The sequence below is a fragment of the Prionailurus bengalensis genome, chromosome A2, assembly GCF_016509475.1.
Source record: "Prionailurus bengalensis isolate Pbe53 chromosome A2, Fcat_Pben_1.1_paternal_pri, whole genome shotgun sequence".
Classification (NCBI taxonomy): domain Eukaryota; kingdom Metazoa; phylum Chordata; class Mammalia; order Carnivora; family Felidae; genus Prionailurus; species Prionailurus bengalensis.
Window position 1 is genome coordinate 34,486,424 of NC_057348.1, and position 72,089 is coordinate 34,558,512.

The 72,089-nt window shown below is 39.8% G+C and overlaps 1 protein-coding gene across 1 annotated transcript; it reads left to right on the forward strand.

Annotated features, from left to right (window-relative positions):
* The first annotated feature begins 39,307 nt into the window (after positions 1-39,307).
* On the forward strand, positions 39,308-51,752 carry KBTBD8 (kelch repeat and BTB domain containing 8). The gene is made up of 4 exons (XM_043587895.1): positions 39,308-39,417; positions 39,999-40,209; positions 44,061-45,175; positions 48,440-51,752. The coding sequence occupies exons 1-4, from the start codon at positions 39,402-39,404 to the stop codon at positions 48,901-48,903; spliced, it is 1,806 nt and encodes a 601-aa protein (XP_043443830.1). The 5' UTR covers positions 39,308-39,401; the 3' UTR covers positions 48,904-51,752.
* The last annotated feature ends 20,337 nt before the right edge of the window (positions 51,753-72,089 follow it).

Genomic DNA, 72,089 nt, shown 5'->3' on the forward strand with positions numbered 1-72,089 from the left:
AAAGACCCCTGGAAGAGTACAGGGTACAGCACCTGAGGATTTGGGATGGCCTTCACTTGACTCTGGATAATGGAAGATATTTTTCTTCACTCCCTAATCAAGGCAAACCTCTAGGTGACATTGTGGGCAAAGACTGGTTACACTTTTAAAGGAGAGATTGTGTCCTATTTATTTTTATTCTCAAGCTACTCAATAATGTAGTTAAGTTCAATACAAGGAAAATATTCTGCTTGTTCTCACATGTGGCAGAAAGGGCTCTGTCATCATTCATCTGGACTCTACTTAATCTGGCTGGGGACTGAGGTACAAGGTAGAGAGAATTAGGCAGAGACAAGGAAAAACTAAGCAGGAGCATTGGCAGATGCAGTCAGGAAAGAAGCGGTTTTGAAATTTTATCCAAATTCAAACCTCCTATCTGGAGATGTATTTGAGCCCAAGGTGGTTTAGTTATACAAGAACTTGCTCTATAAAAGAACGCAGTACTGTGCGTAAAGGTAAACCATCTATGAAGAGCATTTTTCCAAAATGATTCAATACATTACAGTCTTATATGGACCATTTCGTATATCAAGTCAAAATTTAGCATGTATTTTCCCATACGTCAATCATTACTATAATTAAAATAACAAGACACTTAATGAGTAGAAACATTTCGTTTTGCCTATGTTTTCACTCAAGACTTACACAAAGTCCAGTTTAATGAAACCCTGCAGACCTTACAAAAATAAAAAAAAAACCACATTCTTTCCAACTTTGAGACGCAGCTGACATGTAACATTGCGTAAGTTTAAAGCGCACCATGTGTTGATCTGATCAATTTCTATGTTGCAAAATGATTACCAACATAGCCTCAGCCTATAGCTCCATCATGTCACGTAACAACCATTTTCTTTTTTGCGGTGAGAACATTTACGATGTACTCTCTTACCAACTTTCAAGTATGCTCTATAGTATTATTAAATTATAATCATCGTGCTATACTTTAGATCCCCAGAATGAGTTCATCTTATCAAAGTTTGTACTGTTTGACCCATATCTCCCCCTTTTCCCCACCCTCAACCCCCAGTAACCACCATTTTCATCTCTGTTTCTATGAATTTGGCATTTTTAGATCCCACGTATCAGAGTTACCATACGGTATTTGTCTAACAAATACATTTTTGTTTTTTATTTTTATCTTGAAACTATCTCAAATGTACAAGAGTTACAAGTACTGTAGGAGTTTTTGTCTGTTTGTTTGTTTGTTTTCTTGAGCCATTTGGGAATAAATTGCTGGCCTGATACCCTTGGCCCCAGAGTTTATTTCCCACAAGTGAGGACATTCCCCTATATAATAATACCCACACAGAATTGGGGAATTGATAATGATTTATACTACCATCTAATCTTCAAACCCTATTCAAGTTCCTCCAATTATGCCAATATTGTCCATCATAGTAAAAACGATCCAGAAAAGAATAAAACACTGCATCTAGTCATAGTGTCTTTTTGATCTCTTTTAGTCTGGAAATAGTTCCTCCGTACTTTTTACAACTTTCTTGACTTTGACACTTTCAAAGATGACACAACAGTTCTTCTGTCGACCTCCCCTCAGTTTGCGTTCGTCTCATGTTCCCTCAAGTTTAGATTGAGGTTCTGCATCTTGGCAGGATCGAGGCTATGTTGTTCCACTGCATCCCATCAGACATCACATGACTTCCATTTATCCCATCACAGACGATATTCACTTTGACCTCTTGGATAAGGTGGTCTCTACCGGGTTTATCCACAGTAAAGTTTCTCTTTTTCTCTTCGTAATTTTTAAATATTTGGCAGAGGTACTTCAAATCATATAAATATCTGATTCTTCATCATACTGTCAATTTATTCTTTCATTTTTTTCAATATGATACTAGGTTTCCTGTTTTACTCAACGGGTTATAATCTGTTTTTGACACTTACTTTGTCCCCAGTTTGGCCAACAAGAGTACTTTTGAGCTGACATGCCCCCATCACTCTTTGTGCACTTTCTTGCTTTCTGGCCAACAAGATACCCCAAGTTCATCTTCTACTTTGCCTGCCCTAGCCTTGGAATCAGACATCTCTGTAAGAAGCCCTGATTCTTGTTAGTAGAGAATGGTATTTATAAGTCAAGATTTGGGGGCCAGCTGTGTTCACTGCTATCGTAGTATTTCATTTTCAAGAATTCCCAGTGGAGGGAGTTGGGGAACACACACACACACACACACACACACACACCCCATACACAAATTCATATGTGTGTCAATATACATGTGCATATACATACAAATATACACATACTTACAACCATCATTCTATTTTAACTTTTATTTATTTTTGGGACAGAGAGAGACAGAGCACGAACGGGGGAGGGGCAGAGAGAGGGAGACAGAGAATCGGAAACAGGCTCCAGGCTCTGAGCCATCAGCCCAGAGCCCGACGCGGGGCTCGAACTCACAGACCGCGAGATCGTGACCTGGCTGAAGTCGGACGCTTAACCGACTGCGCCACCCAGGCGCCCCTAGTTTAACACGTGTAGAGTTACTTCTATGTATATAAGTCTATATATCAATTTTTAGATCTATACATTGAGATCTATGAATTCAACTAATATATTTAATTTCATGATAACATCATACGATTCATTGGCTCTGTCAACAGGCTGCTTCTTTGCAAGGATCCCTTCTCATCCCACTGGGGCTTCACCTCTTGTGCCATTCATGTCACACCCACGAATGCCACCCACATTTCAGTCATCATCAAGGAAATAGCAAGAAAGCCTTCATTACACACGTGTCAACAGCGAAGTAACACATCCACCTAATGAAAATGTGGGCAACTCCAAGGGCCTCAATGTCCCGCCACCAATCCCACTTGTGTGCATATACAAACACGTACACACAAACCTCCTCTCGTTTACACACAGATGAGATTATACTGTGTTAACTGCTCTGCCTTTTTTTCTTTCCCATTGAATACATCTTGCAGGTGTTTATATGGCAACACAACACATTTACTTTTATTAGCCACTTAACAATTTTGTTTGAATTCAGAATGGGTATCAGTCATTTACTGATGGGCATTTAGGCTGTTTCTGTGCTTCTAGTGAACAATGCTGCTGTGTAGTCCGTGTAGGGTACCTTTGGGTATGTATCTATTCACATTTTTTTTTAACACTTATTCATTTTTTTTGAGAGAGACAGAGAGAGACCATACGAGTGGGGGGAAGGACAGACAGGAAGACACAGAATCCGAAGCAGGCTCCAGGCTCTGAGCTGTCAGCACAGAGCCTGACACGGGGCTCCAACTCAAGAACAGCGAGATCATGACCTGAGCTGAAGTCAGACACTTAACTCACTGAGCCACCCAGGAGCCCCTATTCGTATTTTCAATATTTAAAACTTTAGTCCTAAAATCAAGTAGTTCAAACAAACAAGAATGTGAAATGCAGGCTATTTAAAAGTCCTTGTATCATATCTTAACCATAAATTAGATTTGTTCCAGAGAACAGGAGGTTAAAAGGTTAAAAAAAAAAGAAAAAAGGTTAAAACCATTTTGTCCAAACACTAGATTCTACCTAAATCCCTCTTTAGAAAAGATGAAGGAAGCTTGATGGGGAAAGTCAAAGCAGTTCAATGACAAAGTGAGTGCTAGCCCCAGTAAGTCCAAACTGGGCTCCACCCGAGAGTAAACACCATGGCAAAATCTCAAACTCCGAGAGGTGACCCTGTCACTACCTGGTTTAGTGTCCCCTGCAGTTCTACCTGGTACTGCACTGCTTACATTCACGAGCCTTTTTCAATTCCCTGATGGACAGTTTACTCATGGACATAAGTGGGACCCTGAGACTGAAATCAAGTTAAACTTTTTGCTCCTGTTCTATTTGTCTTCCAGCATTAAATCAATGACTTTGTTTTCAGCACTTAATTATCTTTATCATCCCCAAATACATCACATGTAATGAAAGACGAGATCAATAAGGAAGAGGAAGATCAATAAAGATAAAACTGAGAACAGGACCTTAAAGATGAAGCCACCCAGGGAAGTGGATAAAAAAATAGAGCAGAACAAAACAAGGTAGAAGTGGTTCAAAAGGGCAAATTACCTTGTAAGAATTTAGAGAAAGGATGCAAAGGTACAGAAAATTCAACAGATAAATTGGGGGCTTAGAGAAGTATATAAATTTCTCAGCTAAGCTTGAGAATAAGAAAAACTTGGCAACATCAGGGAAAAAGCAAAAAGCAAAAGTTGTGGCTTGTTCTCCTCAACTTTAAATATTTTATTTATGTGTCAAGTTATTTCCCATTAAATCTTCTTCAATCTCAAACTGAGCAGTTATATTTGAATTGCATTAATTAACCATTATTTTAAATCATACTATTAACATATGCACTGCTATTAAAACATTATTTGAAATCGTCATTTTGCATTATTTGCTCGTCACATGCTTTTTTCAACTCAATACAGAGGAAAGAAATAACACAGGCATAAAACACAAAGTATATCCCCACAAGAAAAAAGGCCCATTGCGGTAAAACAACTACTTAACACATTAAACTAAATTACCGTGGTCTTTCAACTTATCAAAAAGAGATAGGTCAATTTTCTAAAAGCTTTTAATGCAAATCTGAAGTTCATCCTTTATGTCTCCTATCAGACAAAGAGCAACCTGTAGGAATCCTTAATTAATTTTTTTTTTGTACAACTCTAAAATATACCAACTCAAGAGTCTGATGATTCTGGAGACGGAAAAAGCCTCAGAGGACTGCACTATTCCTGATGGTTTCCTTCTCCCCTGCCCACACATTCATAACGAGTTCCTTTAGTAGACATTCCTTCAAGTACCCCAATTCTAATGTGCCATCTGTTTCTTCCTGAAACCCTTGCTGATACAGAATGTGAATGTGGAATATTCTTTCAGGAAGCTTGGCTATACAGGGAAAGGCAGTAGTAGGTGTAAGTAGTGAAAATAACAGGGTGAAGTCATTTCTTCATTCTTTCAATCTATTAGAGCATGTGTGCATCTTATTATGTTTGAGTACAAAAACCTAAAACCTTATTTTTAAAAATTCCTACAATGACATGCAGCTCTAGCAGTACTTATCACGATTAGGACTAGGTCTCCAGGTTGAAAGGTCCAAGAGAATGGGGTAAACCCTGAATTTCTGTCCCTGGGAATTACTAAAGCAGATGTTTGTTCCCTGAGCATTATATAGTTCCTGTGGAGGTGAGCATCCTCCTGCCTCAGCTGAGCCAAAGAGAACTTTTGATGAGTTTCCCAAGGCCTCAGAGACTGCACACCCCACAGCTACTCCTCCAGAGCCCTGCACTAGGAATTCATCGTGCCTCAGGCACCAGAATATTCAGACCTGGCAGCCTTCCTCCTTTTCCGGATAGCTAACATCTACTTCTTACCATGTCTGGCCAACACAACCAAAATGGATGCTCAGTGGACTCCTGATGGATGGGAAGAACATGCTTCATCTTCCTCCAGTCCATCTTCCAGAGATTCCCAAGAAATACAATTCTAATTAGACCCTGATCACATCACCCTCTGGTACTGAATCAACTTTCATTGACTTTAAGATAAAACCGAAGTATGAAATAAATCACAATCCTGCCTCCAGCTCTCTTTCCATTCTACCTTCAGTCACTCACTGTCCTCGCTCACCAACTGTCTGTCTATATCCCAACTTCACAGAGCTACTGATCATCCCTGAATACCCAGGTAACAGAATAAAGTAAAATTAATGCGTGTCTAAGATGTGTCACTCACTGTGTCAGCAGTTTGGTATAGATCTCATTTAATCCCACAACCAACCACAAGACTGAGGCTCAAGCACATTACGTAGCTTACCCAAGGGTTGAGAGTCCGTAAGTGCTCGAGAGGTTGCTCACTGGGGTCCAGTCCTTCTGACACTGTGTGACCTCCAAGGTTCAGAGCTACCACAGGCAAAGCTTTCCCAATCAGAATGGTCTTTTCTACCTTCTCCACCTGGTAGAACCCTCTGCTTCCTCAAAGTCAAGCCTCAATTTTCATCTCCTCCGATTTCCTCCATGGGTATACTAAACAGGTTGGTCGGTTCTCTCCCTTGGACCCCACAGCAATTTCATCACCTCCTATCACTGTTTTTATCTCACACCTTCCATGCTACCTTCATTTGTCACAGATTCTAGTTGCTAATTGCAAGGGGATTTGGCGAACAAGGGCTGTTGGTATGTTAATCATCTTTGATTCTCTGATCTTGCAAGGCCTGATGCTTATCGATATCTGATTAAGAAAGAAAGGAAAGAAGAAGGTAGAGTCCAATCATCATCTCTGGATATACACGGAATGGAAAAAAAATATGCTCTGCTTGGTAGCAAAGTTTCTAACCATATACTATTTAGTCATGCCAAATAATGGGATAAGTCATTGTGCATGATATTGGAAATAAGAGTTTGGCTAAAACGTCAATGAAAAATAACATGTAATGATACTACTACTAAAAATAGTGGCAAAAAGTACACCATGCCATATGGTTTTGGGGTACTGACTCAGTTTTCCAAAATTGACCCAGAACACAGAACTCCCTGAATTAAGGTCAAGAGGCATGGCAGAAAGATGAATTATTTTTATATAAGGGAAATGGTAAAAGATGACCAACTTGTTAAACAGAAGACTAGAGGATTAACCATTTCTAATCAAAAGCGACTTCTCCAAGTCTCTAAAGTTCAAATAGGAATTTTAAAAGGTGGATTTTCGTGTTCTATATTATCTTTATTGTGGCTGAGATTAATAAAAGTTAGCAGAATATAACAATTAGGATCTAAAATTCTTATTTTCAGTGCTCTAATCTAAAATAAGAGGAAAAATGTAATCAAATATTTTAACACCTGTGTATTAGAAATACAAGGTGCACAGTATTAATAAATTCTCACTTAAGAGTTGTGAAAACGAAGGATTTCTTTCTAGGTGAAGGTAGAGCAAAATACATTTACTATCCTCAACACGCATGAGCCATGGTTTTAACAAAATTCCTTCAGTTTTGCCTGTGTGCATTTGTATGAAATACTACAGTGCTGAGAAGCTAATTAATGTCAAGTCAAAACATTAAAATGGTAATCATTACAAGGATGTAATATTCAAAATTCAGTACCCTGTCTTTCCACTGATTGCATTAAGCATGAAATAGAAACAATTCTCAGAAATAGCACAACTGTCGATTTTAGAAATTTATCAACAGTGGCCCAGTAGTTAGAAAAAGGGAATGGCCTTGATCACAACACAAGGTCCATGTGAGGTAATAATTTTTAAAGTCATTTTGTGCTGAATTAAAGAGTAAGAGAATCCAGGAGGATTATTTTAGTCTTTCATATACTTAATTAATCTCAAGAATCTTCTTCTTAAAAGTAACCACTGCAAAACCAGCATATTTTTACTGAGACACTAAGTCCCTGAGCTGCTTACCATAAAATGAATGAGTTTGGAATATATCAAAGAAGATGGGAAAGTGTTTTATCCAAGGAGAGTTCAGAACCTGTGTATAAGGAACACGGCTTCTGACTCTAAGGCACTGGCATATATGCAATGATTATAAAATAAGTATATTCAGGATGGCGGGTGACCTTAAGTTACTAATTTTGTTCACTAAGACTAAACAAAACACTTGGTTTTAGAGGTAATGCCAAAAAACTGTTACTACATAGTGAATGCTCGATTTTGGGAAGACAGCTGTTGCACGTTATTATATTAGAAATGAACTTGAGGAGATTCAACCACAACAGACTGTGGGTCAACAGTTCTTATTTCTAAACCTAAAAGGAAGGTCATTATTTTACATGCTACTCACACATTCCTTTCCATAGATTACCCAAAATCAGTATTGAACTTCACAACAAAATTCTACAGCCATCTTCTTTAAGAAAGAACAATCAGTAGCCTCAAAATTAGTGTTTCGAAATATACGAAGTGAAACAAGTTTGCCTGATTGTTTATGTTTCTAGTTCATGGTTTACTGTTCGTTTAATTCCTATTTCTCGGAGTGCTCTTCCCTTCCCATCGCTCTTCTGAGCATTTCCTCAGGATTTAGGAAGTGAGCTGGGACAGAGAAGAGAACAAGACAAATTCTATCTCTGGTCTCTCGTAACTTACAGTCTAATGGGAAACACAGATAGGAAGTCGTGTTTGCACAAAAATACACTTCTTCCCTACAGGATGGTGAAATGGAAAACTCTCAAGGTTTGGAACCAGGCCGCCTAAAATCAGATCCTGCCTATTGGTGAGCCTGTGACCACATTTTAGCCTGTGAAAGCGACCATAGAGAATTCTTCCTAAGACTAACGGGATAATATCTGGACAAGGCCTGACCATTTCAATAGGCATTCAAATCATTCCTCTTTCCTCCGTTATTTGCATTTGCCCTAATTTTCCATTCACCTAATACTGGTAACAAGATTCGACAGTGAAAAACCCTTTTCCTCTACCAAATTGAAGAATTTATTTAATAAAAATGTTCACTTCAAAACAAAAGCTAAAATCAGTTTCCTAGTTAATGAAGACGTTATCTATATATTGAGATTAAGTGTATCCTGAATTTTGTTATCCAGTTCCTAGCCTATTTTCAGCGTTCATCCAATTTCCTTACAATTGAAAGCGTTAAAAAAAAAAAAATAACCTTTTCATTGCCTTAGGGAAAACTTGATTTTATATTCAGAACAACAAAGCTCACAGAAAGCAAAGAATAAAGTACGTACATTCTGTGCTGCTTCCTCTTAGGTATAAGAAAACCAAGCTTATGGAATTAAAATTATTTAGGTCTTTGCAATCAATAGAAATTCGAACAAAGCTAATGCCGTTAAGGCAATTATCAGTAGTTTATGTGAGTAACAAAAATTATTTTTGCTTACAGTCAAATGAAATTAAATGTGTGTGAGTAAAATAAAATATTAATCTTCATTGGAAGTTTTCGTGCATATTAAGATTTCTCTAGGGTTGTCTTTTAACTCTGTTTTTAAGACATGAAGCAGAAGACTTAATCTTGCATGTGACGTTATGAAGAATGACAACCATACTCTTTCTTACATCTCTTCAGGTACTGTGGTGCCTTTTTAAATGCTGTAGACTGAGCTCTGAGCTTCTGAATTCATTATGGTTCATTTTAATATGACCTTCCTTGGAAGAAGGTTTAGAATTTTGCTTATCATCTAAAATTCTGATGAACAGAATCCTGCTGCCTCCTTTTCTTGAGATAGCATGAAAGAAAACAGCTGTCTTAACTGCAGAATCATAGCACCCTGTTGTAGGAAGAGAACTTTAAAGAGGTAACTTATACCAATTATCTTATTACATTGATATGAGACAACTCTGGAGGTCTAAGGTCCTATTGCTTTGCTCTTTTAATTTCTTTTTAATGTTTATTGATTTTTGAGACAGAGGGAGACAGAGTGTGAGCGGGGGTGGGGCAGAGAGAGAGGGAGACACAGAATCTGAAACAGGCTCCAGGCTCTGAGCTGTCAGCACACAGGTTAACGCAGGGCTCAAACCCAAGAACCATGAGATCATGACCCATCATGAAGTCGGACGCTTAACCGACGGAGCCACCCAGGTGCCTCCCTATTGGTTTTTTTTTTTTTTTTTTAAGTTTATTTATTTTGAGACGGAGAGAGGGAGTGAGGGAGAGAGTGAGAATCCCAAGCAGGCTCCACACTGCCAGGGCAGAGACTGAGGTGGGGTCGAACCCACAAACTGTGAGATCATGACCCAAGTAGAAATCAAGAGTTACATGCTTAACCGACTGAGCCACCCAGGCACCCCTAAGGTCCAATATCAAGTAGTATCTGAGCCAAGACTGGAGCTTCCTCTGTGGTCCATATGTGCAGATGGCTCTGAAGGTGTGGCTCATACAGGTGCCGTGTGAGGGTCCACATCTGTTTATTTCTTCTGCGTACTGAGTGCCAACTGGGCACTTCACAATGTCTGCTATACTGAAGGGTGGGAGGGACGATCTTCCCACTGATCTCAAATTGTTCTGAATCCAAGTTTTAGGGTTCACACATGTGCTGCTAGCATTCTGTGAACATGTCCTAAAACGATTTTAAGACCACAATTAAAGGGACAAATCACACCAACAACTCAATGTTTTATATACCAAATTTGAATACATTAGAAGCCTCCGGTACCTAACTGTTCGCTGCTAAACTGACTCGCTTTTCCGCAGTCTTAGAATAAAGCCGGGTCACAAAGCAAATGACATCAAGGACCGAGGAACTAATGGGACGTCTATGAGGAACTGGAGGGCGCAGCCCCACCTAAACCAGGCAGCTGAGTGGTAGCTGAGGCAATACAGAGCCAAGGTTGACACCTCTTAATTCTTTCCAGTCATGAAAGAAGACCTTATCTTTATGAAATAAGAAAATAGGAAAAATTCAGTTAAGGATCCAACCCGTCACTGCCTTCATTATCACGTGCTCTAATTAACTCAAGTTACTAACCACAAGGTAAAAAAGGCCCATCAGATGACAGAGGACTAGCACAACATTAGGAGCCAGAAAGTCCTGGGTCTGAATGCCTCTTTCTTCACCTAGGAGTCGCTTCACCACTTGCAAGTACGTAACTCAAAGGAGAAATCAATCTGCACATGTCAAGTAGAGAATAACAAAACCATCTCGTGAACTGAATGCAAATTCAGTAAGATAAGGCACACAGATATTGTGAATAGTGCCATGCATTCGATAAACCGCTATTATTACCATCATCATCATTATGTTGAGACTGCTTCTTCACAGGCATACTGAATCGAGTCAATGCTCTAAAACCCCACACGGCAAACCGATGAACCCATTCTACGTGGAAAAACAAACACCCCAAATGAATTCATGTCTATCTTTGTTGTTTGATACAAACATACTGAACGGTTTTATAAAAGAATTTAATCCTTTCACGTACTTAAAAGTGAAAAATTGTTTTTGTAAATACAATATGCACAGAAGATAAAAAGACAATAGAGGTGCAGGAAATTATAGGAGATCCACCCTGACTTAGATGATTGAGTATCGTTCCCAGCTGTAATTGCTTACGTAGTAATAAGCATCACTTGGCCGAATTCTTGAACCCGCAAGCGATACTGGCCCTATTGAAATAAAATCTCCAAAGGCTATCATTTTTAGATGATATTTTCTGGAGACATTTGCATGTGATCTTTAAATTTCCTTCACTATCAAACTGCGATAATTTGGGGAAGTTTTCTTCCCGCACCAAACTACAGATGACCATCTGTTTCAACGATGTTGTTCAATCAAGTTGTTCCCATCTGTAAGAAGTGACATTTGTTAACAGGAGAATCTCCATAGTACCATTTGAATATTCAGTTACTTCTAGACAGGCCCAATCATTGTCATGGAGAGTAATTAAAAAAGGCACTTCTGCATCTCACGGCATTCACACAAAGTCAACAAAGGAAAATGAGGTGAATGATTCAAAAATAACTTTTTAAAAAAGCTATTACAAATGTAAGCTGGTGCATAAAATAATTATAAGTTAACTGTGCCGCTTTAAAATGATTGAAAAAATGCATTCAAAAGGTAAGGACTTTACATAGTGCTTCTTAAGGCGCGCTTCCTAAATAAATGCCAGTATGTATCAACAATCATCACAGCAATTATACAGACATAAACCCTTTCCTTTGCAAGGGTCAGAGGCAAGGAAACCACCCTTCAGAGACTTGAATGACACACACCCACATACGCGCTCCCGCAGAAGAATATCAAGACTCCAGTAGGGTGAAAATGGGAAGTCAGGGGCTCCTCTGTACCTATAAACAGGAACAACGGCTATATTCTCATTATTTCCCCCACGGAAGTTCCGAAGTACAGAACATCATCTTTTCCCTCAAAATGCCCCCTCAAACTGGTTAGTTCAAAAACTGCCCTGGAACTTCCTGACTTCGTTTTTGTCCAACTTCATACTTATTGTCCTACCTCATAAAAGAACAGATTTCTGAAAAGCCGGACAACAGAAACCATAGACAAGATTCTACAAAAGGATCCTACACTATACCGTCAAATGCAAGACTCTGAAACTGAAATAGATTCCAAGAAATTGATTGATATTCACACATGTGGATCTGAAATCCACCTTGGTTTAGTTTCATTTCTCCAAGCAATGGAGTATTAAACCCCCTTTTCCAAAAGATCAAGGCGTGGCCACATTTCACAAGAGGTGGAAAACGCCTGGGGATGAGGAATCTTTACCGTAACACAAAGAATACATCTCGTAAAAGACAACTAGATTCTTAGTGCCCAGAAAAGACACTTGTCAGAACACTGAAAAGAGCGTCACCTTTAAGCCGAGCAGCGCTAGGTGGCAGAGGAGAGTCGACCGGGCGTCCAGGCTCTCCAGACCGCTCCGGCTGGAGCTGCTTTCCAGCTTTCAAAGAGAAGCCTTTAGGCTGGCTTGAGTTCCAACAGCGGCCTCTTCTCTAGGGGAAAACCGCTCTGAGCTAAATAGAACTCTTTGGAACGTTCACCACAATTTATTGGAGTGGCTGGATTACGCCCGCGTTGAAGGGACCTACCTGGACAGTCGTGTTCTCCTGTCCAGCAGATCACCTTCACGATGCAACCCCACATCAATAAGAGAAAGACGCAGAGGGGGTGGCCGGGGACTCCTCTCGCCCACAAAGCAGGAGCTGAGTTACGACCAAAGCTGAATCTTGGGAGGAAGTGCTGAGACGGGGCCTGCTTCCTGGCATGCTACCGGCTGAAACTGGTTTAGGTTGAAACCTCCCTAAAAGGCTTGATTGGAAGGTCCACAGGGGGGAGGCACGCAAGAACAGGTGTGTGCTTGCATGCGTGGCTCTCATCATCGTTTGATGGTGTTTACAAAACTGGAAGAAGACGTTCTTCTAGGAATCGAGCCTTGGGAGCCACCCAACCGTCTAAGCCTCATTTACTTTGTTTCAAAAGGAAGATAATAACAGTGCCTATTTAAAGGTCGTTGTGAGGCGTAAATGAGATGGGTGGTCCATGAAAAGTGCTTTGTAAATAAAGTCCTCAGTAAACGGTAGCTATCCATATTGCCACCCTCAAACAAGACAAGCAATGGGAAGGGTTTATAAAACAAAGAACAGCCATCATTATCATCCTTGTTGTTATTACCACTCTCCTTATGCTCTCTCTGTTTCTCTCTGTTCCTGCCAAACCGAGTGACTTGGTAGTACCCTATAATTCCTCTCCTCTCTCGTGTCTAGAGCAGAATTCACAGCTCTTGGTATGGAGTTACATAAAAGTGATGATACTGAAATCTGTCTCTGCTGATAACCAGCCATGGAACTTTGGGCGACTGGTCTCATCTCTCTGAGCCTCAGTTTCCCCACCAGAAAAACAAGGATAGTAATAGGCCTTTCCTCCATAGGTTACCTATGAGAATGAGACACCATACTGTCTGATGCAGGGTGACAGTTCACCAGATGCTAGCTCCTTCTAGCAGTATTATTACTATTCATTTGCCTTGGCATACTCCCCACACCTAAAACTTAATTCCTTTAAGGCTCAGTTTTAACATCTCCTCCATTCATCCACATACTCTCTCAGGTGACCTATATTCTGTGTCTCTTTGATACTCTGGGGACCTAAGTACCAAAAGGCTTAGCTCCTGGTATCAAGAGAGCCTACCATGGGAGCAAAAACAAGTCAGATGTACAAGGTTCTTAGTGAAATGAAGAATGCGAAGCGGCCAAAGAAGCGTTTATTTTAAAGACGGTGTTAATTTCACCTAGGAAGACTGTAGGAAAAGAGACTACGTGCACCATCATGATTAGAAGCATGGAGTTTTGTGTTACAGTGCTCTGAGTCCAGTCTCAGCTTCGCCATTTGTTCCCTGGATAACTTTGGAGAAGTTATAGTATTGTCACTGAGGCTCAGTGTATTCTTCTGTAAAACAGGGATAATCGTAGGACCTATATAATCGTGGGTAAAGTGAAGGTCATACGTGCAAATCTGGTTAAAGTGCTATAAAAGTTTCAATATAGGTTCGTTCATATTAGCAGTAATCATATCAACATAAGTAATACCATCGTCAAGTCTTAGTGATGGAAACACTGAATGTGCTTCTCGAATTAAAGAGCGGTATTTGAATACCAGGCTGGGAAAAGGCAATGAGGCAAGAAGAAAAACTTGGAAGGGAGAAAGAAGGGGAAGTTTGCAGGAACCAGAAAGTAGTTCACGTTGGCCTCATTAAGCACGAAGTGTGTACTTAGAGGAACTCTCTGTCCTGGGTTGCCTGGGGCTGATGAGTTCACCAGAGAAGCAGTTACTTTCAATACTAAAACTGGGTAACTTCTGGGAAAATTGGGGTGAGTTGATCACTCTACACTTGGAGGATTGTAGCCCAGCAAACAAGGGTCTTGAAGGACATGTGAAGGGGTTTAGGCTCTATTTATACGAAACAGGGAACACGTGAAAGTTCTTCAGTAAGGGAGTAACTGATCAGAAGTGCAGAAGCCTGTGCCAGGCAGCCCGCACAAGGAAGACTCGGTCCCTCTTTTCTTCCAGATCAGTTTGCTCCTCCCTGCTCTTCTCATAGGATTTTATTTGTCCTCTAGCAATTAATCACATGTTGTCTGTGTTATATATTTGTGTGTGTCCTCATACTCTTACAATATACTTTACTTGCTACCAGGATTGAGTATTTATTATTTTCTCCTCATGCTACCCTATACATAATATAAGCACAATATGCATTGAATTAAGTTGATTAAAATCAATGATTCTCTGCAATACAATATTAATTGACATTTGCTATTCGTCTCAGTTCAAAATCGAACATCAGTTTTCTGTGCCCCTAGTAATGATTCTTCATGGGACATAAAGTCAGTCTATTAAAATACTGACTGGCAAACATACACACAAAATAATTTTCTGTGAAATGTAAGGGAGTTTTCTCCCCGTCCCATTAAAATTAAAAAAAAATTTTTTACATTTTATTTATTTTTGAGAGAGAGAGAGAGGGGGGGGGCACAAGTTGGGGAGGGGCAAAGAGAGAGGGAGACACAGAATCTGAAACAGGCTCCAGGCTCTGAGCTGTCAGCACAGAGCCTGATGCGGGGCTCGAACTCACAAACCACGAGATCGTGACCTGAGCCGAAGTCGGACGCTTAACCGACTGAGCCACCCGGGCGCCCCTCCCATTAAAATTTTAAATTGAAGACATTTTTCTTATTCATTCATTCATTCATTCATTCACTCAACCAGCAAATGTAGCTTGGTAGTACTGTGTGTTTGTTCCTGTCCTGGAACCCAAGATACAGGTAAAAAATTGAGGTTCCCCACCATATGTGGTGGCCAGTCAAATTCCTGTAAGGCAGAGCACCAGGGTAGAGTTGCCATGCAAATTTCGAGTTAGCTTAAGGTCATCCTCAAATGCTTAAATATCCCCCTTAGAAAAGTATGTTTTAAGTACTATCAAATCAACAAATGAAGTTAAAAGCATTTGTTCCTATGCATTAGTGACTTTGGAGAAAACCAAGATATATTAGCTAGTGGGAAAATATAGCATGGTGGCTTTAAGGCAGGTGTTCTAGGGTCAGAAAGACATGGGTTCCGATCTCAGCTGAATATCTCATTTCCTTACCTTGACTACCTTTACTGGCGAAACAGGGGCTTCTTTGTAGTCATTTCGTTCACTCAGGTATTCATGTATTCAATCACAGAGTTTATAATCATTGCGCTGACCAAGCTTTGAAATTATGTGATTCTTGATCAATTTGGGGTTTCTGGGTAGGTTGGGTTGGGTTCCTGGCAGGCAGACTCTGAGTGGAGGTAAGCATTTGGGAACTTTATGAAGGAATGACATCAGGATCAAGACCTAAAGCGGAAGGGAAGGGTTCAGTCCCAACAAAGGTACCAGTTGACCCCACAGGATGCTCTTTTAGGACATCCAATATTCGGGCTTTAAGATCCCTGTTTTAACCAGTTCTTGGAGGGAAGTTGCCTGGTCTTGAGTAGGGGCAGCTCTTTTCAGATGAGGCACTCTCCCAAGAGACACTGAGAGGCCTCTCAGCCCATTTCACTGCCAGGAGGTGGGTGAATAAGGTCCTAAACGGGGGGGGGGGACTCAGCAGCATAGCACCCCATCCGCTACATAATTGTCAAGATTGCAGATGTTGTACATAGAGTGAAAGTTTATATTTTAAGTGACAACTTCAAAATTATATACATGGTTACCTTACCGTGTACGTTTCCTATTGCTCCCATTTTGCCACCTTTAGCTAATTCTTCATTTCTCATCTTCTTAATGGTGTCTGTCTTGTAGCATTCTGGTGAAGATTAAAAATCATATAATGTGTGTAAGGTGCTTTGCAAACTTCCTGGCACTCAGCAAATGTCTGGTATGTGTTAGCTGTTTTTATTAAGAGAAGGTCTAGGAATACAGAAGGACTCAGTAATAAGTGAAAAAAAGGAAACTATGTCAGAATTCTAAAACTTACAGACTGACTTAAAGCACTGAGCCTGTCACTGGCAAAGTTTACATTATGGTATTTGACTAGTGGGTGTCTCAGTCTGGTTTTATGTCAACATTAAATAAAGGTTTGGGTTTCGGCACCTCGTGGGAAGTCTCAGACTGTTAACATTCTTCGGTCCCTCTTATGAGTAGGGAATTTGAGAATGTTAGAACTACACTCTGTGCATTTGGGAAATGAACAAGTAAACAGTGATGACAAGGGAAGGATACAAACAAGATATAATGAAGGATCTAAGTTCAAGATACAGGGTATTTATCTCCCAACTAGGTTGTCACATGAACCAAATTTTTAATATTGATAATCTCGCTTGAATCCTTAGCACATGAGTTCTCTTAGGCAGACACTGAATTTCTGTAATTGCTTTTTAATTTACTGAACATAGTATCGGCATTAATGGACAGATGAGAATGTTCCTCTTGCCTGTCTTACTAAGGAGAATGGTTATTTGTTCAATATGTTTCATGTACCTATTTGTAAAAGTAGATCCAAAACAGGCTTCCTACTGTTGCCCTGATCCCTTCCCCACCCCTAAAATAGGGTTCAAACGCTTTTGGGGGGATGAGGAATCCTATTCTGATTTTGTCTCATTTTTTTCTGTTTTGTTTTCACCTCCACCAATACCTAGTGGAATTCAGTGTGCACTCAATAAAATTTTGTGGAATGAGAGGTGCCTGGCTGGGTCGGTTGTTAGCGCGTGTGACTCTTAATCTCAGGGTTAGGTGTACAGTCTAATTTAAAAAATTAGTCTTGGGGGGGCTCAGTCGGTTAAGTGTCAGACTTCAGCTCCAGTCATGATCTCAGTGTTGGTGAGTTCGAGCCCCGTATCCAGCTCCTTGCTGTCAGCACAAAGCCAGCTTCAGATCCTCTGTCCCCTCTGTCTCTCTACCCCTTCCCTGCTCTCTCTCTCTCTCAAAAATAAATAAACATTAAAAAAATTTTCAAAATGTATTGAATGAAAGAACGAATGAATTTCAGAGCTGGAAAAGACATTAGAGATAATAGAGTCCTCATTTTAAAAATGGACAGAGGCATATTCAGGAGTGTACGTGGCTGTCTGAGTCAGAGCAAGGACCCAGCTCTCCCAACGCCCCACACCCCCCCCCCCCCCCGCTCCCAAGCAAGACTCTTACTACCATAGCACACTGCACCTTCTGTGCTCTAAAAACCCATGTAAGTCTGCTCAGAGCATTGCTTGTCAGTCATTCTTACTCAGGGCATTCATTTCTTGAGATATTTGCTTCTCTAAAACTAGACATAAAACAAAGTATGCCTTCCTCATTATAGCCCATCACATAATGTTAACACATCACAGGTACCTTCACACTTTTTTTTTCTTTCACATATTTGTGAAATTTCCTTTTATTTGTAGGATCTGCCAGATGCCTTCTTTAATCAATCCTCATCATTCTGAGGTTTCTCTTACCTAATTTATTCCACAAATATGGAGTAGGTCTAGATCATACAACAGACACAGAAATAAGGATGGAAGCAGGATTGAAAGGTGTAAATCTGTAACAAATGTATTATAAAAACTATATAGTCATCATCAAAAGAGAAAAATGTTTTTTGAAAATCACCCATGATCTCATCCCCCCTAACATAACAAAGATAATAGCATTCTGGTGAATTTCTTCATATTTTTTTCTTTGTTTTGAAGATTTTTAAAAAATGTTTATTTATTTTTGAGAGAGAGAGAAAGTGAGGAGTGGGGAAGAGAGAGGGAGACACAGAATCTGAAGCAGGCTCCATGTTCTGAGCTGTCAGCCCAGAGCCCAATGCGGGACTTGAACTCACAAACCATGAGATCATGACCTGAGCTGAAGCTGGATGCTTAACCAACTGAGCCACCCAGGTGCCCCTAGTTTTGTTTTGTTTTGTTTTGTTTTGTTTTGTTTTGTTTTGTTAGCCATAATTTCCCATAGGTATAAATCAGAGTGCACTGATATCTATAACTTCTACCTGTTCACTCAACGTTATATCCTTAGTATATCCATGTTTTAACGTAGCCTTTATGACTACAATTTTCATTGATCGAGTAATGTTCCCTTTAATACGTACATCACAACTGTTGGGGAGGAAGAATTTCCTCTGTCTTTCAATGTCCTTCCAGCTGAACTTAGAATCACATTGACATGAGAAAGATTAATAGGAGAAAATCAAATTTAATAGTGGATGTATGGGGATCCACGTAGACAAGGAAATTCCAAAGACAGTGAGGCAACATAATGCTTATATGCACTAAGAGAGGGTTACAGGTCAGAGGATACACAAGACACAAAGGCCATTAGCCGGAAGGTGTGAGGAGGTGTTTGGAAAACAGGTTGCTCTCTTACACAGATAAGTTTATTAAGTAAAGAGGAATCTCTCTAAATAGCTCTCTGTCAATATGTCTCTCTCCCTGAGTGGGAGGTAAAGAGCTTTTCCTAAGTCTTCTGGGTTTGATTGTTTTATTCAAATTATTCAAAATAATGTTCCTGCCAAAGTGGCTCATCTTGGGGCACCCTGCTCTTGGCCTTTACATAACTGATCTGTTTCCCCAAAGGTGGACCTGAATGCTTTTTCCAGTCATTTGATATTATAAATCAAGTAGGGATGAGTATTTTGGGTCACATAGCTTTTTCTATGTTTTGCTTTGTTCCCTTAGGACAAATTCCCAAAGTAGAATTACTGACTCCAAAAGAATGGACATTTTTATAACTCTTCAAGCATATATTGCCAAGTCCCCAGGTGGAAGGAGAGGATGTTGAATTTAATTAAATTAGGTAAGGGGCAGCAGCTGAGATTTCCTGTGATCAGTATTTCCAGGCAGCCAATTAGGACTCCAATAGTGTGAACAGAGACGGTTGTTTTGAGCTTTTCAGCCCAGCCTATAGAGACTCATGAGAACTGTGCTGGGTCACAATTATTTCTTAGAAATATGCATTTGGAATTCTAGATGAACCTCAGTGTTGACTTTCCTTAGTCCTGTTTTTAATCTGTGACAATTGTCTAATAAGGAAACAGGAAAAGAAGGCTTTTTAGATTAACACGTTTTCATGTCATTCCTTCTAATCAGGTTAAAAAGGTTCCAAAGCTGAGACTTAAAGAGAGAGTATTAGCTCAGACATTCCTGTAACATTCAATCATGTGGTCAGAAGCCACTATGGCTTAGGAAGAGGCCCCTGGTCAAATAGGATCCTCAGGGGCCCTGATTTACCTCTCAAGGCACATAGCAGTGAGATTGAGGGTTTGTTCTGTGCCCTTAAGTGGTTATGCTGAGGTGAAACCCTTAGAAACACATTTCATTAGTCAGGAAAACACATCTGGTTGTTTGAATCAGTAGAAAGGGACCCCCAGCTATTCTTTAACTACACACCTAATGATTGAGTAAATAGACACTCTCTTACTGGCATGCTTATTCCTCAAAGCAAAGAAGACTTTATCAAGTCCCAGAGAGTGACTACACGTAGATGAAGAATTAGTAAGACTTCTAGCATTTGTGCATGCTTCATAGTTTCACGGATATTTTCACACAAGTAACCTTCACAAGAGCCTTGAGAGTTTAATGCTTTTATCCTTCCCATTTTCCAGATGAAACAGTGAAGGCTCAGAAGCATCCACGATTTTCCTTCAATCATGAGGCCTGCAAGACACTAAATCATGACTAAAATTCCTGTCTCTGAGCCTAAATCCTGTAGGTGTGTTGCCTCCATCACCACAAACACCAATCACAGAAATATATTAGGTGAATGTCAAAAATCCTGGTGCCATTTCAAAGAAAACTTCTGAGCATGAGAATTACAACCGATGGAAATAACAAAAATTTGGGTCAGAACATTCTCAGAGCCAAAGGCAGCAGAGAAAACTGGGGCAGCAAAATAATGTACTTCTCAATCACAGGTGTAGCTATCACTGAGGCCAAAGACGACATGGGGCTCAGACGACTTCATGCCCTAAAATACCTATACATTTTCCATTCAAACAGCTTCTCCCCATGCCTAATTTCTAATTATCTGGAAGACTGAGATGATACACTTGACCTCACAAGCCAAGATTTCATAATTGCATACATTTTGTGCTCTCTAAACCACCTGTGTGTCCTTTGTAATGCTCTTATAATTTTATGAGATCCCTATCGATTATTTGAGCCAGTCTTCATTCTAATCTGCCAACAAATCTGGATTATTACCCACATGAGGAAACTGAAGTCTGGACGGTTGTGACTTGCTCAAGGTCCTGTATTCAGTCAAGGTAGAAGACAGAGGAAAAGAGTGGGCTTCCTACAGGTAAGGTGCTTTCTCCACCATAATTGAGGGAGAACCAACTTTGTCCTCTTTCTATCGTCCTTTCCAGACAATAAAACAGAAATTCCAGCTAATTAGAAAGGTTGAAACTACCAGCTATTCAATACTTCTCATGAGAAAGAAATCAATGAGATGACAAAAACTGCCATCCACGATCTGTATTTTTCTGCTAAGAGACACTGATGAGTTCAACATGGCTCTGTTTCTGTGGCTTCACTCTCTCCGACTCCCTGAGCTTTTAAGACACGCTCTCTCTTCTCCACATTTGAGGGGAAGCATTCAGAATTCCCTTTTGGCCATCTGTCCATTTTATGTTCTCTGATCAGGAGTGGCCAGGTAGAAAGTTGGTACCCTGTTCCTGTCTGCTTTCTATGCCAAGTCTCAGTGTGTTTAGGATCCAGAGGGAGGGGAAGGTATGAATTAACTGCCTTCCTTAGGAACTTTAACAATGTCCAAATATTTACTTCCTATATATTTTGACCAACTTAATTCTTAGTTACATCTAATAGAGGCTCTCTTAACAAACCTCCACTTAGCAACTTGCCAGATCAACTAATGCTCTCTAATCCAGGGTTTCTCAACCTCAGCACTATTGACATTTGGAGCCAGATAATTCTTTGTTGTGAAAGGCTGTTCTGAGCATGGTAGGACATTGAACAGCATTCCTGGCCTCCACCTACTAGATGCCAGTACCACTCCCTAAGTAGGGACAGCCAAACGTGTTTCCAGACATTGCTAAATGTCTCATGAAGGGCAAAATCACCTCTGGTCAAGAAGCACTGCTCTAAACCATCAGTGACACAGAATGCCTGATAAGCAGGGCCTGCTGAGCCCTCCAGGTTAGAAGGTTCCCCTCTAAGATGCCCATGTCCTCCCCATCCCAGTAGTTGGTCTGTAGACTTAGCAAGTTTCAGTTTTGTATTTCAAATATATTTATGTCAGTTGCACTGTTGTGATTTTATTTCACACAAATAGCAGAGAATCCAATGAAATATGAGATCAAAATAAGAGACCTTTTATTTCTATTCTAAGTTGAATGATCAGAAAAGCCTCCATATGACAGAAACAAATTATATTGCTTCACTGTATCCCTTTTCTCCGGGATATACAACTAAACAATTCCCAGCTTCCCCTGCAATTACGGGGAATCCATGTGATTGAGTTTGTGCCAGTAGAAGGTGGGCAAAAACCATGCACACCATTTCTAAGTCTGGCACTTAAAACTCCACTTGCTCTCTCATACTGCACCTGCGAAGAATCAAGAAGAGGTCTCTGATGTCCTAACGTACAGGCTGGCAAACTTCTTTTGCACAGGGCCAGATTGTAAACATTTTCAGGTTCACATATTCTATGCTATGCTATGCTATGCTATGCTATGCTAGGCTAGGCTATGCTAGGCTATGCTATGCTATGCTATTCTATGCTATTCTATTCTATCCTAGCCTAGCCTAGCCTAGCCTAGCCTAGCCTATCTTATTTATTTAGAACAAGTGAGGGGATGCAGAGAGAGAGGACAACAGAGGATCCCAAGCAGGCTCTGTACTGACAGCAAAAGAGCCTGATGCGGGGCTCGAACTCGCAAACTGCAAGATCATGACCTGAGCTGAAGTTGGATGCTTAATTGACTAGCCACCTAGGTGCCCCATATATTCTTTTTTTTTTTTTTTAACAACCCTTTAAAACTGTAGGAACTGTGCTTAGCTTATAGACTGTACAAAACACACAATAGTCTGGATTTGGCTTATGGGTAGTCAAAAAAAAAAAAAAAAATCCAGTCCAATTAGGTATAGCCAAAACAACTGTAAAATATTACAGGGGACCATAAAAGCCTAGAATAATTCTGCATATAGTTGTTTCAAATCTCTTTAAGTTCTTATTCTACTTTAAAGAAATTGAAAAAGGAAACCATAGGCTTTGCCTTACAGATACTGTGTAAGGAAGAAAAATAGTGCAGATTCCAACTAGGAGACTCAATCCAAGGTGAGGCTCTGGTCTTACACCAGAAGACTGGTGAAAAGGAGGTTTATGCTTTGAATTCAAATTAAAGTTTAAACTCTGTATCACATTTGTATGACTCTCTATTTTAATAGACTTTTATTCAAGTATGAAGGCTTCTTTTTTAACTCTCTTTTGTGTGAAAACAGACTGAGAGGAGATGAGAGGAAAGCCTCAAAAGAAAAGAGGACAGTACCACAATAGTGACGCCTCTGTTCTGGGTCTTGGCTTGCACATCAGCTCTCCCAGGAATTTATGATAATACAATTGTGGCAATGTTCTACATGCAGAAATGTTAGACTCTCTAAATGTTTGCTATACAAAGGTGTACAAAAAGAGCAGTTAGTATATTTAATATAAATGGACATGGGCCAGGAGTGAGAATAAGCTTAAGAACATTAAAAAAAAAAAAAAAAGCCAGTCATCATTCACGGGAATGTGTCTACCTATTCTAATATACCTTAAGTTAAAAAACAGCCATTCATCGCATGGAAACCCTACACAGACTGGCTTTCAGATTTACAAAGTACTAACTATATAGCTAATAGCATTCTCTCTTTTCTGCAATTCCTATCAGCTCTCACAACAAAGTGTTTCCAGTTGTCAGCGTGGGCTGCCATAATAAGAGACCATGCCTGGCTTAAAAAACAGAAACTTATTTTCCCTCAGTTCTGGAGCCTGGTAAGTCCAAGATCAAGGGGACAATATGGATGGGTTTTGGTGAGAGCTTTCTTCCTGTCTTAGATGTGAGAAAACAATCCAGAATGGGAAAACAGAGTTGTATGAAGGGGAAAAAAAAAGCATCAAAATATGATAAGTATGTAGGAATGTAAACAAACTTTGACCATATAAAGCAGTAATGGTAATGTGGGGTTTAAATTATGCCAAATAAAATTCCTGCACAGTGCCATCTATATCAATAAGGAGATAAATGGAATTAAAATGTTTCTAAGGACCTTACCTTCTCTGGAATAAGGAAACAAGATTAACAATAGACCATTATAAATCAATGATGTATCTTATCTGTGTTATAATAACTAAGATTATTACTGAAGAAAAGGAATAGTGCTTATAACTTCCAAACAAAGGGAGAAAATGGAATGATAAAAAATTCTTTATCAATTAAAAAAAGAATAGAACACATAGGCTGGGAAAAAAATCTGAGGCACATACAATAATGTTAATATTTAAATTAAATACACAGTAATTACATTAAATCTAGAACTAAATGTTCTATTTCAAAATTTTCAGACTTGATTATAAAATACGTGCTATTTATATTAAAATAGATGCCAACTTAAATGTAAGGATACAGTAAGGTTGAAAATAAAAGGAGAAAAATTTAGACTGTGTAAACACCAATAAAAAAAACTGTTTGACTGTATTAATATCAGAAAAAAATAGACTTTAGGATGAAAGGTGTTATTAAAATAAGGACTGTCACTTGGTAATGGAAAAAGTTGAATTTTCTAGAAAGATAAAATAAGTCTTAATTAGTATGTACTCCAAAATATGGCCAAAAGGCCTATCAGTCAAATTTATTTAAAATGTATTTATTTATTTTTAAAAGTTTATTTATTTTGAGAGAGAGAGAGAGAGAGAGAGAGAGAGAGAGAGACCACAAGCAGATGAGAGGCAGAGAGAAGGAGAGACAGAATCTCAAGCAGGCTCTGGGCCATCAGCACAGAGCCTGATGTGGGGTTTGAACCCATGAACTGCAAGATCATGACCTGAGTTGAGACCAAGAGTCAGATGCTTAACTGACTGACCCACCCAGTCGCCCCTATTTAAAATGTATTATATATCATATATCTGTATAATTAACGTATATATTTCTAAAGGACAAAACATGGAGATTATTTGGTGACAAACTATGCCAAAATAGGAGAGGATATTTAGTGTTTCATTCCTAGCTTTAATCCATGTCTTAACCTACTGAATCTATTTGATTAATTTGTGTGGCAAGTAAAAATATAACATTTTATTTTTTACTTTTTGTTAGTTAACATATAGTGCAATATTGGTTTCAGAAGTAGAATTCAGTGTTTCATCACTTATATACAACACCCAATACTCATCACAAGTGCCCTTCTTAATCCCCATCACCCATGTAGCCCATCTCCCTCCATCATCCCTCAGTTTGTTCTCTATTGTTAAGTCTCTTGTGGTTTGTTTCCCTTTATTCTCTCCCCACCCTTGTCATATGTTCAGCTGTTTTGTTTCTTAAATTCAATGAGTGAAATCACATGATATTTGTCTTTCTGTGATTGACCAATTTCTCTTAGCATAATACATTCTGGCGCCATCCACATTGTTGCAAATGGCAAGATTTCATTTTTTTTTTTGAAGGCTGAGTAATATTCTATTGTATAGGTGTACCAAATCTTATCCTTTTGTCAGTCGATGGACATTTGGGCTCTCTCTGTAGTTTGCCTATTGTTGATAATGTTGCTATAAACATTGGATGCATGTACCCCTTCAAATTTGTATTTTTTGTATCCTTTGGGTAACTACCCTAATAGTACAATTGTTGGATTGTAGGGTAGTTTAGTTTCTGAGGAACCTCCATACTGTTCTCCAGAGTGGCTGCACCAGTTTGCATTCCCACCAGCAGTGTAAGAGGGTTCCACTTTTTCTGCATCCTCACCAACACCTCTTGTTTTCTTGTGTTGTTCATTTTAGCCATTCTGACGGTGTGAGGTGGTATCTCAGTGTGGTTTTGATTTGTATTTCCCTGATGATGAGTGATGTGGAGCATCTTTTCGTGTGTCGGTTGGCCATCTGGATGTCTTCTTTGTAAAAGTGTCTATTCATGACTTTCATTTCTTAACTGGGTTGTTACTTTTTTGGGTGTTGAATTTGATAAGTTCTTTACAGATTTTGGATACTAACCCTTTATCTGATATGCCGTTTGCAAATACCTTCTTCCATTCCATAAGCTGCCTTTTAGTTTTGTTGATTGTTTCCTTCACTGTGAAGAAGCTTTTTATCTTGATGAAGTCCCAATAGTTCACATTTGCTTTCATTTCCCTTGCCTTCGGCGACGGCAATGTGTCTAGTAAGAAGCTGCTGCAGCCGAGATCAGAAAGGTTGCTGCCTACGTTCTCTAGATTTCGATGGTTTCCTGTCTCACATTTAGGTCTTTCGTCCATTTCGAATTTATTGTTGTATCATATTTCATTCCTTAATCTACCCACCCATTTCACACCATTATTCACCATCGTGGGGCAGGGACAAGCTCAAAGGCATCTTCAGAGTTGTAAGGAAGGTTGAAATTGGGTTGAAAGTATAGAAGCAAAGGGCAGGCTGCCCCAAGATGGGCCACTTTGACATGCAGATTACGCCAAGCTGAAACCAACCGAGGCCCAAAAGACTCAGGCAGAAACTTTGATTTCCCTCCCCTACTAACAACTGACTAAAAGAATTTTGATAGAGGACCTGTTCCAGGAAGAAAGCTATTGCCATAGATAACTGCATTATAATATAAACTAGATATGATAAGGAAGAAGTCAGCAAATCCTCTTTAATCAACATTCTTTCTATGCCCTATTATTCCTGAGTGACTCAGCAAACATTTGTTTACCAAACATTTAATCTTTTTCATCTTCTTGTGAATTGCATTCCTTTCCTTTGAAGTCCCAGGCCCCTACCCCTTTCTCCTTTGTTCAGGATGATGTGTATTCCTTATTTTCTGTGATTATCTGGAGTTTCAAGTCTGTGTGGATTCCCTGTGTGTACAAAATTCAATTTGATTTTCTCCTGTTAATCTGTCTCATGTCAGAAATTTGTTTCAAATATCAGCTAGAAGAATCTTAAAGTGTTAAGAGTAAAATTCTTCCTCCCCAACAGAAGCTATATTATAAATACCTTCCCTTGTTTAGTGTGATTTAAAACAACATGAAACCTACTGGAATCATAAGCTGAGACTCTTATAGTAATTAAGATAACTTCTTAAGAAATCATTTAAGTGGGGGTACCTGGGCGGCTCACTGATTGTCTAACTCTTATTTCAGTTCACATCATGATCTCATGGTTTGGGAGTTCGAACCCCACATTGAGCTCTGCACTGATTGTGTGTGTGCCTCCTTGAGATTCTCTCTCCATCTCCCTCTCTCTCTGTCTATCCCATCTCTCTCTCTCTCAAAATAAATAAATAAACTTAAACAAAAAGAAATCATGTAGGTTTTCCTGTTAGTTTTGAGAGACATTTATTGCTATTTCCATTATACTTTTTTCCTCTAGAACAAGAAATAGTCATAGGGGCGCCTGAGTGGCGCAGTCGGTTGAGCGTCCGACTTCGGCCAGGTCACGATCTTTCGGTCCGTGAGTTCGAGCCCCGCATCAGGCTCTGGGCTGATGGCTCAGAGCCTGGAGCCTGTTTCCAATTCTGTGTCTCCCTCTCTCTCTCCCCTCCCCCGTTCATGCTCTGTCTCTCTCTGTCCCAAAAATAAAACGTTGAAAAAAAAATTAAAAAAAAAAAAAAAGAAATAGTCATAGACATGGCAGTTTTTAGAATAACACCAAGATATTGAGTCTTCTTAGGAGATTGGCATATAATGTTATTCTTTCTGTGTAACCAGACTGATGTTTTTCTAGAGTAAAAATGTTAAAATATACCATGGTTTGATGTTAGTTTATATTGTAATTTCATTTACCACCGATCATCTCAGTAACATAGCAAATGATTTAAAACATAAAGCCATTTCCACCTTTCTGTACTAGCTAATGTACAAACACGTATATGTGTAATATTCTATGCAAGTACCTCACTCCCCCAATTAGTATGATAGTTTTAGTTTTAACTTTATTATTGAAGTTTGTAGAACATTAATTCACATTAACAACGTATGTTCTATTGTGAATAATTATAAGTTTATGTGATCCCTTATACTTTAACAGAAATTCTTTTGGTTTCTCTTTGTGTCTCTACATGGCGGGGAGATAGGGCTCCACCCTATCATGGCAGTCCCATGATATCACCTAAAACTACCTTCCAAAGACCCCATTTCCAAATACCTTCACAGCTGGGTGCATTAAAAAGGAGATAAAGGGGCGGCACCCAACTGGCTCAGTCAATAGAGCATGTGACTCTTGATCTCCACATCAAGAGTTTGAGCCTCACACTGGGGTAGAGTTTACTTACAAAAAAAAGAGACAACAGGACCAAAATGGAATCACTTGTCAGGCCCACCTCAGCAAACTGAGGTGAGTGTCTAACCTAATTGCACTTCCTACCTTCTCCAGGAATATAATCTCAACTGGTCAGTCCGGAACTTCTTGGTCAGCCTGAGTGAGGTCATCTCCTGATGGACTGATTTTGTCCCCCAAAAGAAAGGACCTTGCCTGACATAGTCTTTTTTGTTTTTTGTTTTGTTTTGTTTTGTTTATGTGTCCCTTGTCCTGAGCCCTATCTGCCTTTTAAAACCTTTTCTGTAGCTCTTTTTTGCTCCTTTCTATTTGCTAGATGGGATGCTGCCTGAGACATGAATCATTCATTAAAGTCAATTAGATTTAAAATTTCTTCAGCTGAATTTGTGTTATATAACAGGAGGTAGGCCTTCAACATAGAAATTCCGAGGGACACAATTCAGTCCATAGTATCATTCAGCAAGGAGGTATTCAAGGTACAACCCACTACAATAAACTGTCAGACCTTGCAAGCACTGAGTGCTAATCAAGCACTTTTTATCTCAGTACAATCTGTAGCTACTTAGCGAAGCAGCTTAGGGCCCAGTGCTGATGAATCAAAGTCAACTCAGACTGAATCATGCTAAAAAAGCTTACCTTTATTTTTGCCTGAGTATGCCTTCTTGTTGGTAAGGAAAGGAACCAGTTGACATTGTGTGGCTAAATCTGGAATCCTCCGCCATCACTGTTGAAAATACACCCTGGGGAGAGAAGCATCATCAATATGATTTAACAAAGATTTGAATAGTGTGTTCCATCATATCCTAATATTATTATTTCTACCGCATTTTCTCTAAGGAAAAAACTAAGACAATTTTTAATGTTATCTCATTTTAAGATTTCAAGTTTACATCATAAAAGCTCTTCCTTTCTGCTACCTTACACATCTGGGGTTTTTGTTTATTTATTTCTACTTTTTTTTTACTTGAAAAATTTAAACCTGCAAAAGCAGTACAATGAATCCAGTAAACTCTTCATTTCAGTTTATCAAAAAGATAACATGTTGCCAAATTTGCTTTATTCCTGGGTGTGTGTAAACTTTTATACTTAGGATTTGTGCCAAAACATTTGAGAACAAGTTGCAGGAATTATGGACCCATCACTCCTAAAGACTTGAGCCTATATTCTGTTTGACCAAATACATTTACTTAATAAACATAACCCAGAGAATAAAAGGGAAAAAATGGTTGGTATTCACCAAGGACAGATATGAAAGGGGCCATTTTTTTTTTTATGACGAATTTGCATAACAATTAAATTTCCCTTGTGACTTCAGGAAACTTGTAAATAAAAGAATTCCAAAGTGGGTTTAGGCCTGCTCCTTTAACCTGTTGTAGTCTGAGTAATGAGGAAAGTATTTGGATTTGGATTTGTGCTACAAGCTTCAACCCCCTGAGGAGACAGTGAGCTAACACAGGTGGAAAAGTTAGCAATTTATTGATTTGGTACATTCCAAACATAGTTTGGAGACCCCAAACTGGGATCATTCTTGTAAATGATTGTATTGGCTTCCTCTCAGCCATCAGGATTAACATGCTGCTGGGCCAGGGTTTGCCTTTTGATTCACAGATTAACAGCCCACAAATATCCTTTTGCCAAGCACCACATCATGCCTCTGGAACCAGTCATCTGCAAGCCTCAGGCTTGAGGCTCAGACCAGAAAACAAAATTCGCTGTCTGGGAACTAACTTTAAACCCAAATTCAAACACAAGTTGACTTTGGAAGGTTAAAAGTCCCTCAGTGTAGTTTACTTATAGCTCCCAGTCTTTAGGTATAAAGAATTCATTCCACATGCCTCTCTTGCTTCTGCATTCATTTGTGTCTGTAAAAAGTTGTCTCACAAACTCAGTTAGTACCCCTGAGCTTTAGCACATCCCCTTTCCTTGGTCACTCCCTATTGTCCATCGTTTCTTGACTGCTCCTATCATGGTGGACTGTTCCTAGAGAAAGGTGACCCTGTCAAGGTCTTACCATAGCCTGATATAAAGCTTATTATCCACGGTAAGCATCTCATTAACTCATGCCACTTTTTTTTTCCTCTCACGGGGACTAAATTTTGCTCTAATTAAGTTGGCATACATGTTTGTGGTACTGTTTTGAAAAGCAATGCTTTAAATTTGAATTTCAAAGTCTTTTGGGGGGGAAAAAATGGAAAATGTAGTCAACTCTCATGTGGATCTCAAAACGGATGTACCAGATGTGCACTTCTGAATAAAAGTACCGTACCTGAACATGAAATGTATGATGATAGAGCATGATTAAGTTATGGGGGTGACGGGGAGTTCGTGGGGTCCAGGGCTGATGGCCAAGAAAGAATTCTTGAAGACATCTTTGGTGCAAAAAGATGATTTCATTAAGGCATGGGGACAGGATCCATGGGCAGGAAGTGCTGCCTGGGGTCGTGACAGGCAACTCACTATATACCCTCAGGTTGGGAAGGGGTCAGGGATAGAATAAGTCTCCATAGAATTTTGGAAGCAAGGTTTCCAGGACCCTGAGGGGCTAGCTGTTGCTAGGGAAACACCATTTATTACCATTTAATAAAACCTCAGTCATAAGACCCTTCCGATGCATATCAGAGGGCCATAAGCTTGGAGTATGATTGCTAGCATGTATCTTGGGGCAGTTGAGATAAAGGACGTTGACTTATAGGATCATCAAGGTTGGGATAATGTTAAACTTAAGCTAAGGTTCTCTTTTGCCCCTAGCAAAATGTCATTATCGAGGCAGCTGAGTCCTAGAGGGAGGTGAATCTGCTGGTTTCAAGGACTTGTGGATGGGCTGTAGGCAGTAAGGGAATTTAATTTTTCATTTGCCTTAGTTTCCCACATTACCATGGCAAGCACTTAAACTCCTTTCCTTTGTTCTTGGGTAGCCAGGAGTGTCTGAGGACTATCACACATATTCCACCTTGGTGGTGGGGGCTGGGGGTGGGGTGCAGCCTGTATTTTGCCCTCAGCTTGCCCCAAGCTCCCTCATCAGAGCACACGTGGGCTTCTGGTTACTTCTGTCTAGTAAGGTCTCAACTACAGATATTTGACAGGCCTAATACTCATTTCAGTGGACGTAGAAGTGTGTGTGAGAAAGTCTGAAAATTATAAACCAGAGTTTTTCAGCCTCAGCACCTTAGACATTTGGGGCCAGATAGTTTCTTTTTTGTGTGGGGAGCTTTGCTGTGAGTTGTAGGATACTTAGCAACCTCCCTGGCTCCTCTGCAACACTTTAATATGTGAAAACCAAAAATATCCTCTGGGGGACAAATTCACCCTGGTGGAGGACCCCTGCAATAGACAGTTGGCTTTGGTTTCTTTTTCCCATGTGATTGGTGGAAAATAATTGTAGCAACTGTTGGTTTATTTTAAAGTCATGTGTGTATGCTACAGAATCTCTTCCTAATTGCCAGGTCACTGAGAGTGGGTACTAGGTGTTATTTACTCCTGCATCACTAAAAGTGTCTAGCACACTCCTTACACGGTATGTTTGTCATTGATGTTGGTCTCTGGCCTTGCTGCTTCTGAGAACAGTCGAATTGGACTTCCCATCCCATATTTTGGTGCAGTTAAGAGTGGCCACATGACTCTTCTGGCCGATGAAATGGGAAGAGAAGTGATGCGTGTCTTTCCAGGTGAAAACTTTAAAACGTGGGTGCACAATTTACCACATACTTTTGTTAGGAAGGGAGAATTTCCTCTGCCCTTCAAGGTCCTTCTAGTTGGACCAAGAATCAAATTGAGGAGATAAACAGGAGAAAGTCAAATTTGATGGTGTTTGTATGGGGAATCCACACACACATGAAATTCCAAAGACAGTGAGGCAACATGATGCTTATATGAGGTAAGAGAGGGGTAGATGTTTGAGGATACAAAGGGGACAAAGACCATTAGCAGGAAGATGAGAGGAGATGTTCAGAAAACAAAGCTTTCCCTGTTATGTAGCTAAATTTCTTAGGTAAAGGGGAATCTTTGTTAATAGGTTTCCTCCTGGTACAAACTGCCATTGAGTGGGAGGTAAAGAGCTTTTCTGAATCTGCCAGGTTTTGATTTCTTTTAACTCAAAATAACATTCATACCAAAGTGGCCCATCTTGGGGCAGCCTGCCTTTGGCACCAACATTTTCTTTCTGGCACAGTGACCATGAACATTTGCAATGGTGGCTGCTCCATCAGTTTGGGTCTCTGAGTAACTGCAATGAACAGAATGTCTGCTTGCCTGTGTTGGACATTAGCAAGAGTCAATCCCATACCTTATCCTTACATATACATACTAGTTTTAATATCACAGACATTTGCATTCAGAACGCCTATGGGGGTGGTTTGATTCCTCTTCCCTTACCGTTTGACAGGCTAGAGATCACTAATGATGAGCCTATGACACAGTATTGAGGTAGGAAAATACAGTAAAACCTTGTGTCGTGACTAATTTGTTCTGCAAGTGTTCTGCAAGATGAGCAAACATTTCTAATAAATTTTAACTTGATAAATGAGCCATGTCTTGCAATAGAAGTTGTCGGTGATATGGAACGTCACATGATCATAGCTGAGCCAATGGTTCCTCTCTCTCTTTCCCTCCCTTTCTCTCTCTCTCTTTCCCTATGCAGGATTGTGGGTGCTTGACTCCCATGCTTGGACGCTTGGTATCAAACTGCAGTGTTTGGCAGATATCAGTCATTTTTCAGAATGTTGGAAGTGTATTTTCTGTCACTTCAAAGCACCTATAGACAGTCCTTTGCTTTTCCATATAAGAGTAAGCTTCACTTCCATACAAGGGAAGCTTTGCTTCATTCTAGGTCAGGCTGCCAGCAGATATAGAGCTTTTCTTTGGCTGCCTTATTGCCAGTTACATTAAATACAGTATATGCTAAGAGTTTATCACACATTTGTGTGAGCATACACAATGGCCCCAATGCAGAAAAAGATTCCATTGAGCCAAGAGAGAGCAGTGGTTCCATAAGTGACAGTGAAAGTTATCCTAAACAATAACCTACCTCTCTCGTCTTCCTCACACAAGTCACGAAGGTTTTCAAAGGTAAGTGCAGGTTACTTTATTTTTTTATATTGTGTATTTTCTTTATTATTTTGTATGACATTACAGTATTAGAGCCACTTTTATATGAATATTGTCAGGTTGTGGAACAACTCATCTGAGTTTCCATTATTTCTTATGGGGAAATTCGCTTCGATATACGAGTGCTTGGGATTACAAACATGTTTCCGGAACGAATTATGCTCACAAACCAGGCTTTTACTCTAGCTGCATCCCAGATTCCTGATCAGGTTTATCTATGAGTAAGCTGCAAACGGGTTAATATGCCATGAAAAATAAAAATTAATTTGTCATTATCTGCAATGATTATATATATACATATTTAACCATTTAATTTAATTATTTAGTGGTTCTCAACATGGGACAACTTTCCCCATAAGGGACATTTGAGAATCTCTGGGGACATTTTTGGTTGACACATCTTTGTGAGAGACATTACTGGCATCTGATGGGTAGGGGCCAGGGGTGTTGGTGTTGCTAAGTATCTGATAATGCACAGAACACCCCACCATGACAAAGAGTTATCTGGCTGCAAATGTCAGTAATGCAGAGATTCAGAAACCCTGTGATACAACAAACAGAAATAAAAATTAAATATCCCTGAAATTACTGCGGTACACCAACACATTTGCTTTATAAATATTGATAGTTTGGGGGATTAAAGTACAATTAACTCCTTATCCTCTGTGTTTTCTCTGCTGTGTTTAATGTACTCCTTTCCTGTTTCTGATGCCGATCCTGCCCGAATTTCATTTCCTGTGTCTACATGCTGCCGACTACTGCCCTCTGATATTCCCTCCCATTTGGCTTTTTCGTGAATCTGTAAGCTTCAGAGAAAAAAAATTCAGATCATGACTGAGGTTAGAGAAAATCAACAATCGTTGTTTAGTTCCATTCATTCCATTTGGATTATAAGCTCATCTTCAAGCAGGGAAGGGTGTTGAAGTCTCACATTTGACTGTGGCCTTGACTGTCACACAGATTCTAAGCTTAAATATTATCAAATAACTCAAGGGTCCAGTATGGTAATTCCATTCAGTTTCCAGTCTTGTAAAATAATTCAATCTTGCAGTAGAATGGTGAAAAATAGTCAAGTTAATAAATATTAATCATATTTATACATATTTAAGCATTTTATTTAATTATTTAGTGGAAAGATAAAAAATACTAAGTTATTATACCTTTAAATCTATCAGTTCAGTCTGACAAAGTCAAATTACTTTAACAGTGTGATAATTTCCCCTGTGACTTTAAATTTTTTTTCCATTTCTTGGGGCATGAAAGTATCTCAAACCTACACCAATAGTACTGTCCATTTGATAAATACTAGGAGATACTATTTGACTATGATTTGATACAGACCAAGACCTGTTTAAAGGAGAAAAAAATTCTACAACATCTTATTTTCAATATTCTGTCTTATTCCTAGGGACCTTTATATACTGTAATCAAAACAGAGTTGGCTTTAGAGCCAAAGATCTCTGTCTGAGTATGGACAAATTATTTAAGTTCTCCACTCATTAGTCTTTTCATTTGTAACACTGTTCTTATACTATTTAATTAAAACATGAAATTCAGTGAAATAATGTAGGTGACACATAGCCATGAACTTCTTATCCTTGTTCAAGCCCTGAATTAAGCCCTATCAATACTAAAGTATGGATGAATTAATGCTTTACCTTGTGTGTCAAGCCAAGATAAAGCAAATGGGTAAGAACATACTCTATCCCTTTTGTGAATATCTCTGTGGTATATCCTCCTTTGGTGCCTAGCTGAAATCTCACACCAGCTGGACAAAATCTCATCAATTTTCTGAAAGGCTTCTTTTATTCCATCTAGGGCTGCCCTCAGTCCTCATTTTTTTAGTCGAGTTTTATGTGAAAATGTGAATTTTCATGTTTTATCTCAATGGATAAAATGTATATGTATATGGATAAAATCATATATGTATATATTCCTATATATACCTTATATCACACACACACACACACACACACACACACACACACCTTAGTCGAGTTAGGCTGCTGTAACAGAATACCATACATTAGGTGGCTTATAAGCAGTAGAAATTTCTCACAGTTCTGAAGTCTGGGAAATCTAAGATCAAGGCTCTGGCAGGTTTTGTTTCTAGCGAGGTTCCTATCCTGTTCGTGGAATTATTGTCTTCTCTACCTGCCCTCACAGGGTGGAAACCCTCTGGGGTCTCTTTTATAAGGGCACTAATCCCATTCATGAGAGCTCCACCCTCTTTACCTAAATCACCTCCCACAGGGCCCTCCCCCATTGTTTTTGATTTCAGGAATATTACTTTATACGGTGCCTGCCCAGAATGCAGATTGGGGAATGGTAATAAATATCTTGGGAGAATTGCATGTGCCTGCCACTAGTTTTACAGTCTTTTGTTTTTCATATATATGCTAAATTCCAAATACTTAAAAGACAAATCAGTGTGTTTTAATATCCCTCTGTATGGTCAAATTCAGTGATTCACAAAAGGCAGTCTTCTAGTTAATATCATGTTGAATCCTCACATCACTTCAAGGGAATTAAAATTGAAATATAGGGTGCTTAGCTGTCTCAGTGTGAAAAGCATGCAACTTTTGATCTCGCTCATGAGTTTGAGTCCCATGTTGGGTGTAGAGATGACTTAAAAATAAATTTAAAACATTAAAATACAACAAAGGCCAGTAGTGTACAATCAATAAACCTGATGTTAGTATCTCTTTAGAGTTTTGAACTGAAAAGAAACAAAATCACATGAAAAGTATCAGGCTTTAGACATTACAAAAAACCCACTTTTTTCAGTATTAAATTTATATGCAAACAATAGCTTTTGTTGCTTCATTTATAGCATTAATTCAGGGGCACCTAGGTGGTTCGGTGAGCTGAGCACATGATTCTTGATTTGGGCTCAGGTCATGATCCCAGGATCATGGGACCAAGCCCCGAGTTGGACTCCATGCTGAGCGTAGAACCTGTTTAAGATTCCCTCTCTCCCCCTCTGCCCTTCTCCCTGGCTTGTGCTCCCTCTATATATAAAAACTAAAAAAATAAATACAAATATAAAGCATTAATTCAGCCAACATAAAAGTTGTTAGCAAGTACAAATGTCACATTTTGCTGTAGTTATAGCCTGAGAAGGATACATACAGAAGGATGTCATTTGTTAAAAGGTTGCAGTCACAGGTATTCTCTCTTTACTTTCATTTTATATTACTCTGGTCAATTTCACAGCCTCAACCAGTACTGAACAGGGAAATTGGAAAACAGCAGAATCGATTTGCAGGGTGATGTCCTATTTTCGTTTATACCTTCTTCATCAGGGCTGCTATCATTCTTGTGTTGTGTGGTATTATTATCAACAGTAGCCTGGGCACAGCTGATAATTTCTGAAAGTCATTCTCTTAAAGTAGAAGCATTAAAAAAAAAAAAGAAACAAAACAAGGCAACTGTGCAATTTTCTCATTTTCCAAATTTGCTGCTTTCATAATACTTCATCTTTGCTAGAGTTTTAACGTAAGGACTTTTTTCTCAAACAACCATGATTATAGCAAACTTCTTTCCTTTTGGTTCCTAGATAATTAAGTATTAAAATAATAAAGCTCTAAGTGTCTCATTTGAACTAAATATAGGTCGCTCAAGTATCTGGTTTGCTTTTTCAATTTCCATCCTTACTAAATTTTACTTTAAATTATAAATATATGAGGAAATGCTTCACAGGAAAATATAGTACTTAAGGCATTAACAAAACTGGCTTACTTTTGGGGCTGCCTTTCTAGATTGGCAGTAAGTTCTTATAAAATTACAAATTAGAGCTATTTGAAAACAAAGCTGTAGACTTTGGCTGTTTAGTATCAACCCTGAAACAAAATCCCCTTTGTATTCTTAAAGATCATTGAGAATGAGTAATGTGGGACTACTGGCTCAATTTTTACATCCCCCTATTTCTTCTTCTTCTTTTTTTTAATGCATTTCTAATGATGATGAAATCTTTACTATGTAATGCCATCTGCCCAGTAGAATGGAGACTATTTACAGTGTCATATAAACGGCAACATTGCAATTGTAAATGTTCACTTTTTCTCCTATTTATATTTAGATTGGCCTTTGTTCTTTGTATCCTGCCACCTAGAAAGTCAGAAATTTTTGTGGGTCAAAGAATCAAAAGCTTTCTTTGAATCAATTAAACTGTATTGCCAAGTCTATTTGTTAATTAGGTGAGAATTAAATGAAAAAGAAAACGGGCCAAATTTCTTAAGGCTTAGATAGTTTATGAGGACAAAAACAAAACATAAGAAAATTAATATTTTAGGGGCGCCTGGGTGGCTGAGTTGGTTAAATGTCTGACTCTTCATTTCTGCTCAGGTCATGAGCTCACAATTTGTGAGTTCAAGCCGCGTGTGGGTTCTGTGCAGACAGTGCTGAGCCTGCTTGGGGTTCTCTCTCTCCCTTTCTGCCTCTCCCCTGTTTGTGTGCAAGTGTGCACTCTCTCAAAAAATAAATAAAGATACTTCAAAAAAATGCATAAAAAAAAGGAAATCAATACTTTAACATATTTGAAAAGGTTGCCAGATAAAATGCAGAACACCCAATTAATTTTGAATTTTCGGTAACAAATATTTTACTTATGTTGTAAATATTGCGTGTCCTCTATTTTTATTTGCTAAATCCCTAAGGATTGATGCCAGTTTTGTCTTAATACTTTCAATACGGTGAGTGAAACCTCCAGTATTTTCATAAGTCACAAAGCAACAGCACTGAGATCATAATAAAATGGAAATTTAAAGTTCTGAGTATCAAGTTTAAATCAATTTTATCCATGCAGAGCTGTGCAGACAGGGTATACAGGGTACAGTCAGGGTGTAGACATAGTGTAGACATCAATGTTTGTATACCCAGCCCCAAGGAAATGCCAATTCTTGTTAACTTGCATGGGATTATACTATTTCGAGCTCTAAATTTTTCAGCAGAGCTAGAACTGGATTGTTTTTCATCATTCTCTTTCTTTCTCAGTCACAACTTAAGTTCCAAATCCTTTATCAAGAAGCTCAACTCTTTGATCTTTCCAGTGTTAGAAAAGCTATGCGCACAGAATATCTATATCTCTACTAAGAATTCCTTCCCATTCACTCGTGATACTTCCTTATGTTTCAAAGGTCTACAAATAGCATTTCCAATGTGAGGTCACCTGTGCCTTACATTTGTTTTTAAAACATTAAGAATCTATCATGTGCCAGGCGCCCTGTTAGACGCTAGAAACACAAGACAAGTAAATCAAAACGTGTCAACTGTAAAATTTCTGCTTTCTTTCCAAAGGCCTGTAGGCTATGGGGTAGATGGAATAGTAGTTGTAATTCACATGGTACAGGTGAATAGCTAAGTGCCCCAGATTTAAAAGGTCTTATCTAAGTTCACATATTTAGTAAGGAAAGAGCCAGGGCTTCAGTAATGATCCCTGGCTCAGGCTCAGGGCACCCTCCAATATTTCTTCAAAGGAAATCTCAGACCATTCAGTATCTTAACTTCTCCATTTCCCAGGAGCAAAAAGGAAAGCATCCTGAATCCCTCTAGACTGTTCACGCCCTCTTAAAAGTGGAACAGGTGTTCTCTGGGTGTTGGAGAAAAGCAAGGCACGAGTGGGAGTTAAAGATCCTGAGCAGCCGTTGTAACCAGACCAATTAATCTGTAGAAACCAGAGCACTCGGCCAAGGCGATGCTATTTCAATTGGGTGTCACAGGTGACTCATCAGAGATGGCTTGCTTTGGGGCCTCCTGATATTTTACTTCAGGGTGGAGTGTCAGATTTCCTTCGCATTTTTGGACAACAGCCCTCTTGTCCATTTCCAAATTTTTCTGGTTTCACAGCCCTCAGGCAGAGCCCGCTCTCAGACCGGAAGCTAGTCACTGGCGAGAGGTTTAGGGAATGAAGAAAAAAGGTGAAAAAAAAAAAAAAAAAGAGCCGGGCCTGGAGAGGGGCCTAAAATGGGGGAAATGTGCACTTCAAGAGCTTTCCTTACCCCAGCCCCTCAGAATGACAGCTCTCCTCAGCCAGAAGACTACCTCTCCCGGCAGGCTCTGCACGCCCCACAGACACAGGCTGGCGAGTTCCCAGCTCTCCACCTCCGCCAGAACCAGCCAATAGGAATCACCGGCCTGAGCCTCCGCCCTACTCGGACCACGCGGGAGCGGGGGCAATAAAACTACATTCCCCGAAGCGCCTTGCGCACTTCATGGCCAATCGGAGCATGGAACTCGGAGGCTGGGGGCGGAGCCGGATGCCTAGGCCACTCCATTGGCCAGGTGAAGCTAAGAAGAGCCGGAACCCGGGAGCGAGAGAAGCGAAATGACATTTCCTCTTTAAATAGCTGGAGCCGGGCCCCGTAGAGAAATGGCCGCGTCGGCAGGTGGGTCGTGTGGTGGCTAGGGAGGTGTGTTAGGGGGGAGGTGGGCCAGGGTCCAGGCTTAGACTGCGAGCTGAGGAGGTGGCGACGAGGAGCCGGATGGAAGGATGGGGAGGTGGAGAGGGATGAGGGGAGGGAGGATGGATGGCGTGGAGGGCGGTGGGCGGTCCGGCTGGGCAGCGATGGGGAGGCCGGGTACCCGCCGCCACCCCGACGCGTTCATCAGGCGGTTGAGGGGGCACTGGCGGCCGCCATCCATCGAGCTTCCCTCGTGAGGCTGCTGCCCTCCGCTCTCGGCTGGGACGTTCTGGCTCTCGGCGGAGTCGCCGCAGACGCCGAGACTGTTCTGCCGGCACAGTCCCTCGGCGAGCACGGGGCTTCGGGCTCGCCGGGCTCCCGGAGGAACAGGCTGGGGCTTGAACTTGCATCGCAGCCCTCTCTCTCTCTCTCTCCCAGATCCTACCCCGCGGTCCCTTTTGATGGTGTATGTCTCTACACATAATATGTATTTTTCTAGGGGCGGGGGGAGCGTGAACGCCGTAACTGGCTCGGAACTTCTTGTGGTTGTACGATTTTTCTCCTAGATTTAAGTAAGTCTTCCCCAACACCGAATGGGATTCCATCTTCAGACACAGCCAATGATGCCATGGACCCCTTCCATGCGTGCAGTATTCTTAAGCAACTCAAAACAATGTACGATGAAGGACAGTTGACAGACATTGTAGTGGAAGTGGATCACGGGAAAACATTTTCCTGTCATAGAAACGTTCTTGCTGCAATCAGCCCTTACTTCAGGTATGATGATGGTAGAAACTTCTGTCGATGTCCGCACGGAGTTCCCTTTGTCCCTCAGTATTGCCCACTTGATTACAAAACGGAGGTGAGACGATGAAATGAAACCCGCGAGTTTGTTTCCTTAAAATAAGTAACAGGCCCTATTTTATTAAGCCCTTGTTTTTGACTTGATGGATTCTTCTAGAATTCAGGTGGTTGGTTTTTAAGTGAGTGAATATATTTTTGTTTGTTTCTGGCACATAACTACAAAATCTAGAATTGGGCTGCTCAGCATGGCCGCCACAGGCCACATGCAGCTCTTTAAACGTCATTGTTTTAAATTAAATAAAATAAAAAATTCAGTGCCTCAGGCAAACTAACCACATTTCAAGTGCTCAGTAGCCACGTGGAGGTAGGAGCTGCCAGTTGTATGACCCAGAAAAAAGTTTGGGTGGACAGTGCTGATCTAGTATTTGTTCCAAAACTCCAACCATGACACATATTTCTCCGGTGCCTGTAACTCTTAGAATTTAAAACTTACCAGCCCGTAACTTGGGAAACAAATTACCATTCGGTAGTTTGTTTTAACGCCACAGGGGTCAAAGCAATGAAATAAAATGAGTGAAATACAGTTTCTGCGTTATCTTAGGCTCCAGACTCATGATCGTTTCCAAGATTTCCAGAAGTGTTTTTAAGTGAAGTTTTCATTTCCATTGCATTCTTCTTTGGGTATCAAAAAGCTACAGCAGTACAGTTTTAAAACCTGGATCTAACAAAGAATTTCCTACTTTAAGACAAGATCACTGATACAGACAGTTTCCTGCTTGAGTTTAACTTCCTTGGTTTCAAGTGCTCATTTTTTTAAGCCTTTCAGTGTTCACTAATAGTGTCTGAAAGACAGTGAACTAATTTTCTCAACTACGGTCTAAAAGTGCTGTTTTTCTTTTTCAGGGTGCTTTTCAGTGTAGCGTTCCAGACCGTAGTTTCTGGTTCCTCTTTCTCAGAATACTGGGTTAAATATAGTCGCTTCATAGCCTGATGCTTATGATGTAACCATTAAGACTTGCCTAGGGATAGGTCATTGGACTGTTAAGTATTAACCATCATGAGGCAGTGAGCTGGAAGGAAAAAAGAAGAAACTGATATGCACAGAAGGTAGGAAGTTGGGCCTGGTAATGGAAACTGCCTGGGGAGATTTGCTTGTCCGGACTCTCCGTTAGACTTGGTTAGTTCATCCATGGATTTAAATATATGTCCCGGTTACTACTGATCAAATTCGGGCTAAGCTTACTTTACCTACATTGTTTTTTATGTCTTTACAGTCCTGTCTCTGTACAGTTATTTCCATTTTAAATGTGAAAAACTGAGATTCGGGGAGGTTAAATGAACTGCCTAAGTCATCTAGCTGGCAGAGGCTGGATTTGATTCTAGAGCCAAGCTTCTTAGTCACTATCATGACTTTTAACAAACAGGAGTGGGTCCTCTTTGAAGTTGCCTTTCAGAAATTTCTATTGTATGTTAAATTTGAATGGTTAAAAAAAATTGAAACTTGGAAGTGAAAATGTCTATATTTGATACTGAAATTTTATACTCTGGCTTGTATCATTTAAATTTTATACTTAATTAAAATTAGTTCTGAAGACTTGGACTAATCACCTTAAAAGAAATATGCTATAGTAGATTTTCTTAATTATAAGAAATTAAGGAAATGCTTGGAAAAGTTTCTAAGCATAAGAGAGGTGAATTCAGATGAAGGTATTTGGCTAGAAAACTTAAGGATTAGGTTCTTATCTCTTGCAAGAGCTATTTGTACAGAAATTTCTTGGCACTGGTGCTGCTCCTTATGTGAAATCGAGGAAGACATACTTAATAGTTTCTAAGTCTTGCATCACTGCTGGAAAAATAAGAATAGCTTGAAATCTGGCATGGTTGTGTCACGATCCCAGTGACCTGTCAGAATTAAAATTTGCATGATCATTAGAAACTTCCTGCTGCTCAGGATTTTGTGTGGGGAAATGCTCCATCTTTATGTGGCATTTCCAGAAAGAACCTAGTAGAACAGAGAACCCATCAGGTATCACACTGCTCCTGTGTGTGAGGCCAGCCTATTCAAGTCAGCAGAGTTCCCATGATAAAGGGGTATGTGGTAATGTTCTCCTTTGGGAGTTAATCTTTGCCTAATGAAAGGCTTTATTTTTCTTTTTAATTGGTAGCTGTATAGCTGGGTGTTTCAGCACCTGAACTGGAAAACCAGCTCCTACATTGGGACATCTAGTTTTCACTCATGAAAAAAAGCCCATTTGATCTTAAACTTAAGATTTACATTGTAGAAGCCAAAATAGGACTCAGAGGTGGTGAACCCAGGCAGCAAGCTGGGTCCTTGTACCCAGGTATATACCCAGTGTTTCTCATTGTATCTTAAAATTAACTAGTTAAGGATATTTTTTTTACAACCTAGCATTGTAAAATGAGAAGGGCCTAGAACTGTATCAACGACTTTATCACAAATGTTAGGTTGATTTCTTCAATAGACATCTATTAAGCACCCAAGGGCAAACAGCCCTTTTCGTAAAATCTTTTTCAAAGAACCTTGATTTGATTTTTGTATTTAATTTTAACAGCAGTCCAGGAAGAAGCCTTAAAGGAGGGGAAAAAAAGGCAAATGATATGTATACACGACTAATAACACTTAAATACAGAGTCAGACTTCTGGCTACTTAATATTTTGGCCAAGAAGAGCCCACAAATGCAGATATTTACAATAAATAAATAAATAAATAAATAAATAAATAAATAAATAGATAGATAGATAGGTAGGGAAGTAAGTAGATAAGAAAGTCTGCTTTCAAAGGCAAAAGCTTGGGATTTTCAAAACCGTCGTCTCCAAAGAATTAATTCTTAAACTCTCTTTAGAAGTACGTATCATGGGGCACTGGGTGACTCAGTCGGTTAAGCGTCCGACTTCGGCTCAGGTCATGATTTCACAGTCCATGAGTTTGAGCCCTATGTTGGGCTCTGTGCTGACAGCTCAGAGCCTGGAGCCTGTTTCAGATTCTGTGTCTCCCTCTCTCTCTGCCCCTCCCCTGCTCATGCTCTGTCTCTCTCTCTGTCAAAAATAAATAAACGTTAAAAAAAAAAGTACATATTATATTGAGCCTACTATAATCTATTTACATTCAGATATACCTGGGTAAAATATGGTACCTTTGAGAAAACTGAGTATATTTCTTTAAGCAAAGGTTTTCACACTGTCGAAGGAAAAGTGAAGTGATGTTCTTTATATTCCTTACAATGATGAAGGAAGCATTCAAAAGATAAAGGGAGTAGGTAGAGAATATGAACTTCTGAAGAACATCCTGTTTTTCTGAGATGAAATTTTTAAAGATCTATTTTGGGGACAAGTTGCCTTGTACATTTCCACTGAGACATGAAAAGTTTAATCAGTCTATATATGCCAGTGTCTTACATTGACACCCTCCATGCATTCTTAAATTTTCTTACTGGTCTGGTGAGTTAAGATCTCAAGTCCCTAAGGCAACTGATAGGAAGGTTGGCTAGGGACTCCAAGGAAAGTAAGGTGTCCTGGAATATTTCATGGCATCTTTCGGTGTGCTTTATTTAGGTATATTCTTTTTCTCAGAGTTGGCATAAAGGGGACTGGCCCTCAGAGTAGGATTTTCGAGATTAAGCAGGCTAAATCCTTATGCTAGATGATCAACTTTTACCCCCATTCGGAATATCAGGAAACACATTAGGAAATTTTTTTCCATTACAAAGGTTATCTCTGTGGTAACTGTATCCCTCCAAAAATTTGCCACCATAATTTTTTATATGGAGTGCAGATATACTATTAACCACTCTTTCCTTCCTAGATCCATGTTCACTAGCGGCCTTACAGAAAGTACTCAAAAAGAAGTTCGAATAGTTGGTGTGGAAGCTGAATCCATGGATTTAGTGTTGAACTATGCCTACACCTCCAGAGTTGTTCTGACAGAGGCCAATGTTCAAGCCTTGTTCACTGCAGCTAGTATCTTCCAGATTCCTTCCATCCAAGACCAATGTGCTAAGTATATGATCAGTCATTTGGACCCACAGAATTCTATTGGGGTCTTCATCTTTGCTGATCATTATGGTCATCAGGAACTCGGAGATCGATCAAAAGAATACATTCGTAAGAAGTTTCTGTGTGTCACCAAAGAACAGGAGTTTCTCCAGCTGACGAAAGACCAACTGATAAGTATATTAGACAGTGATGATTTAAACGTAGACCGAGAAGAGCATGTTTATGAAAGCATCGTAAGGTGGTTTGAACATGAACAGGATGAAAGAGAAGGGCACCTTCCAGAAATTTTTGCCAAATGCATACGTTTTCCTCTGATGGAGGATGCCTTTATAGAGAAAATTCCACCTCAGTTTGCACAGGCTATAGCCAAAAGCTATGTAGAAAAGGGCCCATCCAGTACCAATGGCTGCACACAGAGACTTGGAATGACTGCCTCCGAAATGATCATATGTTTTGATGCTGCCCACAAACACTCAGGAAAGAAGCAAACAGTGCCTTGTCTAGATACAGTCACGGGAAGAGTGTTTAAACTATGCAAACCACCAAATGATCTAAGAGAAGTGGGGATTCTCGTATCACCAGACAATGACATTTACATTGCAGGAGGGTACAGGCCGAGCAGCAGCGAGGTCTCCATCGACCATAAGGCAGAAAATGATTTCTGGATGTATGACCATTCCACCAACAGGTGGCTCTCCAAGCCCCCCCTGCTGCGAGCGAGAATAGGCTGCAAACTGGTGTATTGCTGTGGTAAGATGTATGCGATTGGAGGTCGTGTTTACGAAGGTGATGGGAGAAACTCACTAAAATCCGTGGAGTGCTACGATAGCAGAGAGAATTGTTGGACCAGCGTTTGTGCGATGCCTGTTGCCATGGAGTTTCATAATGCTGTGGAGTACAAAGAGAAGATCTATGTCTTACAGGGTAGGTGCCTGAGTGGTTTATTCTCCATGAGAGGGTAGCAGAATAACCTACTTCTGTTAAAACAGGTGCTTGTTCTTGTTCACTGGGGACTTCCTCTGGCTTTCTTACCATAATCTGTTGGTGGGAACAGTCTATTCTAGAAAGGATGTTTAAAGACCGTCAGCTTTTGCATCCACAAAGGCAGGCATCTTTAAATGAGCCTGTTAAGTTTTTATGTTCTTACTGTGTTTTGACATCACGTAGAATAAGTATTTTTCAAAACATAATCTGATAAGTATTAGTTTGGCCTTCTGGGGAAAACTATTTCAGAGCCGTTTTTAAGACTTTAAGAGAGCAAGTCTGATACATGTCTTTTTACTCTTCCATAATACATAATCAAGAGATGTAGCAACTACTTTTTATGGAACTTAGTGGATTAGTTTGAAAGAGAAAAAAGAACGAAGAATTTTGTGATCAACCTTAGGATTGCCAAGGTCATGAAACGGAATTATAAAGAGTTTGAAATTGCAGTCTTTAGATTTTAATTTCACCGCCGTGTGTGATACCTTTCAAAATAAGTTTTTAAGCTTTTTCACTGAAAAACTTGAGATGCCACTTTTTCTTGCGTTTGCTATTACCGATGAAGAGGGACTATCAAATCTACTTAGCTTTAAACATTTTTTTTGTTTGAACTACTGAAGGCTAGGACTCTGGTAAAGATGATGTAGCAGCAGTAGTAGAAAGAATGACCAAGTGAGTAGAAATAAGATAATTTATCAAAGGTTCTAATTGGTGATAAATAATGTTTTCCCTGTGTTCGGTTTCTTAGACATTTTAGTCGCTTGGATGTTGAATGCGATGATGATACTACCAACATCTTTATTCCTCTTCCTGTGTTTCTTAATTGCTTATACATGTTTTCCTCACACTATTACTTTAATAAAATAAGAAAAAAGGGATGATTCTGTATAGATACATAAGATTTTTTTCGCTGTCACACCATTAAAAAAATATATTCTTTGCTTGTCATCCTTATTTGACACAAAATGCCTGAACCCATTTGTTTAAACTTCAATATCATTTTAATTCTCCAAAAGGAGTATTAACTAACTAGTATCTTATTTTAGTTAAATAGGAACATGGGCATGGATAGGTTTATTGGTCTTGGTGAATAATGGAATATAACAATGGATACATAATCTGTCCAGTATGGTTGCATAGGTTATATCCTCCAATATGATGAAGATTTCTCTACATATATTTTGGTCTTGCTGGCTAACCAGTTAGTTGGTAGAGATATAATTAATTAAGAGATTCCCAGTTGTAAGGTAAAGGTTATGTATTAATGTAAATACTAAAGCAAAGTAATAATGAATTAATAGAATTTTCAGGGCTGGAATGAACATTGTTTAACCTGAGATTATGTTTTATGTAAGAGGAATCTGAGACTCTAAAAGTTTTCTTAATTGCCTTTCACTGGTTAAGCTTTTAAAGAGGACTTTAGATTTTAAAATTTTACTTTGTTTGTCATCTTTCCTTTTTATAAGAAATTTGTAGGGGGTGTCTGGGTGGCTCAGTAGTTAGGCATCTGACTCTGATTTTGGCTCAGGTCACAATCTCACGGTTCGTGAGTTTGAGCCCTGCATCAGGCTTTTGCTGACAGCCCGGAGCCTGCTTGGGATTCTATCTCTCCCTCTTTCTCTGGCCCTCCCCTTCTCATGCTGTCTCTCTCTCTCAAAAAAAAAAAAAAAAAAAAAAAAAAAAAAAAAAAAAAAATTGGAGAGAGGTAGTACACATTAGTTTTAATTTATTTTTCTTTTCTTTTTTTAAACATGTTTGTTTATTTTTGAGAGAGAGAGTATGAGCAAAGGTGGGGCAGAGAGAGGATCTGAAGTGGGCTCTGGGCTGAGAGGGAGATCATGAGGTCATGACCTGAGCCAAAGTCAGAGAGGCTTTACTGACTGAGCCACCCAGGCGCCCCAGAAAGTTTTCATTTCTATTGTCTTTATTAAGAATCCTGTTAAGGGGCGCCTGGGTGGCTCATTTGGTTAAGTGTCTGACTTCGGCTCAGGTCATGATCTCCCGGTCCGTGGGTTCGAGCCCCGCGTCGGGCTCTGTGCTGACAGCTCAGAGGCTGGAGCCTGTTTCGGATTCTGTGTCTCCGTCTCTCTCTGACCCTCCCCCGTTCATGCTCTGTCTCTCTCTGTCTCAAAAATAAATAAACATGAAAAAAAGAAAAAAAAAATTAAAAAAGAATTCTGTTAAAAGTCAGTGAGGGTAGGTGATGTGCAACCAAAAGGTGGTAGTTTAAGAAGCTCCTCTAAGAAAAATGGAAATTATAGTGTCACTACTACTGAGTTGTCCGTTAAATCTGTAGATAAGAGTAAATCTAGTTCAGTTTTCAAGGGGAAGCTCAATTTAGAAGTAGGTATTTCTAATCTAAACAAAGCCTCTTTATATAAATAAAGTTGACATAAATAGTCAGAAGCTTATGCTGTACTATGTGTGGCTATTGGAGTATCATATAATCTGTTCATAAAGGGTCCAGATTTTTAAATCAAGGATTTTATACAAATGTTATAGTTAGCCAAACTCTTGTAAATCTTCGCTAGTTAAATTCATGCGGACATTTTTATATTGGCAGTCTGTCTCCGCACACCCTTTTGTCATCAAAATAGAATTAAAAGTGACCCAAATTCAGCTCCATGAAATGTATGTTTTCTATCCTGTTAAAGCCATGTTTTTTTCTCTTAAGTATTTGTCTTTGCATTATGGCAGTGCTAAAGTAAACATATCCATGGCCTGCAGACACACATCTGAACAATTCCGTGTGCTGCCTTCTAATTAAATAATTAGCACATAAATTTATAGTGGTTTGTTCATGATGAAGCTGTATACATACTCTGATCGTACTGGCTAACCATTAGTAATTATGCTTTTTTAGAGCTGGCTTAAAATAAATTTTCTGAAATATACCATTGGTTAGAAAAATGGATCCAAGCTCTCAATTCTTATTCTGTCTTCAAGTCAAAGTAACTCCTTCTCCCTCCCTATTTCGAACCCCTCCCCAATTCTGGTTGACTATAATATTACGTGTTATGTTCTGCCATGGAATGAAGACATTTTAAACTATTTTATACTATATAATGTATCTCTGGAGATTATACAAGAAATCTTTTAGAAAGTGAAATATTTAGAAAATTAGGCTCTTCAACATATAACCAAAAAGACACAGGTAAATATATATATATATGTCTATTCTTGTTTTTCTTTCTGTTTTTTTAGGAGAATTTTTCCTCTTCTATGAGCCTCAAAAAGACTACTGGGGTTTTTTAACCCCCATGACTGTGCCTAGAATCCAGGGCTTAGCAGCTGTATACAAGGACTCTATCTACTACATAGCTGGAACCTGTGGAAATCATCAACGTATGTTCACTGTAGAAGCCTATGATATTGAGCTCAATAAATGGACTCGGAAGAAGGACTTTCCATGTGATGAGTCCATAAATCCGTACCTTAAACTGGTACTTTTCCAGAATAAACTCCATTTATTTGTTCGAGCTACCCAAGTGACCGTTGAAGAACATGTCTTCAGAACCAGCAGGAAAAATTCCCTTTACCAATATGACGACGTCACTGACCAGTGGATGAAAGTGTACGAGACCCCAGATCGGCTCTGGGACCTTGGCCGGCATTTTGAATGTGCTGTTGCTAAACTCTATCCTCAGTGTCTTCAGAAAGTACTTTAATGAGTAGCAGGCCTTAGTGAGCTCACTGGCATCTTGGGCTTGGGGAAACAATGATACAAGAAGTGCTGTCAGTATTTAAGAAGCTGAGAGAGTTTATATATGGCAATGGGTGCTCTTAAAGATTATGGTGTAGGAGGGATTTCTTTTCATCCTTGTGATGTTTTCATTTCATTAAGCAAAAGGTAACAAAGTGCAATTATCAGCATTTTTTTTTTTTCTGGTATAAAAGTAATCCTTTTCATTCTAGAATTTTGTGATAATTCGTCACTGAGATACCAGATGAATCAACAACTATGCACTCTTTTAAGAGCAGTTAGGGTATTATTGGTCAGAGACATCCAAACTAGTTTGATGTGACTTTTTATTTTAAATACGGGTAAAAATTTGAGGCAATATCACTAGGACTTTAGCTGTGACCTCTCCAACACAGAGAAGCACTAACTTAGACCCTCATTCTTAGTATGTATATATATATATGTATATACATACACACACACACACACACATTTGTGTACTGTTTTCAAGTGTACTGAGATTTAAATATGTTATTAGAGTAGGCTGAAGGAAAACAAATACGTCTTAGAGCTTTTCGTCTGATTGTTTCCTATTTCCCACGGAAGTTTAAGTTAAGCTAAGTTTTTAGTAGTTTTTTTGTTGATAACTTTTTCGTGTGCTCACACTGTCTCATTATTTACAAATCCCGAAAAGGGCTTAAATTCACAGGTGGCTGGTGCTGGTGTAAGTGAATTCATGTGTATACCTAGATAGGTTTAAATTGCCTGAGCCTATGCTTACCTTTCAAATTGGCCTGTTAGTTTTGTGGCATCGTACTTTCCCTGTTGAACTCTTGTGGTTTCACAGGATTCTCTGCCTACATGACAGCAAGATATCTAACTGGACTCAGAATAGTGAGAACATTACTCTCAGTTTGCACTAACACGGGCCATTTTGTTGCCTGACCTCCTTTTCCATCCTCCACCTGTCCCTTCATTATCGGTACAGTGAAAGTTAACTTATTTCTCTTCTGCACAGAGCATAATGTGAAGTTTTACACCTGCTTTTACATTTTTGTTTTCCAGAAACATGGAACTCCTTCGGTGGTCTAATTTAATGGCTTTTAAGTTACATATGACCATTAAAACCTCACTTTTTTTTTTTTTCATTTTTGCACTTAATAGTAATGTATATTTTTACATTGCAAACCTTGTTCTAGCTGAAGGTGACTGAGAAGGAAAAGGGTGAGTGAGTGGAACCATAGCATTATAGGTACTAAATCTCTTTTCATATTGAACGGATGAATTTCTAACAGTCAGTTAGTTATTAACATAAAGGACAAACCAACTCATTGGTCATACCTAAGGTGGATATTTGGATCAGTGACTTGTTTTTTACTATGCCTAGAATAATTGATAAAAAGTAGATGGATAGCCCGGAGTCTGTCCTCAAGTAGAATATTTTGATTCTCTTAAGGAAAACAAACTGGCATGGTTTGTATTAGAAACTCTTGCACAAATTGTCATGTGATACTGTGAAACAAATTTGAAACATTGCCTCTTTGCCTCACATACCTCGTTTTTCAGAAACTTTCCAAACGGCTTGTCCTTGACCTCTGCAAGTAAGGAACGTTTTCTGAAGCAGAATTTAAAGTGGACAGCATTTATAGAATTAACATTTTAAAATCAAGTCTTGGGGAAGTTGGATATGTAGTTTCTTACTGGCCTTGATAGTATGTCTATAATCTCTTTATAAACTTTGTCAACCACTTGTTTTTTTCTCTCTCTAGTTTTTCTTCTGTTTTCCTTTATCTACATGCTGTTTGGGGGCTTTTGCTGTGAGTGTTTTGAAGCATCTTTACAGTGTTGCATCGCAGACGGGAGGACAAAACAAAAATCCCTAACTTTTGCAAGAGATGTTCATGTAATTTATTTTTGGAAGCTTTGTTCAATACCTTAAGATTTCCTGCCGCTTCTTGACAATCTTCTGTATTTATTTAGAACAATGTGTTACTTGAAAACATGACATAGAACAGTGAGTTAGCAATTTACCCGTGCTGTGTGACATATAGGGGTACAATATACTGTGGTCAATTCTGCAGTAGGTTTATTCCGTTCATCTGCACAACAGTCGATCCTTTGCTATAACAATTTATATCGGGGGTGTGATCTAAGTATAGTGTGTCAAAGCCAAGGCTTAGAATTTGCTACAGGAGTAGAATATATATTGAATTTTGTACGAAGAACTATTTGTTTAAATTATATAACTGGGATATTTTGCCACTTTTAAAATGATTTCAGAAGAGGTCCTAGAAAACTAAGATTAGTAATTTGTGTGGGTATGTGTTTAGATATTTAAGGTACATTTGCATAGGATGATGAGAATAAAAGTAAAAGGCACAATGGGGACTACAGAATTAAAATCTAGGCTAACATATGCCAGTCCCACTTGAACTTCGTTTTTGCATTTGAAGAATGTATGTAGCACTTTCCTCTGTATTTTTTACGCATTGGAAACTGGACTTGGTGTAACTGTGTTATAGGAAAGTAGGAACCGTATTCTCTATTTTCCATCTTTGTTTTCTGTTATCCTGCAAAGATGATGCTTAAGCATCAGGCTGATTTCATGGGTGCATGAAGAAAAGAGGGTGTGCTCTGCAAGGAATCAGATTCCCGACGTGAAGCAGTTTAAAATGGCATTCAATGTTCAGTGCTCAGGTATGTAGTTAAGTACTGTAGTCCTTTGGGGGCAAATGTGTAGATATTTTTAAACATTTTGCCATAATTGCACAATTTTTTGCATTTTTACCTGATGGCATTGTTTCTTATAATAAAACCTTTTCTGATTAAAAACTACCATTGTTGTAACTGGACCTCTGACTAGGGAGTTGTACAGAATTAAAATTTGGTGAAAAACATGAAATACCTTCTGTCGTAGTAGAATGGAATAAGATTTTAATCTCTCAAATATTTGGCCTCTGAGACAAAATGAACTAGTTCATATCACCTTATATAATGCTCTTTAAACTCCAAAGCAAGCTTGCTTAGGTCATTAATACCTTGGATGCGTTTGTTCTGGCCTGAACTTTTGTTATTCCACTCCTCTGTCACACACCTCACATCCAATCCATCAGAAAATTCTGTCGCCTCTTCCTTCAAAATACACCTACACTCTGGGGCGCCTGGGTGGCTCAGCTGGTGAAGCATCCGACTTTGCCTCAGGTCATGATCTTGTGGTTCGCGGGTTCAAGCCCCATGTCAGGCTGTGTGCTGACAGCTTAGAGCCTAAAGCCTGCTTCGGATTCTGTGTCTCCCTCTCTCACTGCCCCTCCCCTGCTGTCTCTCTCGCTCACTCTCTCTCTCTCAAAAATAAATAAAAACATTAAAAATGTATACACACACACACACACACACACACACACACACCCCTAGACTCTGACCAGGTACCATTAACACCATTATCACTGTAGTCTAAACTAGCCTACCTTGTCCACCTTAATGCACTGCTCCTGAACTGGTCTGCCTTCTGTCACCCTGGACTGGTTGTAATCTGTTCTGTTCTCCACACAGTAGCCAGATTACATCCCTCTTCTGCTCAAACCCCTCCAGGAGATGACTTCTCATCTCCTTTCTGATGAGAGCCAGACTCCTTCCTTACATGATCGACACCTCACAACCCCACCTCTTGGACCTCAGGTAACATCCCACCAGCTCACTCTATTCCAGCCACACAGACTGCCATTCCTGAGACAGGCCAAGCCCTTCCAACATCACTGCCTTTATCCTTGCTGTGTTTTTAGCCAGGGAAGCCCTGACAACCCACTTTACTCAAGCCTCTATTAAAATTCCAGACAGGACCTCCCTGATCACATTATGGAAAAGAGAACACTTTGCTTCCAACTCTACTCACCCATACCACCTGTCTTCCCCCATTGAAATGTAAGCTCCATGAAAGCAAGGAATTCATTTTATTCATTATGCACCTCGGATCTGAGTCTAGCATGTACTAGGCACTCAACGAGTGGTTTTTTTTTTAACGTTTTTCTTAAAAAAAATTTTTTTTAATGTGTACTTATTTTCGAGGGACACAGCATGAGCCAGGGAGGGGCAGGGAGAGGGGGAAACACAGAATTCAAAGCAGGCTCTGGCCTCTGAGCTGTCAGCAGAGAGCCCAACGCAGGGCTCAAACTCAGGAGCCGTGAGATCATGACCTGAGCTGAAGTCAGATGCTTAACTGAGCCACCCAGGTGCCCCTAGGCAATCAATGAGTGTTTGTAAAAAAAAGAAATGAATTCTCAGTTAAATCTTAGAGAACTCTGAGATGTGGTAGGACCCCTACAATCCTATTTCATCAGATAGAAAACACAAAGATCAAGTGAATTGCTGAAGGTCATCTAACTAATAAGGAGTTCATCTGGGATTAGAACAAAGATTTCCACTTTGACCTTAGTCTATTTCCTACACGCTCCATTAGTTGCAAACAAAACTGAAGAAGAGGTAGCAACTTTCTTTCTTTTTTTTTTTTTTTTAATTTTTTTAATGTTTATTTATTTTTGAGACAGAGAGAGACAGAGCATGAATGGGGGAGGGTCAGAGAGAGAGGGAGACACAGAATCCAAAGCAGGCTCCAGGCTCTGAGCCATCAGCACAGAGCCCGACGCAGGGCTCGAACTCACAGACCGCGAGATCTTGACCTGAGCTGAAGTCGGATGCTTAACCGACTGAGCCACCCAGGCGCCCCGAGGTAGCAACTTTCTAAGACAACACTGTTACATAAAATATCCACTGTAATTTTTAACTGTGATTGATCATCAATGAGGGAATAGATGAGGTGGGAAAATACCTTCTCTTTGTCACCCCACCTGGATATCCCATTTTTATATCATTATGCTAATATACTCCTGTTATGAGTTCTGACCCTCAAGTAAGCTGAAAAACAAGAAGTAAAGGCTTGTGAAGTACTGTTGTTTTGGTTCTTAAAATGACTTAATGTGTTAATTTTAATGTTTTAAATGTTTCAAAATGTTTATTTTGAGAGAGAGAGAGACAGAGAGAGTGGGAGAGGGGCAGAGAGAGAAGGAGACAGAATCTGAAGAGGGCTCTGTGCTGGCAGCAGAGAGCATGATGTGGGGCTCCAGCCCATGAACTGCGAGATTGTGACCTGAGCCGAAGTCAGACGCTTAACTGACCGAGCCGCCCAAGTGCCCATGAGTTGCCATTCAAAAATCTTGGTTTTGTATGCCAGTGGTTTTTATTGAAAAATTCTTTGCAAATACAAAAAGTAAGTGATCTGGTATCTCTAAATCTTCGGAGCAATGATGTAAATGACATCTGCTTAGTCTTTTTGAAGTGAAATCTGGCATTTTATATAATGGATTTGAGTGGCGGGAAAAGTATTTTCCCATCATTTATGCTTCTAGGATATACTAAAACCTCTTGACTCAGAACTTTGGTAGACAGAGTTCAAGTGCTTTTCAATATAAACATGAAGAGGTAGCATTAACTACGCCAGTTCTAGTGAGTCCCTAATTCTCATTCTCCATACTCGATTTTGACTACCTGTATCTCTCTGGTAGAAGATTCAAGAACCTAGAAAGTTGGGTCTCTGGCTCATGAGTCTGCTGGTTTTCCTTTCTCTTTTGGTAACCTGTGTTAGCCCAGATACCGTGTGTATACACAAGCAAGCTGTTGCACACACGCCTACAGGTGAATCAATATGGCTGGCATTTCAGAGACAAGAAAAAGCACAGTCACAAAGTAAACATTTAGAGATTGAACTCGCTAGGCCATAAAGGCACAATTTTCATCTGTGAAAGTGGGAAGTGTTTTATGACTGCTGAGGGGGAGCACAGTCCAGTATGACTAGGTAACCACGACACAATATTTACTTCCACTCTTCAATCATGTATTTTAAATTACTAAAATGGCAAAAAGTATGCAATAAACATCTCACAGCCACCACCTCTATTGTTGAAACTCTCTTGCTCAAGAACCCTGTTACCAGGTTTGGGGTTTCATTGAGATGCCAACCCATGGACCCCACTGCTTTTTCTACTATCCATTAGTCCCTATTGGGGACCTTTCCTGAACTGAGTCAAGTGCAATTCCATGATTCACTCAGAATAATGTCATTTTACATTTGCTCAGTTACCTTGTCTCTTTTTACTACCGCCATACCTGCCTGACAAAACCCCATCCCCGAGTGATTCCAGCTATGATCCCTGTCTGTGCCTGGCCCCGAGTGGCATAGAAATCCCATTCTTGCTGGCGGTTGGACCCTGCCTGGTCCACTGTAAGGCAGGCTGGCAGTGTCAGAGTTAACACCCCGGAGGGCTAGACTGCACCCAATTCCTGTTGGGACTGGTCGATAAAATCCCAGCTTCTTTCTACAGGTGGAATACGTGACACATGTTCTCTACTGTCTCCTAGAGTTCCTCAGTGCAAACGAATCCTAGTTGACCATGAAAGTAACCGGCTTGATATCACACCTTCCCTGTTTCACTTTCCGGCCCTCCTACCATTGCCTCTTGGGACATCCCACCTCCCCTCAATGAACCAACTACTGGCACTCAAATCCTTCCTTCCTTGGACCTGCAATCAAATACTTGCTCAGGACTGGCTTCTGCAAAAGCCCAACATGAAGACACTGGCCATTCTTCCAATTCCTCAAGGCTCTCCCGATATTATGAACTTTGTTCATATTGTTTCCTGTACATGGAGACTCCTCTTCACCTGTTCTTTGCATAACTATTTCATTCTCATCTTTCAGGTCTCAAAGAAATCTTCCCTGATAATCCTAGCTAAAATAAATGCCCTGTCATGCTTGATCACGCCATCCAAAGTGGTTCTCTTCCCATGACTTTTTGTTTGGTTCCCCATCGAACAGTAAGTTCCGTGAGGACAGGCACCAAGTTGGTTTGTTATGCAATGTGTCTGGAGGACCTGGAAAAGTGTCTAGCATATGATCGACTTTTTTAAAATATTTTTTTAGACTTTATTTATTTTTGAGAGAGAGAGAGAGAGAGAGATAATCTGAAGCAAGAGCCAGGCTCTGAGCTGTCAGCACAGAGCCTGATGTGGGACTTGAACCCATGAACCATGAGATCATGACCTGAGCTGAAGTCCGACGCTTAGCTGACTGAGCCACCCAGGCGCCCAAGACCTTCTTTGTTTTTGATGACTTCGGCAGTTTTGAGGAGTACTTCCTGGTCAGATGTTTTGTAGAATGCTCCTTAATTGGCATCTGTCAGCTTTTTTTCTTTTACATGATTAGACTGGGGTTATGTATTGTGGGGAGGAAGACCACAGAGGAAAAGTACCATTGTCACAGCTTATTAAGGGTATATACTCTCAATCTGACTTACCACTGTTGATGTGAACCTTGATCACCTGGCTGGGACAGTGTTTCTTAGGTTTCCCCACTGTGAAGTTATTCCCTCCCTATTCCATACTGTACCCTTCGGAAGGAAGTCGCTATGGAAAGCCCACACGTAAGGAGAGCAGAGTTACTCGCCATCTCTTGGGGGTAGGGCATCTACATAAATTATTTGGGATTCTTCTATTTATTTATCCATTTATATCAGTATGGGCTCATGAATACTTAATTTATACTTAGGCTTATAATCCACTAATACTTTATTTTCAAATTGTTAACAGCTTTGGCCATCGGGAGCTCTTCAGTTGGGGCCTGTGCCCTTCTGACCTACTCCCATCAAAATAAATGTTTTTGGTTTATTTTAAAAAAAAAAAGGGGGGGGAGTGTCTATTTTTGACACTGCAAGATGCTCCAGGCCCATCTTGTATATTTCCTTCCCCAGCCCCCAAATCCATTTTCCCAAGTATCTCCAGTTGTTGTTCTCCAAGATGCGGGCGTTAGGTGCGCTTGTTGCTACTGGGATATTGTTTCTAGAACCTCTCAGCCGACTAGATAAGGAAGTAAGAACGTGTATGTACTTTAACCCGGCTGCCACCATCCACCATCCATTTACTTAATTATTCAGTTCTAGTATATACATAGAGTGCTGTAGGGATTGTTCACCCACACTCCCATAGAAAGTCACTTTATCAGTGAGAGTACAGTCCTTTTGCCTTCACACTTACTGACTCCATTCATTTCTAGACTTATTCAGGTCGACACCTCTCCCTCCCATCTACTTTCATGAAGCTGTTTTACACATTTTTTGTAATTTCTATGATAATACTTCTCTTCTTTAGCCTGTGATATGGTGGATTATATTCACTGACTTTTCAAATGTTGAACTAGCCTTACATATCTGGAATAAACCCCACTTGGTTATGATGTATGTTTTTATACAATGTGGGGTTTGATTTGCTTAAATTGTGTTGAGAGTTTTTGACTCTATGCTAAGGAGAAAAATCAGTCAGTAGTTTTTCTTTCTTGTAATGTTTTTCTCTGTGTTTAAGATTAGGGTAATGTTGGTGTCTTAGTAAGAGTTAGGAAGATTTTATTTTTATCCCATTTTTCTGGAAGAGATTGTGGAGTGATGGTATAATTTGTACCTTGAATGTGTTGTAGAATTTATAAGTGGAACCATCTGGGCTCGATGCTTTAATTTTGTAAAGTTACTAATTATTAATTCAGTTTCTTTAATAGTTATTGGGTTGGTTACTCAGACTATATATTCTTTGTTAAGTTTTGAGTTTTTCAAGAAATTGGTTCATTTCATCTACAATATAAAGTTGAGCGTCAAGTGGTTTATAGTATTTATTCCTTTATTCTTCTAATGTCCAGGGAATCAGTAGTGATTAACCCCTTTTTATTCCTGATGCTGGTAATTTGTATCTTGCCCCTTCCTTCCTTCCTTCCTTCCTTCCTTCCTTCCTTCCTTCCTTCCTCTCTCCCTCCCTCCTTCCCTCCCTTCCTTCCTTCTTTCCTTCCTTCCTTCCTTCCTTCTAATCCAGCTAGAGGCTTATTAATTTTATTGGTCTCTTCAAAGAACCAGATTTTGATTTTAATTAATTTTCTCTGTTGTTTTGTATTTTTAATTTCATTAACATCTGCTCTAATTTTTATTATTTTTTTCTGCTTGCTTTGTTCTTTTTTACTTAAGGTGGAAACTTATGTTACTACTTTTAAATCTTTCTTCTTTTTCTAATATGATGCATGTGATGCTATAAATTTCCCTCTAAGCAATGTTTTTGTAGTATCCCACAAATTCTGATATGTTATATTTTGCCTTCTTTAGTACAAAATATTTTGATCATGTCTGCTTGTAGAACTGGCCCTTTTCATAATTATGTAATGCCCCTTTTTACCCCTGATAGTTTTCCTTGTTCTGAAGGCTTTCTATCTTAAATTCATATGGCCACTCCAGTTTTCATTTAGTGTTAATTTGATGTAACTTTCTCCAAGCGATTTCTTTTAACTATCTGAGTCTTAATACTTAAAGTGGGTTTCTCGTAAATAACTTAAAGTTGGGGCTTTTTCTTTTTTTATATCCACTGTGAGAATCTATCTTTTAATTGATATAGTTAGGACATTTACATTTAAATTGATTATACAGGGACGCCTGGGTGGCTCATTCGGTTAAGCGTCCGACTTCGGTTGAGGTCCTGATCTCCTGGTTTGTGAGCTCGAGCCTCGCGTTGGACTTTGTGCTGACAGCTCGGTGATTGGAGCCTGCTTCGGATTCTGTCTCTCTCTCTGTCCCTCCCCCGCTCATGCTCTGTCTCTCTCTGTCTCAAAAATAAATAGAACATTTAAAAAAAATTTTTAATTGATTATACAGCTGGATTAATATCTACCATATTTCTTACTGTTTTCTATTTGTTGTCTTTATCCTTTCTCTTTTTCATTTATTTTCTGCCTTCTCTGTTGTTTTTTTTTTAATGTTTATTTATTTTTGAGACAGAGAGAGACAGAGTATGAACGGGGGAGGGTCAGAGAGAGAGAGGGAGACACAGAATCAGAAGCAGGCTCCAGGCTCTGAGCTGTCGGCACAGAGCCTGATGCAGGGCTCGAACTCGCGAACCATGAGATCATGACCTGAGCCGAAGTTGGATGCTTAACTGACCGAGCCACCCAGGTGCCCCATGCCTTCTCTGGTTTAACTGAACATTTTATATGATTCTGTTTGAGCTTTTCTCTTATCACATCAAGTATACATCTTTGAATTTTTTTCTTCCAGTGGTTGCCCTAGATTTACAATACACATTTTTTAACTAATTCAAATTCATCTTTAAATAACACTATACTGCTTTGTGTAGTGCAAGTACCTTACAATAGAGTTTCCAATTCCTCCCTTCCATGCCCTATGGATTTGACTGTTCATTTCACTTATCCATAGGCTCTAGTCACTTAATACGGTATTGCTATTTTTACTTTAAACAGTTATCCTTAAGATCAATTAATGTAAGAAAAACATTTTGCTTTCATTTAATCCTTCTCTGACAATTTCTTTCTGTAGATCTAAATTTCTGACCTATATCGTTTTACTAGTTTCTGAAGAATTTCTTTTAACATTGCTTTTAGGACAGGTGTGCAAATCATAAATTGCTTTAGATTTTGTTTGTCTGGGAAGGTCTTTATGTCTCCTTCATTTTTAAGGATAAGTTTACTAGACTTAGAATTCTAGGTTGGTGGGGTTTTGGTTTCAACCTTTTAAATATTTCATTCCACTCTCTCGTTATATGCATAGGTTTCAAAGAGAAGTATGAGCTGATTCTCATTCTTGTTCCTGCCCAATGATGGATTTTTTTTTTTTTCATGTTGCTTCTTTAAAGTTTTTCTCTTTGGTTTTGAAACTTCCAATATGATATACCTTGGTGAAACTTTTGGTATTTATCCTGCTTGGTGTTCTCTGAACTTCCCAGATCTCTAGTTTGGTGTCTGTTATTAATTGTGAAAACTTTTCAGCATCATGCAAATATTTCTTTTGCTCATTTCTCTCTTTCTTCTCTACCTGGTGTTTCAATTTTGAATATATTATACCTTTTATAATTATCCTACAGTTCTTGGATTTTTGTGTCTTTATTTTTATTTTTTCCTTTTCATGTCTATTTGCAAAATTTCTACTGGCATCGATTTAAGTTCACTGATTCTTTCCTCAGCCACATCCAGTCTACTGATAATTCCAACAAAGACATTTTTCATTTCTTCTATAGTGTTTTTGACTTCTAATATTTCCTTCTGATTCCTGCTTGGAGTTTCTCAGATCTTTGCCTGTATGTTGTCTGCCCTTTTCATTAAATCTCTTACCTCTTAGAGTTGCTTCTTTTTAAGTGATTGGTTTTTTAAAAAAATGTTTATTTATTTTGAGAGAGAGAGAATGTGTGAGTGGGGGAGAGAGTCAGAGAGAGAGGGAGAGACTATCCCAAGCAGGCTCCATGTTCAGCATGGAGCCCAATGTGGGGCTTGATCTCATGACTCTGAGATCATGACTTGCGCCGAAACCAAGAGTCGGATGCTTGACCAACTGAACCACCTAGGAGCTCGATTACCTTACTTCACATTACTTGATACATCATGTCTGACTTTCAGTGAATAATTACAACATGCTAAAATGTATGAAAAATATATTCTGAACAGAAAAATCATGCATCAGAGTCATGAGATAGAGCCCCACATCAGAGGCTGCTTGAGATGCTCTCTCTCCCCCTCTGTCCCTCTCCCCTACTCAGGCTCTTTCTTTTTAAAAAAAGAAAAAGGAAAAAAAACTAGGATAAATAGACCTATAGCATGAACATTTATGTTAATATGGCTAGGAGTTGGGCTTTGTTAAATGATTGCTATACTTAAGGTCTTAGAGGCATTGAATTTCTCTAGTACCCTTGTTTTCTCTCCCCCTTATCTTTGGTCTTCTCTGAGTACTTCGACTCAGAGAAAGTCGACGTCTTGCAGCTCTTATTATATGGAAGCTTGTTGGTGTGGTTGCATAGGTACTGGAGAAAGACCGCAGTATAAAGTTTACCAATTGAATCTAAGTCTTTTAAGTGAGGTTGTGTCATAGAGCTGTGACCTTCACAGTTATTTTTCCAGCGGAATAGTGTTTTATTTTCCCTCGCATCATCTTCCTTTCCCCATTATGGCATTCCCAATCTGTTTCTGACCCCTATTGACTATGTACATTCCTTTTTCCCTTAGGTGAGACAGGCAGGCTAACTCTTCCTCCAGCTTTTATCAAGTTCTGTCGACGTATTTTTCCCTGGAGAGGCTATGGAAAAGGCTCTGGGTATATGTCACAATTATTACCCCTCCCCTGCTGCTGGAGCCACTGGGGAACCTTTCTCAGATCTTTGCCATAAGACTGCTGGGATGACTGTAGGTAAAGCCCGCAAAAGTTTGCGGGCTCCCCTAAGATGGCAGTTCCCACGGCTTCTTCACTCTCACGCGAGTCCACAATCAGCCTTCAGTAGTTCATCAAAATTATCATTGAAGTGTTCTTATGGCTCTTGGGACTTTTGGGCCAGGTAAGCAAATGCTGACTGCAACTGTCTGGATTTAGCTGTACTCCAGATTTCAGGGTGACTGTTTGCCCTGCAAACAATTTCTCCGATGGGTCCAAGAAAAGTCACTAATACTCTTTCTAAAACAGGTTTATCTTGCTGCAAGTTTTGTGAGTGACAACTTCCAAGCTCTGTACATTCTGGGGCTGAATCTGGAAGTTTATAAAAAGCTTCTCATATATATTTGTCAACTGAATGAGTTATTCTTTAGTTCCTACATAAATACGTTATGCCCTCTTTTATGTATATATATTTCACAATAAAAAATAAGTAAAATAGTCTTACTTTATAAAATATGTTCATACACGTAGTCATATTTAGGTATCTTTTGTTTGTAATTGACATGGTCATGGTGTTATTTAACATATAGTTCAGTGAATAATGACTCTCGAGTACCTAATAACCCAGTTTTCTAGGACCTAATTAAAATTATATGATATGATTTAATTAAAATCATCAATCTATTTTGAGATTTTTAAAATCCTACTTTGAAAACTAAATTGAACATTAAAATGTAATCATTTTAAATTATCCTTATCATGTATACACAGAACATTTTCTATTGATTAGTTTGTTCAAAGTAAATGGAATTTAATAGATCTTTTTCTTCCTTTTCCACTTCTACAAATATACGCGCAACTATATGATTTGGTGAAAAAAAAAAAAGAGTATAGGGGCACCTGGGTGGCTCAGTTGATTAAGTGTCTGACTTCAGCTCAGGTCATGATCTCACAGTTCGTAAGTTCGAGCCCCACATCGGACTCTGTGCTGATGGCTCGGAGCCTGGAGCCTGCTTCAGATTCTGTGTCTTCCTCTTGCTCTGTGCCCCTCCCCCACTTGCACTCTGTTCTCTCTCTCTCTCTCTCTCTCAAATATAAATAAAAACATTAAGAAAATTAAAAGAAAAACAAAACTAAGCATAAATATTAACAAATAAAAAATGTTCATAGATTTTCAAAGTATTTTTTTGTTGTTAGTCTGATGAACAGAAATTATAGTGTTTTTGGTGAATATGAGCAGATTTCTTAACCTCTCAGAGCTTCAGTTTTCTTGTATATAAAATAGGACTAATAATCCACCTAATACACTTTTTGTGAGGATCGAGTAAGCATGGCAAACTGCTATTACAGAGCCTGGCACATAATGAACACTCTATAAATGTTCATTGTTGTTAGTATTATTAATAATTATATTATAGTCTTTCAGGTATATTCAAAATGTAGCTTCAGCAGAACAAGATTTTCTTAATAGCTAGTATGACATATATACTAAAGAGTAGGGAAGCCATTTGCACTCCTGTTAATGACATTGTGCCCATAATCCCCAAGTGAAAGCAATTTTCACAGTTTTCTGGTCACACAGATCTCACTTTCTGCCTTGTGCATTTCTCAAGGTTTGAGCTTCCATAGTATTTAAAGCAAGCTTGTAACCTTTGTCTGCAAAATAAACATGAGGGTTTCTCGTTGTTTGCTTTTAAGACCTGTCCTTTGAGTTTATCTTGTCCTCTGCTGTCATTTAGAGATAAGGATCTAATAGAGTTCGGGTCACGTAGGTCACCTCTTGAAAACTGATTCCAAAGATCCTTTAACGATAAAGAGACAAGGTCAAAACACCGCACCTCCCACCAGCAGTCAGATTAGGATGTTTGGCATCTATCCATAAGTCAGGCAGCCAAAGTGAAGTTTTAAAAATCATACACAGGGAGTGCCTGGGTGGCTCAGTCGATTGGTTAAGCCTCCAGCTCTGGATTTTGGCTCAGGTCATGTTCTCACAGTTCGTGGGATGGAGCCCCTTGTTGGGCTTCTTTGCTGACAGCATGGAGCCTGCTTGGGATTCTCTCTCTTGCCCTCTCTCTCTGCCCCTCTCTTGCTTGTTCTCTCTGCCTCAAAATAAATCAAAATAAACTTAAAGAAAAATCATACACCGGGAAGAACCTGTACAACACGGGAAAGAATTTCCATGTCAGCAGTGAGCATCTGAGATGGTGAGAAGTCTGGATGCTCTCTGGCAATTGGGCTAAGCTCACGAGTTAGGTCAAAGTTAGCAATGGAAATCAGGATTCTGGCGTCTACGGTGCTGGTTTTAGCTGAATTAAATTTTTTTTTAATGTTTATGTATTTTTGAGAGAGAGAGAGAGAGAGAGAGAGAGAGAGAGAGAGAGAGAGAGAGAGTGTGAGCAGGGAATGGGCAGAGAGAGAAGGAGACACGGAATCTGAAGCAGGCTCCAGGCTCTGAGCTGTCAGTGCAAGAGCCCGAAGCAGGGCTTAAACCCATGGACCACGAGATCATGACCTGAGCTGAAGTCAGACACCCAACCGAATGAACCACCCAGGTGTCCCTAGTTTTAGTTGAATTTGAGTGAACTGGTGGATTAGCTCAAGCAGACAATGAAGAATGAGAAGAAAAAGTATCTAAGAACAAAATCTGAGAAATTCAGTTGGAGGAGAAGAAAGGGGACCTGTGAAGGAGTCCTGCAAGAGAGAGTTTCAAGAATGAGATCCACAGAGAATAAGGGAAATGTAGGCTACAAAGGGGCTCCTGGATCTGGCAGCTTAAAAGTATTTTTTTTTTAATTTTTTTTTTAACATTTATTTATTTTTGAGACAGAGACAGAGCATGAACAGGGGAGGGGCAGAGAGAGAGGGAGACACAGAATCGGAAACAGGCTCCAGGCTCTGAGCCGTCAGCCCAGAGCCTGACGCGGGGCTCGAACTCACAGACCGCGAGATCATGACCTGAGCTGAAATCGGACGCTTAACCACCCGAGCCACCCAGGTGCCCCCTGGATCTGGCAGGTTAAAGCCTGAAAATGACAGAGCAGATTCAGCAGGGTGTTAGGGACAGAAATCACACTGCTGTGAATCGAGGTGCATATGGAGGGTGTGAGTGGGGGTGGGTGGGCAAGGGTGTGGGCACCCGGCCCAGGAAGCCTGGAGGCGAGGAGACTCTGAGACACGCAGGCCTGGAGCCACCAAGTTAAAAAAAAAAAAAAAAAAAAAAAAAATCAGAGCACTTAATACCTTTCTGATAAAAACAGGAGATGAGAAATACCCATGCAAAAAGCCATAACCTATCCCCCTTCTAGACCATCCCCCATTGAGAGTTCGGCATGTAATAAAAGCCATGTAATAAAAGCCATGGAGACACGAACATGCAGAAACCTACAGGCAGGGGTCTGGAATGATGAAAAACAACTCCCTAGAAACAGCAGCAGAGTGAAAGAAGACAAAGGGAAAAGGACACACTTTTGGGGGCCTCTCGCATTTGTGCAAGAGCATAATGTGAGGTGGGAAGTTTTTGCAACTTCTTGCTACTTTGCCCCACAGGCCAGATGAAATTCTACCCAGAGCCAGCTGCGGTTCTCACCTCTCACCCAAAACATCTGGTTTGTGGTAAGTACTCAAGGTCCCGTGTTTGCGAAAGCATGTGGTGGGTGTGGTGATGGCAGGAGTGACAGGACCCAGAATGGATGGGCTAATCAGAGGGTGCCAGACGGGAAGGTGGCAAAGACCCGAGTCCTTTCACATAGTGGTGTTGTACCAGAGAGGTTAGAGAGGTAGTACCCATGACCTAGACCCGCCCCCGGTCCTTCACTGATTCATGGGTTTCATTCATGGTTTCTGGATCTCTCCACTAGGTTGTAGGGCATGCGCCCAGGGATTTAGCCCTGGGACAGCTGTAGTCCACGGTTTATAAAGCCACACTACAGCTGGGGGTAGGCAAAGAGAAGGCATAGGGCACGTGGATCTATACTTTTACGGTCATACATAAATGTGATATATAGCAAAATATGTACATCTATATATGTATGTCTTTCTCGAAGGTTTCTAAGAGGTACGATTTTCTCTTAAACCTACATTTCACTATTTCAAAAATAAAATACTATCCACGTTTTATGGGGTCCTGAGCTGCACAAGTTTGATTTGTCGTTCGGCATGACAAACTCTATATTTTAAGCCCATGTATCCTATTTATCATACTTGTATATGACACCAGCCTCCCATGCAAAAAATATTTTAATGTTTATGAGCCACCGGCTGACATCTTATTCTTGCGCAACTTTCTACTTTCCAAAATGCTTTTATATACGTTATCTTTTTGGAGCCTATCGCCCGCACGGCAGCCATCTGTCACTGCTCTGTTTTTAGTGTTGTGGAAACAAACAAACTGAAAGGGAATTGTGACGTGGGTGGGATCTGACCTAGCTGTACGTGAAAGTGGACACATCGAGTTCCTCCCAGGCCCCAGGGAATGGGGACCCGGGAGGATGGCTGGAAGGGTTCCATATTCACAACCAGAATGCTGGAGGTGTTAGGAGTGCAGACAGTTGGAAAGGAAGCCGGTGTGGGATGTGAAGAGGGTGAGCTCACTTTTGGAAGAGCCGCGTTGCAAGTGACCGTGGGATAAGGGTGTATAGATTGCTTGTGCAGACAAGCAGCCAGGACGGGCGTGGAGGCAGGAAACCGAATGAAGGTGACAGGTCAAGCGAAGATGTGGATTTGGCAGCCGTCCAAGCACTGATCAGCTCGGGCTCCTGGAAGGAGCCTGGACTGCGAGAAGGACGCGCGAGGGAAAAGCCAAGCCCGGGAGGCCCCACGTGAGGCACGGGAAAGGGAAGAGAGACCTTCTGGAGAGCCAAGAGCAGAGAGGTCCTGAGGAACGTAGCATCGAGAGAGGAAAGGGGCCGCGTGGTCTTGCCAGGGCTGGGTGTTCGGAATGACAATGACTCCTGGAAAGAAACTCAGTAAAGACTCTTGTGCCGCAGCTTTGTCCGTTTTAAACGCGGACTCTGAAAACTTGGTTATTCATTTGGAATCACCAGATGATTTAATGAATCTGAACACCTCATTCCCTAACCAGTATGGCCGAAGGCATTTAACTCCATTTTTTAACGATTGCCTGATTGTCCTTTTATACCCCTGCGCCTCCTCTCGGCGCTCTGGTCCTCCTCTGTCCCTGCCCAGATCTGAAGCTCCTGACGGCAGGGACAGTGTGCTTTTACTCTTGAGTGTATACCGAGCACAGAGCCAGGTGCCCGGAGCTTGGAGTCCCTCGCCTATTTGAAGAATAAATAAACCACGGGTTTAGTCTCTAGGACTTTCTGACTCCACATTGCCCTATTGTTTGGAAAGATACATTTTTTCAGGCTTAGGGGTGATTGGCAAACATATTTATACAGGACGTGGCATTTAAACATCCGGAAGAGTTGTGAAATCAATTTTCTGCAGATAAAGATGGACAGATGGAAATATCTGGTGCTTTTCTACACATGTGCAATATACATAATGAGATCACTCCTTATTGTGCTACACTTGAACTCTGTTTTACCAGATTTTAGGGAGAGTATTGTCTTTTGTTTTGGAGCCTGAATCCTCAGTGGAAATGCTGCCTCCTGACTGAAAAGAGAGCTCGGTGTGGAATGTTTATCGGTGTTGAGCTTTCCTATACATTTCCTAAACACTGACCAAACCTCTTTGGAGAATTTAGATTTCCTTTCTCTCACTCAATGTACAGTTGCCCCAATTCCCTCTCTTTTATCGTGTTGTATGTGGTTGAAGGAAGGGGAAGAAAGAATAAAATTAACAGAAATGGAAAAAGAGAAGGGAACTACTATTTTTTAATGTGGGAGCCCATCTTGGAAACTATAGGATCTGTGAGCATCAAGAAGCAGATGGCAATACTTTAATCTCGTAACTCAGATAGGGGGAATAATAATTTCATTATTTTGGCTATATGCAAGCAGTCCACCTTTCTGGATCCCCACTCACTGGGTACTGGGAGGAAATTAATAAAATGTCCATTTTCATTTACACCTAAATTAGATCTAGTACGTTTAATAATTTCCTCATAGGAGCCCTTAGATTTTCAGGTAAACACTCCCAGTTTTATCCCTGCCTGACAGGCTGTCCTGCCAAATCAGTGTGGCCATGTCCCGGGTTGGTGTGGGGGCAGCCCAGGGGATGCTCTCGTCCAGAGTTCTCTGCCCATGATGTTGCTACATCTGTCGTGTCCTCGCCACTCAGTTGTCCTGTGCACTCCTCCACACCATCTCTCTCCCCCTACAGCCCTGTTTTACAGAAACCTCCAGATGGCGGTGAATAAGTCTGGCACTTGGTAACGTGAGAGCGAATGGTACAGGAATGAAGGACTCTGCCTCAAAGGAGAAGCTGGGTTCACAAGCTTATTTTCTTGCCTCATAATCCTATTTTGCATGCCTTACACTGAGTACTGCTTTAGTCAATGTCTCTGCTGTCTTTCTCTAAAAAATCCTAACCACATGTAGAAGATAGTTAACTCCTAGGGGCCAGGAAAACACTCTTTTAAAAAAATTTTTTTTTCAATGTTTATTTATTTTTGAGAGACAGAGAGAGACAGCACATGAGTGGGGAAGGCGCAATGTGCTGTCATCACAGAGCCTGATGCAGGTCTTGAACCCACGGACCATGAGATCGGGACCTGAGCCAAAGTCGGACACCTAACCGACTGAGTCACTCAGGTGCCCCTCTTTTTTTTTTTTTTTTTTAGGTTGATTTATTTATTTTGAGAGAGAGGCAGAGAGAGCAAGGGGGGAGAGGCACAGAGATCAAGAGAAAGAGAATCTCAAGCAGGCTCCACATTGCCAGCATGGAGCTTGATACGGGACTTGAACCCACGAACTGTGAGCTCATGACCTGAGCCCCAAGTCCGAGAGTTGGACGCTTGACCGACCGAGCCACCCAGGCACTCTACCAGGAAAACATTCTTGAATGGCAAAAGGAAAAGTATTACCCCAATTCAAAAGCACATTCTTGTTTTTTTCTAAATGCCATTCAGATCACCTTTTTCCCCGCCACTGACCCCCCTTTTCTTGGAGCCCTCAACCAAGTACCGCGGAGTTCTCCATGCTTCTGCCCCCAGAGCCCAGTTCACAGCGTCCTTTTACAACCTTTTTCCTAGTCTACTCTGTTGGATTTACTCTTTCTTTTTTCTTGACCTCTGCTTCATTTTACATTAACCCATTCTCTAGCAGTTTCTAAGAAAGCACGTTGGGAGGCAAATTTTATTAAATCCTTGTTTAGCAGCAGATGTCTTCATTTTACTTGACATCTGACTGATCAATTCTGAGTACATAATTCTAGATGGAAAATAACTTTCCCCACTATACGGAAGCCATTGCTTTCTAGCATTCAGTCCTACCATTGGTAAGCACTAAGTCCCATGTCCTATGTTCCCTATCCCATTTTCTTTATTCTTGTGGGTTTATGGGGTGTGTGTGTGTGTGTGTGTGTGTGTGTGTGTGTGTGATACTATATTATGTATGTATACATATACATAGATTTTTTAATTTTTTATTATTTTTTTTATCCAAATTTTTACACCATCATTTAATGGAGGCTGAAGATGGTGAGGAACAAATGTACACATGGCTTACATATCATTTTCATCAGAAAGCTCCTTTCTCATCGTTTTGCCTATATAATTTTGTGTTTTATCCAAGTATCTTCAAGTGATATGCTCATAAAGCATATGGATACACCCATAAAGTTCATGGGTAGTATACTTTTTGAATCTGTGTGTAACAGAAAATGTTTTTATGTTTTGTATCTTTATTTCACCTTAACCCTTGATTGTGAAAGTTCACAGTCCTTCACTCTTATAACTTTCTAGGCTTTTCTCCATTATCTTATAGCATTTGGTGTCATGGATAAGAAGCCTGATTTGTGTTTAATTCCTATTCCTTTGTAAATAATCAGTTTGCCTCATTCTAAAATAGGTATGGATTTCACTTTATTCTGGAAATTTAAAACATCAGGAAAGGCTACCATGGGGTTAGTGGCTATGGGAAAGGTACCAAGTCTCTATTGCTTCAGCATCAATCAGAAGTACTGTCAGGACCAGAGAAATGGGCTGCCACCATGCACTGGGTAATAAGTTTTTCTGGATCTCATCTTCCCAGAAAAGGTGAGGCCAGAGAGGGGTTGTTCAGTGTGTTAACTTCAGAACACAACTGTACATAAAAATATATAGGAAAAAGTTGTGAATCCGTCTAACAAAGAACTATCAGCTGTCATTCTAATCCAGTTCCTAACAAAATGGCCTGCCAACCCTCAAATTTGAGGAGTTCCCCTGACCGGGATTATAAACAGTATCCAATCTAGCAGAGCTGACCCTTAAAGGAAGGGATTCGACACATTCAAAGAGAAAATGGAGTATCCAAAATTGGTGACTCTGGATATGTACAGCCGAGGACACGTGCCTTTCCCCTAAGAAGCTGAATTGCTGAACAGATGCTACATACCGTTAATACCCAACTTTTGTTTCAGATTCAAAAGGCAAGCTTCAAATGTTTCCCAGGTAAATGTGGAAATGTGGAATCAAAGTAATACCTCATGCTAAAACTAGCTGGATGGATCTACGTTGTTTTTGTTTTTTTTTTCTAAAGTCAGTGAAAGGAGGCTGAAAGATTCTCTAAATGAATGGTGATTTTCTTATGGAGAGGCCACAAGTGAAAACCTTGCTATGGGGACCTCAATGCAGAGTAGAAGAGGCAGAGGGATGGAGGAGAAAATGCATGGACTTGCCATCTATACTTACACTGAACTACACGTCTTTCCTAGGAAAGATGCCTAAAAGTGCAAGCCAGTAAGTGGGAGAGAAGAGCAGTGATCAGCTTCGCATGTGCTAACCAACTCAGCTGTGCGGAAAGAAGGCAACACTGAGTCACTGCAGGATTTGTGACACAAGAGGCCATTCTAACCTCTTGTTAACCCCAAGTTGGAGAGTGCTAGAAACCTAGGAATGATGTTGCCTCTAGGGCAGAAGTCTTCACGGACTGGAGGAGAAAGTACTTAAAAACAAGATGTCCAAATTAAAGCTACTGGCACACAATTGCTTCCCCAAACCATCCCTACTCTGTTCTTGACAGAGGACAGGATAAACTGTCTACATTCCAAGAAGAGTAACATGAAGAAAGGAACAAGCTTGGGATCTGTGCATTGATACTACAGAGAGAGAGAGAGAGAGAAGAAGAAGACGACGACGACGACGACGATGATGATGACGACGATGGAGGAGGAGGAGGAGGAGGAAGGTGGGGGGAGGGGGAAGGAAGAAAGAAAGATGAGGAAGGAGGAGGAAAGGCGGGGGTGGGGAGGAGGAGGGGGGGAGGAGGGAAGAGAAGAAGGAGAAGAAAACATAACAAACAACTTGGAAATAATGAAAGCATGACAGAACTACTCCAGAAAACAAACGAAAATTTCAGACACATACTAATCTATATTCTCTTATCAGTTGAAGAAAACATACATGATATAGAAAAAGAAAGTGGTCAAAGAAGTGATAAGGAAGCAGCGGAAAAAGAAGAATATGCTGGGATAACTTACTAAAGAAATGGGAGCTCTTCAAATCACTGCAGAGAGCAGAAGAAACATAAAGTAGAAAAGATGGCTGCCAGGGGCCTGGGGAATGGTTTGAAAATCACAGAGAGAAAAGCCATACTCTCCCACTGATCTATATAAAATTCAGTACCTACAGTGAATATAAATATTCAATAAGCTAGGAAGAGAAATAAATTTGCTTTGGTTGACCCAGACTACCTTAGAAGAAACTCCCATGAAACATTTACGTTGGAGTAACGGTATAGGCATTCCTACTCAAGTCGGATGAAGAGTGCTATCATTTATCCCTGCCCTGGCAGTGTAAATTTAGACAAGGGAGTAACAATAAATTTCATGGGCAAAAGACGGACAAGATTATTTCTCTGTAAATGATTGGTTTGTCTATCTAGAAATTTAGGAGAATCATAATGAAAAGATTGGAACTAATTACACAGTTTAGTGAGTGAGGCAGGGAGATAAACTGTCAATACAGGAATTAAAACACTGGAGCATGCAAACCTAAGACTTTTCCAAAATTATGATTTTAAATGATGATTTGATTTTAATGTTACATTCAAGGTGGCAATTAAAAAATTAATATCCCTTTTGTAAGACAGTTTATCATTCTCTGTCAAGATTTCCCCAAACACATAATCTTGAATCCAAGAATCCTACTCCTAGGAATTTGTTCCAGAGAAATTCAGCACAAGTCAAAATATATGTAGAAGAATATTAATTGCTGTGTTATTTGTAACGATACATGGAAAGATATTTTAAAGACAGAGAAACATGTATTTTAGATATTAAGAGAAAAACTATATACGTTGTATAAATATGTCCCATTTTTATAAAAGTGCCTCCTGTGTTCATATGTATAACTCTATATGTGTATCTATGTACCTTCAACAGGGTTTACTTTTAGAGACTGAGATACAGAAGCACTCTTATCGTTTCATTTCTAAGTTGTTTTTATTTATTTTGAACAAAGAAAATGTATCATTTATTACACAAGTGAAACAAAGCTAACACTAAGCTCCCTGAATTTGACCCTCAGCTCTACCTCTCACTGACTTACATGATCTTTGGGAAGTTACTTAATTTTCAGTGTCTCAGTTTCCTAATTTTTAACATGGGGATAGTAATAGTACCTAACTCACAGAGGGGTTAGAAGGTTAATAAGTTAATATATGATGGGATATTCTCCAGAATATATCACATACTGGGTCACAGATCAGGCCTCAAAAAGTACAAAAAGATTGAGAGATCATACCATGCATCCTTTCTGACCACATCTCTATGAAACTTGAAGTCAACTACAAGAAAAAATTTGGAAAGACTACAAAAACATAGAGGTGAAATAACACACGACTAA

Bases quoted from the DNA above. Each gene is read 5' to 3' on its own strand.
- KBTBD8 (XM_043587895.1), top strand. The intron at 40,210-44,060 runs GTATGATGATGG...TTTCCTTCCTAG, and splicing joins GCAATCAGCCCTTACTTCAG to ATCCATGTTCACTAGCGGCC. The intron at 45,176-48,439 runs GTAGGTGCCTGA...CTGTTTTTTTAG, and splicing joins GAAGATCTATGTCTTACAGG to GAGAATTTTTCCTCTTCTAT.